We start from the raw sequence: 72089 nt of genomic DNA on the forward strand, positions 1-72089 counted from the left end.
TTAGCACATGTAGAACCAAGAACAGTCATCAATTAGTAGAAAAGTTTAAATTAGATCAGTTTTCCGCACAGTCAGTACAGTACAACTGTAGCGATTCGCCTTACAGCCTAGTAGTTAGAAGGCGGGTCGTTACAGCACTCCAACACTCTCTCCGGACAGCATCAACCTGAAAATAACAACGAAGGAGGGTGTGAGTCCAACACTCAGCGGGTATCAACTGATATGCATAATAAAGAAAATAACAGGCAGCACTAATCATGCGTACAGTCTCCTGATACAAGAAGGGTAAATGAAATTGAAATAAGCAGGAGAAAACTACACTAACCAGGACTAGAGTATAAGTACAACAGGGTCGTCAGACCGAGAGTGTCATAAATCCTGTATGCATGTCAATCATATGCATCCATATAAATGCAGCAAACACAAGCAATAAATGCATCATGCATATGATGCAAATGTCATGGTCACCCCTGACGCCAGTCAGCTATCTCACACACAATGGTGAGACCGAGTGGGTAGGGTTGTGACAACCGTGCACTCTGCCATCACTAATCCTGATGAGTGACCGAGTGGACGAGATGCTGTCGGAGTACACCTATCCTCCTACCCCAAATCATAAATGGGGGAGCTCAATGCTCTCATCTCCCGGTACACGATGACGAGGAGGTATCTCTGCCGACTACCACGCTGCGTCACACTACCCATGAGCGGACCAACGGAGCCAAACAGAGTCCAACCACCTGCCGGCTACCACGCTGCTACACTAAACCAGTGGAGCCAAACAGAGTAGAACCGTCTGCCGGCTACCACGCTGAGTCACCAGACCAACGGAGCCAAACAGCAGAACTACCACACACCTGTCTGATATACCACTAACCCATGAGTAGTGGTGTGTATAGATACATGTAACTGGCAATGTGCTCGACAATAATGGAGCAAACTATCGCACAGCATGTAATCATACGAGATGATGCATGACACTAATCATGGCAATATCCTGAATAGCATAGCAATATGTATACTTAAATATAAAAGGTGTACCATAGAACAATGAATCAAATCAAGGTACACAGACCAGATAAGGTATCAAAAACCCTAGGTCCTGAACGTGATAAATAACATGGTTGTGTCACTACCTCTATAAATATGCATAATCAGGTAAATACTAACATGAGGTGCATAGCAAATAAACATACAAGCATGTAACAGATCAGGTAGTGATCAACCGAAGCAAATAATAAAACACAATCGTTGCTATTTGTTAAAGACATTATTATGCATATCAAATGACATAAAGTTAAAGTACCTGCCTCCAAAAAGAAAGAATCGTATCCGGTCCAAACCCGACGTCGAGATGCTCGTCTCGCGTCAAAACCCTAAGTCACAAATAAATAAATATATTTTATTTAGCTACAATTTACATAAATAGCTAAATAAATTCTTAAGAACTATTTAGGGCAAAACCCTAAACTAACCTCCTCGACCTGCCTAAATTAAATCCAAATCATACCTAACTTACCCTCTTCAATATTTAGCTTAACACAAAACCTTACCCAAATTTTCTGATGCCTCAGCGCTGCTCAAATCCTGAAGAACTTACTGCCGAGATCCGGAGAAGCTGCTATGGGAAAAATAGTGACAAGTACCACAGTTATCAGCCAACAAATTCAGCACAGGATCCAAATCAAAAATCCAAATACCTCTTTTTGCCTTACCTAACTCGATACCCCTTGTTTCCCTCTCTGCCGACAGCTGGTGGCGAAGAAGGAGGACCCAGTGGTGAGGTCTAGGGCAGAAATGTTTGGCCGGCTAGGAAAAAAATCTCGGTGGCTGGCAACCGGAGATCGGTAGGGGCTCATCTAGGGCTTGCTTCTTCCGTGCAGAGGGCGACTCCGAGAAAGGGAGACAAGGCCGGCGGTGAGATCAGACCTAGGGCACGAGCGGAGGTGATAAGAAGAGAGGCGTCGGCTTTGGCAGCGGCTCGGGAAGCAAAAAGGAGGAGAGGCGAGGGAAATCGGGTTCGACGATGTCCCGTGAGGCGGCGGCGGCGGCGCTGGGAAGTCCATGGCAAGGGGCGACGGAAGAGGAGGGCTTCGGTTAGTGGCGAGAAGTGGCTGTCGAGGGAGGAAAGAAGAAGGGAATAATCGGGTGGAGGCGACTTGTATACTCAGGGAGGAGAAAACCGCCGCGTGCGCGGGCGATTAGGGCAGAGCCGTCGGGCGCGCGGAGAAGAAAGAAACGGCGAGGAAGAGGAAAAATAAAGAAAAAGAAAAAGAAAATATAAAAATAAACATTTCCTTGCTTAAATGGGTAGCCTAAACAAGCTTTCTGGGGCCCCGTTTTTATTCCCGTTAACTCGTCCATACGAGCTCCGAAATTTCCCAAAAAATTCCGAAAAATTTCCTTATTATTATTCACCATTTTTCTGGTATTTTACGTATATATATATATATCTAGAGAGAGAGAGAGAGAGAGAGAGAGTTGATACGCTACATAACCTCCCATCTGCGTCTCTCATCCACGACTAAGTGGTTGGACTGTCCAAAAAGCGATCTGAGTGTCTTGAATGCATTCACTTTGGGGTGCTTGGATCACTTTTGAATGCCCTGAGCACTTAGTCACTAACAAGAAGCGTAGACGAGTGGCATGGATGGGTCGTCAGACAACATATCACAACTATTTATATAGATATATAGAGGTCAAGGCATAAATAACAATGAAAAGAAAAGATATCAACTAGAGTAAATAAGTTAATAAAAAAACAAATGTAGAGTAGAATATTAATATAAAAATAAGTAATTGTTATCTAATTAATAAAAGAAAAATAATCAAGCATTAAGGATAAAAAATATATATAGAAGTCAAAGGATAAAACCATCTCTACTCTAGAATGTATAACCATCATCTAATTAGAGAGTTGCCTTGATTTCGAATATATAATTAAAGGATAAATATTTAAGATCAATAAATCAATCTATTAATTTTTTATAACATATTAAGTAATTAAATTGAACTATTAATTAATATTTAATTAACTCTAAATTATTATCAAATTCATATTAACAATTACATTAACCTAAGTGGATTAATTAATCACCAAACAACATTAACTCATAAATAAATATCTCAAATTATCTAATTACAGCTAATCAATTAATTAATTAATGAATTAGCTATCCTAATTAATAAAATAATTAATCAATCTATCAATAACTAAACTTAATTAATTAATCCATAGATTAATTAATTAATCAATTATTTAGTTCATCATATCAATAAACCCTTTAATTGCATTTTAAAAATAATTTTATATTTGATTTTATAAATTTAAAATAAAATATTTAATTAGTATATTTTAAAGAGATACTAATTTCCAATCCAGCTTTTATATCTATAACGCCCCGCCTTCTACTGACTTAGCTGTAAGGCCGGGGGTTACATTGTCTAACTATTGTGTGCGGAAAACTGAACTAATTAAAATCTCTGCTATTTGCTGTAAAATCTGGAATCTAAACTTCTCATATAGACTAGGAGCTGAAATCAGTTGTTTCCAGCTGAAATCAGACTTCCCCAATCGATTGAGTTGAGACTCAATCGATTGAAAAGTCTTCAATCGATCCACTGATCGATTCAACGTGCTTCTGTGCACGGAAGAACCATCTGGATCGATCGGCTAATCGATCCAGTCTGGCCAATCGATCCAATGATCGATTCAGCAGCTCTTTGTACGCGTAAGTCGCAATTCAATCGATCGGCTGATCGATCGAGGACTCCTCAATCGATCAGCTGATCGATTCAGCAACCTTCTGTTTCGGGGTGTTTCTCCCGATCGATCGGCTGATCGATTGAGGGCTCCTCAATCGATCAGCTGATCGATTCAATAGCGTTCTGTACGCGGGGAGTTTCTCCCAATCGATCGGCTGATAGATTGAGGACTCCTCAATCGATTGGCTGATCGATTGGGTTTCTGATTCAACAGAAAACCCACCCCGAACTCATTCACAACTCACATAAATTAACTACAAGCTTAAAAATACTACTAGACATAACATTACTCATATTTTGCTATATAATATCAAGACAATTAGCAGTCTAAGCATAACATAGTGCCTACTTCTACAATTCATGATACTTAACATCCTAAAAGTGCAGAAAAGTAACAAGATCAGAAATACTGAGTCTTTAGATGGGCTAATTCCCAAGAGTCTTTATTCCAAGTTCCTTCTCACACACATCTGGTCGCATTGAACCCCAGCCTCCGCTAATCCATCTTCCCTTTACCTTTATCTGCAGTATAAGGAAAAAGAAACTATAAGCTTGGGAGCTTAGTAAGAACCATCTACCTCACAAAAACATGCATTCGATGAAATCATGCTTTCAAAAGAAGCTAGTTAGAATGCATGCTGATAATCGTGCTGAAAATACTAAAATATGGCATACAGATATGTAAGTCATGACAATTAAATATGGTTCATAGAACTAACTTGTTTTGTCAATGAGAAAAGCTAAACTGATACATAAGCTGGGCTAAACTGAGGTTGGACTAAGATTAAATCTGAAGTGCATTCACATAACTGAATTGTGAATTTTTGAAAACTATTTTTCATAATAGATAAAAATAATAATCATGCTGCTGATGGACCTGGCAACTGTACTTGCTATGCACGCATCCCTAACTAGACCGAGGTAGCTAGTCCCGAATCTAGTAGGATTTACTAGGTTATCTAAACCTAGGGACGACTATGGGAGCCCAACCCAAGGACAACTAAGAGTCCAGCACAGTGCCACTGATAAAGTAAAATACTGATTCATAAGCTAATTTATCTTATCTTGCTCTTACTAGGTTATCTGAACCTAGAGGCGACTATGGGAGCCCACCCATTGGACCGTAGTCCTATATAAACTGAAGCAAGACTAGACATGCTATTTAAAATGCTTCTATGGCATTTAACTGAGCTATTAAAATGTCTACTATAGCATTTAACTGTACTAGTCATTTTATCGAGCACTTGGTGTGCTCTAACTCTCCTCGAAATAATAATAATGCATATGGCTGAACTAAAAGCATAAAAATGCACGATTAACTACTTATATTATAGGTGAGGGGTTACTTACTTCCTGCGCTAGGTTTCTTACAATTCTGATCGCTAGATTTCCGGAGAAGAATATCTCTTCGGTGGTCTTCTTGCGTCTACACGTTCTTCTCGCGGAGAGGAGCGTCCTCGTATCGGAGACGTCGCCGGAAGGTGCTCCTACGACCCTAGGGGTGGAACCCTAGGTTTTCTTGGGCTTGGTGTGCCGAGAGGGTGAGGAAGAGGGAGGGGTGGCGGTGAGGGTTTGAGGGAGGGTTGTCGTTCAAGAATAATAAACTCCCACTTAAATTCCTTATTTATATTAAGGGATCAATACAACCCAACTTGATCATAAATATAATTCCTCTCCTCTTCTTTCAGCACACCCCTGCTGGGATCCCCTGGTTACTAAGGTCATCTATAAATCGTAGGGTCTAATAGGTCTCGGGTTCAATTTCCACTTAGGTTATTTTACGTTTTTATTTAATTTTGCTACTTCTGCTACTCCAAAAATTCCATAAAAATATTCTAAAATTCCAGAAAAATAATAGAAAACTTCTGAAATTTATTTCAAGAATTTTTGGACGTTACAATCCCTCATACCTTATAAAAAGTTCGTCCTCGAACTTAAAATAACTCTATGTACTTTTGTCTCATATTAGCTTCTGTCTCCCAAGTTGCCTCTTCTGTTATGTGATTTTGCCAAATGATTTTTACTAATGGTACCTCCTTGTTTCGCAATTTTTTAACTGCTCGGTCTACTATTTGAATAGGCCGACTGTCATAGCTGAGGTCTTCGCGGATTTGTACCGACTGAGGCTCAATCACCTGGGTGACATCTGGGATATGCTTTTTCAGCATAGAGACATGAAATACGTTATGGATAGATGACATCTCTTGGGGTAGCTCTAGCTCATATGCTACCTTGCCAACTCTTCTGGTGATAAGGTATGGTCCCACATATCTGGGACTTAATTTACCCTTCTTCCCAAAACGCATTACTCCCTTCATGGGAGCCACTCGGAAAAATACTGTATCCTCAACTGAAAACTCTAAGGGTCGGCGCCGTGTATCAGCATAACTTTTCTGGCGGCTCTGAGCTGTCTCTATCCTTTGGCGGATCTGCTGTATAGCTGCTGTGGTATCTGCTACTAGATCTGTCTGAAGTTCTAGTTCTTTCTGTTCACCACTTTCATACCAGCAGCTTGGAGATCTACACCTCCACCCATTGAGAGCCTCGTAGGGTGCCAGGCCGATAGTACCCTGATAGCTATTGTTGTATGCAAATTCTGCTAAACACAGATATTTGCACCAACTTCCCTTGAAGTCTAGGGCACATGCTCGAAGCATATCTTCGAGTACCTGATTTACTCGCTTCGTCTGACCATCTGTTTGAGGGTGGAAAGCTGTGCTAAACTTTAACCTGGTGTCCAATGCTGACTGTACACACTCCCAAAAGTGTGACGTGAATCTACTGTCTCTGTTTGAAATAATGGTCCGTGGGACTCCATGCAGTCTGACAATCTCCTTGAGATACAACTGAGCTAGTTGCTCCATGGAGTAGGATATCCTGATAGCTAAGAAGTGGGTTGATTTAGTCAACTTGTCGACTATTACCCAGATGGCATCGAAACCATTCGTGGTTCTGGGTAGTCCCACTATGAAATCCAAGGAAATATCTTCCCACTTCCATTCTGAGATTTGAATAGGCTGCAGAACTCCTCCTGGTCTCTGGTGTTCTGCCTTGACCCTCTAGCAGGTCAGACAGATACTGACATATCTAGCGATGTCTCTTTTCATCCCAGGCCACCAAAAACGTCTCTTTAGATCTTGGTACATCTTGGTGGAGCCAGGATGCATCGCATAAGGAGTCCTGTGAGCCTCGTCTAGGATCTTCCTCCATAGTTCTTCCTGATCCGGAATGCACAGTCTGTCACCAAAATACAATACCCCACTATCAGATACTCTGAACTCTCCACTTTCTGATTCTACTAACCCTTGCTTGATTTTCTGAATTTCAGGGTCCTGATCCTGAGCTGTTTGGATGTCACCAAGCAGGGTAGATGTTAATGTCATAGTAGAGAGTTGCCTAACTATAAGTTCGAGACCGAAATCTGTAATCTCCTTTTGTAGGGGCGGTGACATGGCTGCTAGGGATAGTAAGGTGGCACTGGACTTCCTGCTAAGTGCGTCTGCCACCTTATTGACCTTTCTTGGGTGGTAGAGGATGTTTACGTCATAGTCTTTGACCAGCTCGAGCCATCTACGCTGTCGCATATTCAAATCCTTCTGAGTGAAGAAGTACTTCAGACTCTGATGATCTGTATACACTCTGCACTGAGCTCCATACAAGTAATGTCTCCAAATTTTGAGGGCGAAGACAACTGCTGCAAGCTCAAGGTCATGAGTAGGGTAGTTCCTCTCATAGTCCTTGAGTTGTCTGGAGGCATAGGAGATCACCCTGCCATTTTGCATAAGTACTGCTCCTAGTCCCAATTTAGAGGCGTCACTGTAAATATCAAAGCTGTTTGTGTTTTCTGGCAGAGTTAGGATGGGAGCACTGGTCAATCTTCTTTTTAGCTCGATGAAATTGTTCTCACAGTCCTCTGTCCACTGAAATTTTCTATTCTTCCTGGTGAGAGTTGTCAGTGGGGAGGCTATCATGGAGAAATCCTCTACAAATTTTCTGTAATAGCCTGCTAGTCCCAGAAAGCTTCTGATTTCACTAGCATTCTTAGGTCTTTTCCAGTTACTCACAGCCTCTATCTTACTGGGGTCTACCATGACACCATCCTTGGAGATGATGTGACCCAGGAAAGATACCTGATCCAGCCAGAATTCACATTTTGTGAACTTGGCGTACAGCTGGTTCTGCTGAAGGGTCTACAGTACTATCTTCAGATGCTCTGCGTGTTCTTCCTGAGTTCTAGAATAGATAAGAATGTCGTCGATGAACACGATAACAAACTTACCTAAGTATTCTCTGAATACCCTGTTCATGAGGTCCATGAAAGTAGTTGGAGCATTCGTTACGCCAAAGGGCATGACTACGAACTCATAATGTCCGTATCTGGTCCTGAAAGCTGTCTTGGGTATATCACCTTCTTTAACTCTCACCTGGTGATATCCCGATCTGAGGTCTATTTTAGAGAACACTACTGCTCCCTTTAGCTGATCGAATAGGTCATCTATCCTGGGAAGAGGATACATGTTCTTAATCGTGACTTGGTTTAGTGCCCGGTAGCCTATACACAAGCGCATGCTCCCATCCTTCTTCTTCACGAACAACACAGGCACTCCCCATGGTGAGTGACTAGGGCGTATGAAGCCCTTGTCGAGCAGCTCTTATAGTTGTTCCTGAAGTTCCTTCAGTTCTGCTAGAGCCATGCGGTAGGGTGCTTTGGAGATGAGGTTTGTACCGGGGACAAGTTCTATCTCAAATTCAATCTCCCTGTCTGGTGCTAGACCCGGTAACTCCTCAGGGAAGACTGTTGGGTAGTCACATACAACTCAGACCTCTTCTAGCTTTTGGTCCTTGTCTTGACTGGTATTGACTACATGTGCTAGGAACCCCGTACATTCTGAATCCAATAGTTTCTGTGCTTTCAAAGCTGAGAGAAACTTCTTGGCCTTTCTCTTTGGTTCTCCGATGTACCCAAACTGTACTCCTGTTTCAGGTTGGAATACAACTTTCTATTTACGGCACTCTATGGAGGCACCGTACTTGATCAGAAAGTCCATTTCTAAGATGATATCGTAGTCAGCCATATCTAGCACTATCAGATCACCAAAAAGCTCTCTGTCTGCTATAATGACTGACACTGCTCGGAGCCAGTGCGTGGATGCCATGGTTTCTCCTGAAGGTAATGTTGTCAAAAACTGACCACTAAGTGCATCTGGAGTTATTGCTAACTTTTCGACGAATGCCTTGGATATATAAGAATGGGTTGCCCCAGTATCGAATAAGACAGTTGCACTTTACTGTAAATATTGATCTGACTTATAACAACTGTCGAGACATTCGCTACATCCTCTCTGGTGAGTGAGTAGATCCTCGCGTTCGTCGTGGCTGAGGGGGCTTCTAGTCTGCCCTAGCTGATGATCTAAAGCAGCCTGCATCTGGTGCAACTGGGCTGGTTTGTCTCCGTACTGAATCGACTGCGGTGGGGGAAAATTGGTCTTGTTCGGGCATTGCTTAGCCATATGTCCTTCCTGGCCACATTCAAAGCATCCTCATGTGCCCTTGCAACAAACTCCGGGGTGGAATTTCCCACAAGTAGAACACTTGGGATAGCTAGGCTGTTTACTAGCTGGTCCTCCTCTTGGGTAACTCCCTGGTTTACGTTTGTTACTGGATTTCCCTTTCCAGTTATAGCTGTGACCCTGGGGTTTCTGAGTACCTGAGCCTCTTTAGCCTTTGGACTCTGAGAAGGCTTGCTTCTGCTGCTTGATGCTGTTCTGGTAATTCTCGGTGATCAGAGCACTACTTACCAGTTCTTCAGTGGTTTGCGGCCTGTGAACGCTGCTGGCCACGTTCAGTGCTATTTCCGGCCTTAGCATTTTGAGCATCAGCCGGACTCGTTCTCTTTCGGTGCTGACTAGTTCGGGGCACAGACGAGCCAACCTGTTGAACTTCTTCACGACCTCCTCAACTGAAAGGTTGCCCTGACGAAATTCAGTGAACTCGTCGTAGTGGCGGTTCGTGACCTGCATGTGAAAGAACTCCTCAAAGAATTCTCTTTCGAAGTTGACCCATGTCATCTGGTTCACTGGGCGCTTCGCTTTAATTCTCTCCCACCACATACGTGCGTCTCCTGCCAGGCAGTCCAGAAGCTCCATCGTACTCTCCAGTGTTTTGAACCAGGCTTGGGCATCCCATGGTTCACTGGTGCCTGAGAAGTTCTCTGGCTTGATTTTCTGCCACTGGATCAGATAGGCTTCTCTCCTTGCCCCCGTTGTTGGGGCTATTGGTGCTGTAGGTTGGACTGGTGGAACCTCTATAACTACTGGGATTGCTATGTTAGGTTCCGGAGTGGCAGTGAGAGTGTTCTGCTGATTAGCCCTTAGGGTGGCTATCTCCTGTTGCTGTTCAGCTAGTTGCTTCTGTAACTGAGCCACTACCTCATGCTGGGGCTCAGTAGCTGGTGCCCTTTTTGCTGGGCGTCCTCGTACCATTTTCTAGGGAAATAGAGGACATACATAACTAATACAATCATGTTTACATAACTACTATTATCTTGTTAGATGCTATCATATATGAACATGCTTTAGTTATCTATAAACATGAACGCAAGAAACATAAATAAAGTGAGAGATATTCTTACTTGGAAGCTACAGGTTCAATGTTGATGTGTGTGTGGAGGAAGTATGAAACTTGCTCTGATACCACTCTGTAACGCCCCGCCTTCTACTGACTGAGTTGTAAGGCCGGGGGGGGGGTTACATTGTCTAACTATTGTGTGCGGAAAACTGAACTAATTAAAATCTCTGCTATTTGCTGTAAAATCTGGAATCTAAACTTCTCATATAGTCTAGGAGCTGAAATCAGCTGTTTCCAGCTGAAATCAGACTTCCCCAATCGATTGAGTTGGGACTCAATCGATTGAAAAGTCTTCAATCGATCCACTGATCGATTCAACGTGCTTCTGTGCACGGAAGAACCTTCTGAATTGATCGCCTGATCGATCTAGTCTGGCCAATCGATCCAATGATCGATTCAGAAGCTCTTTGTACGCGCAAGTCGTGATTCAATCGATCGGTTGATCGATCGAGGACTCCTCAATCGATCAGCTGATCGATTCAGCAACCTTCTATTCGCGGGGTGTTTCTCCCGATCGATCGGCTGATCGATTGAGGGCTCCTCAATCGATCAGCTGATCAATTCAATAGCGTTCTGTACGCGGGGAGTTTCTCCCAATCGATCGGCTGATCGATTAAGGATTCCTCAATCGATCGACTGATCGATTGAGTTTCTGATTTCAGCAGAAACCCCACCCGAACTCATTCACAACTCACATGAATTAACTACAAGCTTAAAAATACTACTAGACATGACATTGCTCATATTTTGCTATCTAATATCAAGACAATTAGCAGTCTAAGCATAACATAGTGCCTACTTCCACAATTCATGATACTTAACATCCTAAAAGTGCAGAAAAGTAACAAGATCAGAAATACTGAGTCTTTAGATGGGCTAATTCCCAAGAGTCTTTATTCCAAGTTCCTTCTCACACATATCTGGTCGCATTGAACCCCAGCCTCCGCTAATCCATCTTCCCTTTACCTTTATCTGCAGTATAAGGAAAAAGAAACTATAAGCTTGGGAGCTTAATAAGAACCATCTACCTCACAAAAACATGCATTCGATAAAATCATGCTTTCAAAAGATGCTAGTTAGAATGCATGTTGATAATCGTGCTGAAAATACTAAAATATGGCATACAGATATGTAAGTCATGGCAATTAAATACGGTTCACAGAACTAACTTGTTTTGTCAATGAGAAAAACTAAACTGATACATAAGCTGGGCTAAACTGAGGTTGGACTAAGATTAAATCTGAACTGCATTCACATAACTGAATTGTGAAGTTTTGAAAACTATTTTTCATAATAGATAATAATAATAATCATGCTGTTGATGGGCCCGGTAACTGTACTTGCTATGCGCGCATCCCTAAATAGACCCAAGGTAGCTAGTCCTGAATCTAGTAGGATTTACTAGGTTATCTAAACCTAGGGACGACTATGGGAGCCCAACCCAAGGACAACTAAGAGTCCAACACAGTGCCACTGATAAAGTAAAATACTGATTCATAAGCTAATTTATCTTATCTTGCTCTTACTAGGTTATCTGAACCTAGAGTTAAGTTATCTAAACCTAGAGGCGACTATGAGAGCCCACCCATTCGACCGCAGTCCCATATAAACTGAAGCAAGACTAAACATGCTATTTAAAATGCTTCTATGGCATTTAACTGAGCTATTAAAATGCCTGTTGTAGCATTTAACTGTACTAGTCATTTTATCGAGCAATTGGAGTGCTCTAACTCTCCTCGAAATAATAATAATGCATATGGCTGAACTAAAAGCATAAAAATGCACGATTAACTACTTATACTGCAGGTGAGGGGTTACTTACTTCCTGCGTTAGGTTTCTTACAATTCTGATCGCTAGATTTCCGGAGAAGAAGATCTCTTCGGTGGTCTTCTTGCGTCTACGCGTTCTTCTCGCGGAGAGGAGCGTCCTCGTATCGGAGACGTCGCCGGAAGGTGCTCCTATGACCCTAGGGATGGACCCTAGGTTTTCTTGGGCTTGGTGTGCCGAGAGGGTGAGGAAGAGGGAGGGGCGGCGGTGAGGGTCTGAGGGAGAGTTGTCGTTCAAGAATAATAAACTCCCACTTAAATTCCTTATTTATATTAAGGGATCAATACAACCCAACTTGATCATAAATATAATTCCTCTCCTCTTCTTTCAGCACACCCCTGCTGGGATCCCCTGGTTACTAAGGTCATCTATAAATCGTAGGGTCTAATAGGTCTCGGGTTCAATTCCCGCTTAGGCTATTTTACGTTTTTATTTAATTTTGCTACTTCTGCTACTCCAAAAATTCCATAAAAATATTCTAAAATTTCAGAAAAATAATAGAATACTTCTAAAATTTATTTTGAGAATTTTCGGGCGTTACAATATCTTAATTTTAAATATATTTAGGCGAGAGATCCCTAATATGTGAGTTCTCATTCTCGACTCCTGATTTCTTTCCCTTGTTCGTTGCTTCCTCCCCACAAGCAACATGGATTATTAATGCGATGCTTTGTAGCGAGCTCGCTGCTAACCCTCTTTCAGCCATCAATTTAGTAAATCTCCATTGCCAAGGTATAACATCCCCACCATTTCGGCTACAAGTTTCTTCTTAGATAAATATTTGTTAGTGAAGGTTTTGTAATAAAGAATAGATGACTTATGATCATGAATTGAGATAATGACTGAAAGTGTGATTGCAAAGGGATGATATTGTTTTTTGAAACAAGTCATTGCAAACTCCTTCAATTGCAACCTACATTTGTTTCTGTAACTCATTTGAAAGGTTAAATAAAGTGGAGATTCTTGCATAACTAAAGTAAGTTAGAGATCTATTATGGAAGCAACTAGAACTTTGACTCGAGAGAATGGGAGAGAAGAGAAGTGATCTCTCATGTTTGATTGCAGCAAGTAAACAAAAACTTAAGGGTTAAATAGGATCATGTAACAAAATTTGCAAAAACTTGATAGGCCATGGTTAGTCAGATATTAATTAGGCATGGATAAATTCATTAGAGACATGGGATCTCTTTAAACCATATAAATTCAACCTAGGTATGATTGACTAATGAATTCAAAATTAAAAAATAATTTAGATTGACTTGACCATCTTGTGCATAATTACACCAATATATATATAAAAAAAATCAAGAGTTATCTATTTACACAAAATACTTCATGATAAACTAAAAAAAAAGATAAATTAACGTTTTTAAATATCCAATATCAACATACCCACACAAAAATTATTAGATTAAGTGACCAAAGTTAATCATCTTTTTAGTTCATTATTTTTTAACATAAATTTTATCTTTGAAAATGAGTTTAAAAATTGAAAATAAATAAATAGGTATAGTTAACTAAATTCAAACCTATTAGTTATTTTGATAAATTAATAATTTTTTTGTGAAAATTTTCATAAATCATTATAGTAATATTGATGAAACAATTATATAACAAGTTTATTATTATATAATTAAAATGATTATTGTCAATACAAGCAAAAAAAGATAGGATTTTTTTTTTCCGTAAAGGAGCTGTTATTTTTTTTAACAACGTGATCATTGCCTCATTGGATCGTTTGAAATTTCATGGTTATTGTTTTAAATTATTTATTAGTTTTTTTTTAAATTAATATTGTCCTTTTTAATGAGAACCGTTGCTTTTTTTTTTTCTAATTTTTGTACCGTTGCTTTTTTTTTTTTTCTAATTTTTTTACCGTTGGTTTTTTTTTTTCTAATTTTTTTTTACCGTTGCATCTTAATGCGCTAGGTTTTTTTTTGAGAGTTTTTTAAGCAGTGCATCGTCTTCTTATCGGGTTGGCAAAAGGCTACTCATCGTCTTCTTCATCGGTGGCAACCCTCGCCCTCAGGGCCCCCGCCGCACCCTGATCGTCTTCTTCATCGGGCAAAGAAGCGAGCGAGAGAGAGAGAGAGATGAGCGCAGAACTAATCCAAGACCTCCTCGCCTCAGTTCTCGATGATGCAGCTATCTGATACCTCTTGAGGATGATTTTCTTTTGGATTTGGCGGAGTATTTGTTGACTGGAAGGCGAATCTGCCACGCCAAGAAGGTAGGCGCAGAACTAATCCAAGACCTCCTCGCCTCAGTTCTCGAGATGCAACTATCTGATACCTTTTGAGGAGGATTTGCTTTTGGATTTGGCAGAGTATTTGTTGACTGGGAGGGGAATCTGCCGCGCCAAGAAGGTAGGAGCTACTTTGTGATCGGTCTATTTTTCTTTCTGTCTATCTGTGACTCTCTGAGAGGTTAAATTTTAAACAAAAAGAAATTAGCTAGTTTCCATATGTTTCGGTTCTTCGTTTTCCCCCGTTAGGTACGGTAGGAGCCCCTTTTGTTTCTAGCATTGTGCAGATCTTCATGATGCTTTGGGATTGTGAGTTCACATAAATGTAGATTCTTTTGGGACATTGAGAGTGTGGCAAACTTTTCTCTCCTTTTTTTTTCAAAACAAAGAAGTATTGTCTAGTATTTGCTGGAAAGTTTTTTTTTTCCATAGACCAATCCGTCACCTTCTCCTCCTAATTCTTTAACGTTGTAGGGTTTCTATCGGATCAACAGACAAGCTGCGAGATGGAGAAGAAGATGTGAGTATTTCTTATGTGGTTGCTTTAGTTTTCTTCCTTGTTTTCTGTTGGTTCTTTTGTGCTTAGGGTTCTTCCAGAAGTTGCGTTCATTAGCCTTTGTTTCTCTTCATCCCCCTCTCTTTGAATAGTTCTCTGATTCTTCGAATTGACTTCTTCTATTGTCTTCGTTCAGTGAGATCATCAAGACCACCACTTCCTCCTAATTCTTTGCTTTGTAGGGTTTCTATTGGTCCCACGGACAAGTGGCGAGATGGAGATTAAGATGTGATTATCACAAGTGGGCAGGTAATCTTTGCTACATATTTTCTAATTGTCACTCCTTCGGTTATTGGATTCTTGTCGTTAAGGTTAGTCATCGTGAAGCTGTACTGAATGGCCTTGGTAGTCATCCTTGCTTCTCCATTAGCTCTAGGTCTTTCTTTTTAAAATAGTTTCTTGCCAGTCCTTTATTAACAAGCACTTTGTTTAGTTATTTTACTTTCCTAACTGCAGATTGTCATTCATTCTTTTGAAATTTCAGGATCAGTTGCTAAGCAGTTCATTCATCTCTTCTTAGGTAGTCATCTACTTTTATGCATATCTACCATAGCAAAATACTTTCTAGTGCTAGATACATTTTGCATACATCATCCAATTATAGATTTCCAGTCCTAACATAATTTGTTTTTTTTTCCTTTTGTTGCATGTTTCAAATTCTTGATAGGGATTATCTTTGGTTAAGTCCTAGCATAGATTGTCAAGTCTTGCCACTTTGAGTGGGTTATAAAATGAGATCATTAGTGGGATTTTTTTTAGTGCTTATATTGAATATGTGAAATCTAGAATTGGACCTTTATTTTATATTGCATCTTTAAAGTTAATAGTTTACACTGTTGCTAGTATTATGAATTAGAAAAGAGGGTTGGGAAGTATCTTTATTGTTGAAGAAGGTACAGTTTTTTTTAGTATTGTTTGTACTACAATTATGAAGGGTATTATATTACATCAACATATAAATTAATGAAGTTGTTTTCCCAACGTCTTGTACAATTTTAGCTCCCTTTCCTTACTTGCTTGAGAAGTAAGCTATATCTTGGTTCATCATTTCCTCATACATAATTTATATTTTTGAGCACGCACCTCTCACTCGTTCTTGTACATATGTATTTGTGGTTAAAACTTAAGACGTTAATAGTTGAGTTGATTGCCCATCTAAAATTCTTACGGCAATAATTTAAAAATTGGAGATTGAGCCACCTTATTAATTTAAAAGGCTATTTTTATGATGTAAGATAATATTTAAGCAAACCATTAATCTATATGCATTGTACAAAGTGGTTATATTTTTAGCCAAGAAATGAACGTCTGTGGGTGTTGAAGGCAAGATGACCATTTGGCTTTAGATGCTTTTTTGAATTTGTTTTTTCTTTAGTGAATATAGCTTATTTGTATCCTATTTTGCATTTGAATTGTGATAATATTGTTCATAGTTGATTTATATTTTGTATATAGACACATTGTATCATTAAAATTGTTTAATTAGAGTTTTTTTCTATATTGTTTCCATTGTATGCTTGCCTTTTTTTCTTTCACTTGTGTTTCTCCTCCTTTTAAGTTTGATCACCCTCATTGCTTCTATATGTTGACTTTCTCACATGTAACTTATAGTGTGAAAAAAAATTTATGATCTTCTTTGATATTAAAGTTCTTTTTTCATATTCAATAATGCATCTTTTGTTATTTTTGTAGCAATTCCTTTTTCTTTGGTGAAAATAGCTTAGTATCCTATTTTGCATTTGAATTGTGACATGAATATTTTGCATTTGAATTGTGATAATTCATGTCATTGCTAATTTATATTTTGTTTATAAACTTCCATTGTATTATTTGAATGGTTTGATATCATTACCATTTGGTTAAAGTGGATTGATCTTTTATCACTTGATTTTCTTGAGTCTATTACAAGATCTTTAAGGTATTTCATTCAACAAACTATGTCCTTCTAACCCTTTTTCTTGTGTTTTTCTCCTTTCTTCTTCTTCTATTTATTTTCTTCTATCTTTTTGTCCTTTTGTTGCTTCGACATATGCTTCTCTTTATATTTAACTTCATTTTTCATTTTATTTCTTTGATTTCTTCTCTTCTTTGCTTTCTAATGTTTGTTTTCTTTTTTTATTTTGTCACTCCTTGTAGCTTATTTTCTTTTGCTTGGTCTCTTTTTATTTTTTTCTTTCAACTATTATTATTTCTTCTTCCTTAGTTTTTGCTTTCTTTATGTTCCTCTTGTATTTTTTTCTTGTCTCTCTCTTCATTTTTGGCCATTATTTTCTTCTTCTAATTAACCTCTTGATAATTTTATCTATTAATTTTTCATTTCTTATTCATCAATTGGTAACCTTTTTTTTATTCTAATTTTCATCATTCTTGATTTTAATTGTTTGCACTCTTCTCCTTCTTTATCTACTCCTTTCGCTTATTTATTTTTTTCTTGTTCAATACCTAATTTATCTACTTGATCATCTTTATAACTCTTCTCTTGTCTTTTTGCTTTTCTTAGCCTTTGCTTATCCTTTACTATCATCATTTTTCTTATTGTCTTCTTTGTATAATTTTCTTTCTTTTCCCTTCTCATCTTCTTCCTCCTTGATCCTTGTTTATTTTTTAAAGTTCTGTCTACTTTTCTTTCTCTTCTCTCTCCTCATGGGATTATTTTGTCATCCTATTGTATTTTTATGTATTTCTACCAAATACCTTACAAAAATATATATAGATGCTTGATGTATGATCATAGGATACAAGAACAAAATTTAAAATATGGTAAAAGGAAACAAAAAGGAAAAAAAATGTGAAAAAAGGAACAAGAAGAAAAGGATTAAACATCCTTAGTTTTTTGTTTTGTTTTTCCTCTTAATTTTTATTGGGATGGGATATAAGAGAAAATTCAAATTGATGGAGAGAATGACATAGGTAACCAATGCACATTCATACAAACTCAACCTAATAAAGTGACATTCCAATATATTTAAATCGTTCTTGGCTTATATTTGCTACTAAATTTCCCCTTCATAATCGGTACTCACATTATTAATAAGACGATCTTAAGTTTAATTAATTTCATGTATTATGTAGCTTAATAGGATGTAGGTCGAATCACATAGTAAAAAAAATATTGATTATCTTTGCCATCCCAATACAAATTGAGAGGAAAGACAAAAATTTTAAAAAATAAAGGATCTTTAATTCTTTTTCATCTTGTTCCTTTTTTTTCCTTTTTCTTTCCTTCTTATTTCTTTTTACTCTATTTTAAATTTTGTTCTTCTATCCTATGTACTTTTTGTCTTCTTTATGTACTCTTCTCTTGTCCTTGTGCTTTTCTTCACCTTTGCTTATATATTTTTTTATCATCATTCTTTTTTTCTTCTTTATTTCTTTTGGTTCCTTCCCTCGTCTTATTCCTCATCCTTGTTTATTCTTCTTATTTTTTCTACATTTTTCTTTCAATTTCCTCCTCTGTTTTCTTGTTATTCTTATTTGTTTCTTATTTTTTTTATTGACTTTTCATTTTCCCTTATAACTTTTGATTACCTCTTTTTCATCGTCCTTTCTTTATCTTATTCTTTTCCACTTTTTCTTTCATTTATTTATTTTTCTTCTACAACTTGTTCTTGCGTTTTATTGCTACTCTATGTTTGCCTTATTTGTATTCATATTTGTCTTTCTTTCATTAATATTTAAAATGTTTGATCTAATTTTTATTAAATTTGATCCTATACTCTTTTTTTTTCTTTTCCTAGTTTTTCCTTCTTTTTCCTCTTCCCTAATTAGTCAACTTTAATTATTTTTCTTCTTTTTCATTTATTGGATCTTGTTCATTTTTGTACCTATTTCTTTTCTTCTTGTTTCCTCTTAGTTCATTCTTGATTATCCTTTTTTGTTTACTATATAACTATCCTTTTCATATTTGATAATGCACTCTCCATGGTACTTTTCCTTGTTAGAATTTGTTTTTTAGTGAATATAGTAAGTTGTATATCCTATTTTGTATTTGAATTGTGATAATGATGTCCATATTGATTTATATTTTGTGTATAGACTAATTGTATTATTAGAATTGTTTAAGGTAAATTGACTTTTCACACTATTTTTGAAATTTGATAAATTGAGATTTTTATTAGAAGATGTTCAAGTTGTTCCATTCAGCAATCTTTTTCTAACTTTGCACTTTTTGTTCTTTTCTTCTTTTGTATTTTTCTGTTTATATTTTCTTCTTTTGTTTTTTTTGATCTTTTTAGCTTCTTTTTTTTGCTACATTGTTTCCTTCCTATGCTTGCCTTTTTTTCTTTCACTTGTGTTTCTTCTTTTAAGTTTGATCATCCTTATTGCTCCTATATGTTGACTTTCTCACATGTAACTTATAGTGTGAAAAAAAAATTATGAACCTCTTTGATTTACAATTTAAGTTCTTTTTTCATACTCAATAATGCATCTTTTGTTGTTTTTGTAGCAATTCCTTTTTGTTTGGTGAAATAGCTTTGTATCAAATTTTGCATTTGAATTGTTCATGTCATTGCTAATCTATATTTTGTTTATAAACTTCCATTGTATTATTTGAATGGTTTGATGTCATTACCATTTGGTTAAAGTAGATTGATTTTTTATATCATAGTGTTAAAATTCAATTACATGAATTTCATTTTTCTTTTATTATAGTAGATCTTTAAGTCAATTCATTCAACAAACTATGCCCTTCTAACCCTAACCTAAACTCGCTCTTCTTACTTATCTTTCCTTCATTTGTGTTTTTCTCTTTTTACTTTTTCATCTATTTAACTTCGACATGTGCTTCTTTTTATCTTTAACTTCATTTTTCCTCTTATGTCTTTGATTTTTTCTCTTTATTTTTTCCTTAATGTTTGTTTTCTTTTTTTATTTTGTGTCTCCTCGTAGCTTATTTTCTTTTGCTTGGTCTCTTTTTAATGTTTTTCTCTTTCAACTATTATTTTTATTTATTTTCTATAAGTTACTTTCTTTTGGTATTTTCGTTTTCTTTATGTTCCTCTTGTGTTTTTTGTTTTCTTGTCTTTCTCTTCATTTTTTGCCATTGTTTTCTTCTGCTAATTAACCTCTTGATAATTTCATTTATTTTTTTATTTCTTATTCATAAATCAGTACCTTTATTTTCTTATTCTAATTTTTATCATTCTTGATTTTAATTGTTTGTACTTTTCTTCTTTATCTACTCCTTTTGCTTGTTTATTTTTTACTTGTCCAATACCTAATTTAGCTTCTTTATCATGTTTATCCTCTTCTTATGCCTTTGTGCTTTTCTTAGCCTTTGCTTATGCTTTACTATCATCATTTTTCTTGTTGTCTTCTTTGCATAATTTTCTTTCTTTTCCCTTCTCGTTTTCTTCCTGCTTGATCTTTGTTTATTTTTTAAAGTTTTGTCTACTTTTCTTTCTCTTCTCTCTTCTCTCTTCTCATGAGGATTATTTTTAGTCACTCTCTTATATTTTTATGTATTTCTACCACAATACCTTACAAAAATATATATAGATGTTTGATATATATGATCGTAGGATAGAAATACAAAATTTAAAATATAGTAAAGAGAAACAAGAAGGAAAGAAAAAGTGAAAAAAGGAACAAGAAGAAAAGATTAAAGATCTCTTCTTTTTTTTGTTTTGTTTTGTTTTGTTTTTCCTCTCAATTTTTATTCGGATGGGATATAGAAGAAAAAAATTCAAATTGATGGAGAAGAATGACATAGGTAACCAATGCACATTCATACAAACTCAACCTAATAAAGTGAGATTCCAATATATTTAAATTGTTTTTAGCTTATATTGGCTACTAAATTTTTCCTTTCCAATGGGTACCCACATATATTAAAAAGATGATCTTAAATTTAGTTAACTTCATATATTATGTACTTAAATAGGATGTATGTTGAATCACGTAGTAAAAAAAATAGATAACCTTTGCCATCCCAATAAAAATTGAGAGGAAAGACAAAAATAGAAAAAAAAAAAAATAGGGTCTTTTATTCTTTTATTTTTTATTCTATTTTAAATTTGTTTTCTTTAAATTTTCTTCCTTTTTTGTCTTCTTTTACCACTCTTCCCTTCCCCTAGTATTTTTCTTCACCTTTGCTTATGTTTTTTTTTATCATTATTCTTTTTCCCTTCTTTGTATATTTTGTTTCCTTCTCTCCTCGTCTTCTTCCTCGAGATCCTTGTTTATTATTCTTCTTTATTTTTTTTGTACATTTTTCTTTCAATTTCCTCCTCCATCTTCTTGTTATGCTTATAAATGTTTCTTATTTTTTTATCAACTTTTCATTTTCTCTTATAACTTTCTCTTTTTCATTGTCCTTTCTTTGTTCTTTTCCGCTTTTTCTTTCATTTATTTATTTTTTCTTCTCCAACTTATTCTTGTGTTTTATTGCTATCTATGTTTGCCTTGTATTCATATTTGTCTTTCTTTCATTAATATTTAACATATTTGATCTAATTTTTGTTAGATTTTCATCCTATATTATTTTTTTTTTCTTTTCATCTTCTAGTTTTTTGCTTTTATCTCTTCCCTAATTAGTCCTCTTTAATTATTATTTTTTTTTTCCATATGCTAGATCTTGTTCAGTTTTGTCCCTATTTTTTTTCTTGCTTCCTTTTAGTGCATTCTAAATGTTGATCTTCAATTCTGTCTACTTCCTCTTTGTCCTCTTTAATGACTCGAACCAAAAATTGATGATCCTTTTTTGTTTACTATTTAACTATCCTTTTTATATTTGATAATGCACTCTCCATGGTCCCTTTTACTTGTTAGAATTTGGTTTTTTTAGTGTATATAGCTTACTTGTATAACCTATTTTGCATTTGAATTGTGATAGTGATGTCCATATTGATTTATATTTTGTGTATAGACTAATTGTATCATTAGAATTGTTTAAAGTAAATTGACTTTTCACACAATTTTTAAAATTGGATTAATTGGGACTTTTAATAGAAGATGTTCAAGTTGTTCCATTTTGCAAATTTTTTCTAACTTTGCACTTTTTGTTCTTTTCCACTTTTGTATTTTTCTCTTTATATTTTTCTTCTTTTTTTTTTTTTTTGAACTTTTAAGCTTCTTTTTTGCTACATTGTTTCTATTTTTTTTTTCTTTCACTTGTGTTTCTCCTTTTAAGTTTGAACATCCTTTACTCCTATATGTTGACTTTTAACTTATAGTGTGGAAAAAATTTATGATCCTCTTTGATATACAATTTAAGATATTTTTTCATATTCAATAATGCATCTTTTGCTATTTTTGTAGCAATTCCTTTTTCTTTGGTGAAAATAGCTTAGTATCCTTTTTTTCATTTGAATTGTTATCATTCATGTCATTGCTAATGTATATTTTGTTCATAAACTTCCCTTGTATTATTTGAATGGTTTGATGTCATTACCATTTGTTTAAAGTAGATGGATTTTTATATCATAATGTTGAAATTCAATTACTTGAATTATTTGAGTCTTTTATTACAAGATCTTCAAGGTATTTCATTCAATAAACTATGCCCTTCTAACCCAAACCTAAACTTGCTCTTCATATCTCTTCCTCATCTGTATTTTCTTTTTCTACCTTTTTTCTTTTTTCTTCTTCTATTTGTTTTTTGTGCTATTGTCCATTTGTTGCTTCGGCATTGGGTAAATGTAGGATTTTAATCATGGAAGGGTTTAGAAGACATAGTAATATTAAGTTTCAGCATTTCACATTTGCAAGAAGCATTTCACATTTAGGTATTTGTTCACACTCTTAAGCAGAAACTAATGTTAACTCCGTGGATTAAGTTTCAGCATTTGAAAGCTGAGGTAATTTCAGCTTGCGTTATGAAAGGCTCAACTCGTCAATGACTCTCATTTAGCAGTGAGATAATAGGAGGTTGAATTCCAGTTGTTGTTGCTTGAAATCAACACATAGAATTGACATTCAACATATTTTAGATGGCAAGTTACAAATTCTTTCAGTTCATAACTTTTTTTTTTTCTGACTAACTTCATATTCCACAATAGCTTAAATGATAACATCTACATTTCCTTGATCCTCTAAACTTAATGTTTATCTCAAGTAATTCAACTTCTTGTAAATCCCACTACAATTTAGCAAGTGTTGTAAAACAGAGACCTATCGGCCCTCAATTGCAATAGGCAGAATATCAAAACATCCAAGTGTGCAGCATGAAGGAAGAATACCATCTGGCTAGGTACCCGAAGACAATGGTGGTTCATTGCAAATTGATGAGAATAATAGGCTGCTCAATTTTTGCAGTGTAAATCAAAATACAGTTTCAGATATCAACAACTTCTGCTTTAAATCCAGCTAATGTAATTCCATTCTGTTTTGAATTATTTTTATATTCCTTCATATTCAATTTTTTCCTCTTTTTCTTATTTTCTTAGTTGTAATTTTTTTTTTCTCAACTCGTGCCAACTTACTGATTCTTGTTCTGGAATGAAGCTGGATAGTTTCGGAAATTCAATCCATTGAAGTTGTCTGATTTGAACCATTGAAATCTTGGAAAGAAAAGAACAACATATGACAATAAGGTAGTCACAGGTTTAATTGAAAGTTTTTCGATTAGAGAATCACAAAAATAAATTGGCACACAAACAAAATCAGGACAATTCTGAATTCCTTCCTGAATTTAGGAAGTCAAAAATCTTAAGGGAATTTTTAGAAATTTTTGAAAATTTTCTGGGGATTTTTTGGAACTCGTATGACGAGTTTAAGGGAGATCAATAATTGGGTCACGGGAAAGCCTGTTTAAGCTATCCCATTTAAACGAAGAAAAGTTTGATTTTTCTTATTATTATTTTTTCCTTTTTTTTCCTTTTCTTTTCTCTCTTTTCCTTTCCCGTGCTCTTTGCCCGATTCCTCTCCTCCCCTCACCTGAGCTCACCACCGTCGCCGCTCCCGAGCCTCTTCATCTTCGCCAATCGACGCGCAGCTAACCCGATGCCACGCGACTCCTCTTCTTCTTCTCCGCGTTCATAACCACCAGTTAAAAGAAAGCACCTAAGCCCTAGCGTCACCTTCCCCTCCTCTGTCTCATCGCTTCCTCGCCACGGAGATCCCATCGCACCAGCGCCGATTTGCCTACCTCCTCTTCTCAGCCAATCGTCGAAGCTTGAACCATTGCAGAGCTCTTCGAGATTTGCCCTAATTCGGCCGTGCCTTAGTTTGAAGCCAACCGCCACGACCCGACACCGCCGGCCAGCCACCACTTTTCTCCTCCATCCATATCTCGTTCCTTTCGAGCCACCTCACTCAAGGGAGTTGTCGACCAAGGGTAGGGAGTCGTCGACCTGTTGTCGCTGTCTCTGTACGCCGCGACCCCGACCTCAGACCCCTTCGGCTAACCCTCTACCACTAGGGTTAGTGTCGCATCTCTTCCTTTGCTCAGAAGTGAAGTTCTTGGCTAAAACCCTAATACCGACTAAGCAACACAGTTTCGGTCAGGATCAGTACAGGCGTGAGCGATTGGACCACAAATCAAAGATCAATGGAAGGTAAGATCCCTTATCTAAGAGTTGTGGACTTAGGTTTGGGACTAATGCAGATACAAATGTGTTGATGGTGTCGTAGGGTGTTCGATTTAGAGGGCAACTCCTTTTACCTCGCTTCGGTCAGGTTTATTGGCAGCAAGTTGTCTCCGGTTGTGGATCACCGGTTGAGGTTTCAGATTTGGGTAAGTTATGCTCAGTATTAGGTTAAGTATGGATGGGTTACATTCTGTATTGGATTGATTATGTTGCTAGTAAACCCTAATTGGAGGGAAAATGATTGAGGATGCTTAATCTATTTGCTTATGTATTAGAGATTCAGTTATGAGTTGTTGGAGGTCAATTCATTGTTTTGTCTTAACAATGCAAATTGATTAAAGGATAGTTAGGGTAGATGATTATATCGATTAGGGTTTTTCTTAACTTGTTTGGGGATTTTATTAGCTATTTAAATTTATTTGAATTTAGCTAAATAAAATATATACATTGATACAGGACTCTGATTCGAGACGGGGATCTATCTTGATACGATCTCCATTTTTGAGGCGGGTACCATTGATTTATCTTTTTGATATTGTCATTCTGATATGCTTAGTAGGTTATATAACTTACAGTAATAGTTATGTTTATTTCTGCTTGGTATGTTACTACATATTACTTGTTGCATGCTTAGTTTTGCTTACCTGTTTTGCATTCATTACCTTCTGAATTATTTACGCTCATGGAGGTAGTGACATACCGTGCCTTATGATATACCGGACTAGACATCTACCATATCTGATGCGTGTACCTAGATCTTCTTATTTGAGTCACTTATTTTTGGTACATGTTTTATGAAGGATTTACATGTTTTATTTTTGGTACATGTTTTATGAAGGATTTTTGGTACATGTTTTATGAAGGATTTACATATTTTTGGTACATGCCTTCTGATATGCCTTATTTTTGGTACATGTACCTAGATATGGATTTACATGCTTAGTGTCATGCACCATCTTGCATGATTGCATGCTGAGCGATTGCAGCTCCACTAGCATTCTCTATTGCTTTAGGCTCCTTTTATAGTCGTCTAGTCTTTCTAGCATTCTCTATTGCTTTAGAGCAGAGCCTGCTCAGGTCTTTCCTCAGGTATTGAATTGAGTGCTTCCCATTGATTTGGGGTAGAGCAGGCAGGCACCATCACGAATGAAAAGAAAAGAAAACCCGATCACGAATGAAAAGAAAACACCATCACGAAAGAAAGGATAGCAACTATCATAAAGCTAGATGTGGCTCTTTCCCAAGGTAGTCCAATAAAGGTAGTCCGCCCAAGGTAGGGTAGTATTCATTTATTGCTTGTGTTTGCTGCATACTTGGTAGATACATATGATTGACATGCATACATGAGATATTATATTTTCGGTCTGACGATCTTATTATCCTGATAGGAGGTATCGATGAGTACAACTTCTCCCATTGCCTTCAGTTTTGCATTTTTCATTATTATTCCAGGAGACTGTACGCATAACTGTTACTATTGGTTATTTCTTACTATGCATGTCAGCTTGGTATCCGCTGAGTGTTGGACTCACCCCGTTGATTATTACTATTTCAGGTTGATACTGTCAGGAGGTTCTAGTCGCTAGTCCCCCACCATTTGTCGCGACGGGTTCACATATTTTGGCCTTTTTGGTTTACATGTTACATTTTATCTACTTGTGATGTATAACTGTACTCGTGGATTTTTATCGATTTTTGGTCTATTGCCTTTGTTTTTCGTTGCGTTAGATTTTGTTGTGGGTTTAAGTTTTTCGTCGTATTAGTGGAATATGTTTTATTTAATTAAACTACGTGGTTGTGTCAGCCAGGCTGAGTTAATATAAACTGCGTGGTTTGTTAGTTATTTTTATTATTATTGTTTCGACCGTGTTGACCGAGGTTAGTGTGGCCCTGAGGTCTTGTAGTAATGTTTTAGATTGTCACCGGTACAATGGAGATGTTGTCGAAATTTTCTTAGTAGGGACTCCCCCAGAGCGTGACAAATTTAATTCTAGAAACTTAGACTACAGGCTTGAATGATGAAAAAATCTTGCAAAGGGGGGATGCCACTTGGAAATAAGATAGCATAAGCTTTGATTAAGTCATCACTGTTGCAAAATTGTAGTTCCTTTCATTTCTTCTTGACCGAATTCTGGAAATGAACTCACATTCTGATTTTTTTTCTCTGTTGTTACAGTTTCATAATTTATTGGCTGAATTTTGAACTTTGTGTACTTGAAGCAGATTTTTGCTTGCGGTTTAGAAAGCTGATCTTCTCCCAACAAAATGGAAAGACAACAGGATTGGTACAACCATCTTTGCTCCTTTGTTTCCTTCGTATGCTTGCTTTTTTTTTCTTTCACTTGTGCTTCTCGTTTTTAAGTTTGATCACCTTTATTGCTCCTATATATTGACTCTTTTACATGTAACTTTATAGTTAAAAAAAATTAATGATCCTCTTTGGTTGACAATTTATGTTTTTTTTCATATTCCTTAATGCATCTTTTATTTTTCTTGTAGCAATTCCTTTTTCTTTGATGAAAAAAGCTTAGTATCCTATTTTTCATTCGATTTGTGATAATTGATGTGCATGGCTAATCTATATTTTAATTATAGATTTTTCATTGTTTTATTTGAATGGTTTGATGTCATTTCCATTTTATAAAAATAGATTGACCTTTTATATCATAATGTTGAAATTCAATTACTTGAATTACTCGAGTCTTTTATTACAAGATCTAAAACCTTGCTCTTCTCATCATTTCCTCATTTGTGTTTTTCTCTTTTCTACTACCGTTTTTCTTTTTTTGTTTCCTCTTCTCCTATTTGTGTATTGTCTTCTTGTGCTTTTGTTGCTTCGACATGCTTCTCTTTATCTTTAACTTCTTTTTCCCTCTTGTTTCCTTTGATTTTGTCTAATCTTTCTCTTCTAATGTGTTTTGTTGCTCTCCTTTTAGATTTGTTTCTTTTGCTTGGTCTCTTTTTATTCTAATTGTTTTTCAATTAATATTATTTATTTTCTATGAGTTCACTTACTTTGTGGTCTTTTTTTCTTCCTTAATTTTCATTTTCTTTATGTTCTTCTAGTGTTTTTAGTTTTCTTGTACCTCTTCATTTTTTACCATTGTTTTATTCTTCTAATTCACCATTTGATAATTTTATTTATTTATTTTTTATTTCTTATTCATCAATCGCTACCTTTATTTTTTTATTCTAATTTCTATCATTCTTGATTTTAATTGTTTGCTCTCCTCTTCCCCTTCATTAGCTACTCCTTTCACTTGTTTATTTTTCAATCCCTTATTTATCTACTTTCTCATCTTTTTGACCCTTCTCTTGTCTTTGTGCTTTTCTTAATTGTTGCTTATGTTTTCTTATCATCATTTTTTATATTGTTATCTTCTTTGTATAATTTTATCTCTCTTTTCTTCCTGTCTTCTTCCTCCATGATCTTTGTCTATTTTTTAAAATTCTGTCTACTTCTCTTTCTCCTCCCCTTTTATTTTTTGTTTACTTTATAGGCACTAAATTATTCTCCAATAACTTTTATTCATCTATAATTTTTAGTTCTTTTTTTATCGTCCTTTATTTTTCTAACTTTGTCTTCCTTCCTTTATTTTTCTAACTTTGTCTTCCTATCAATTTTTATTGGAATGACAAAAGGTTGTGTATATTTTTTGCTGCATGATTCGACCTACAACCTATTTAGTTATATAATACACAAAGTTAATTAAATTTAAGGTCGTATTATTCTATAATATGTGGGTACCCATTGGGAAGATGAAATTTAGTAGTCAATAAAAGACAAGAACTATTTAAATATTTTAAAATCTTACTTTAGTAGGTCGAGTTGGTATGAATGTATACTGGTTACTTGTGTCATTTTCCTCTATCAACGTGTATTTTCTCTCTAGACTGTCTACTTCCTTTTTGTACTCTTTTACAACTCTAACTTTGTCCATGTGCTTTTTTCGCTTTATGTCTTTTTTTATCGCTATTCTTTTTCTCGTCTTATTTGTATACTTTTCTTTCCTCTTTTACAACTCTAACGACTTCTATTTTTTGTTTTTCATCTTCCTTAATTCATTCTCTTTAATTCTTTTTTCTTCCTTGTATTTCCTTTTTCTTTCTTCTTGTTTCTCTTTGCTCTGTTTTAAATATTGTTCTTCAATCCTATATATTATTATTTTTGTCTTCTTTTACCACACTTGTCCTTGTGTTTTCCTTCACCTTTGCTTATGTTTTTTTATCATCATTATTTTTCCCTTCTTCTTTGTATGCTTTTATTTCCTTCCCTTCTCGTCCACGGTTATTCTTCTTTGTTCTTTGTCCATTTCTCTTCAAATTTCTTCCTCTATTTTCTTGTCATGCTTATTTCTTTGTTTTTTTATTATTTTTTATCTACTTTTCATTATCCCCTATATCTTTTGATTATCTCTTCTTTCGTCCTTACTTTAACTTGCTCTTTTACAATTTTTTCATTTATTGTTATTTATCTTCAACTTTTTTTCTATCACTACTCTATGTTTTCCTTATTTGTATTTATATTTGTCTTTCATATTTAAAATGCTTTATCTAATTTTTTGTTAAATCTTCATTTTGTATTACTTTTCTTTTCTTTTTCTTTTCAAACTTTTGCTTCTTTTTCTTCTTCCCCAATTAGTTCTCTTTAATTATTTTTCTCTCTTTTTTGTTTACTATTTTTCCTATTTCTTTTTACTTTTAAAATATGGATTCTAAATGTTGATCTTCAATTTTATTTACTTCCCCTTTGTCCTCTTTTATGATGATAACTAAAATTTGATGATCTTTTTTGTTTATAATTTAACCATCCTTTTCATGTTTTTACTTGTATATATTATTTTGCATTCGAATTGTGATGATGTCCATAGTTGATTTATATTTTGTGTGGAGTCTAATTGTGTCATTAGAATTGTTTAATGTGAGCACTATTTGTTTAATGTAAATCAATTTTCCACACTATTTCTAAAATGTAAGTAATTGAGAATTTTATTAGAACTTAAAGTTGTTCCATTCAACAAACTATATATTTTTGTAACCCTTATCCAACTTTGCACTTCCTTTTCTTCATCTTTTTTGCTTAATTTTTTTTGTTACTCTGTTTCCTTTGTATGCTTCTTTTTTTTTTCCTTTCACTTGTGCTTTTCCTTTTAAATCTGATTACCCTCATTGCTACTATATGTTGACTCTCTCACATATAACTTTATAGTGTGAAAAAAATTAATGATCCTCTTTGGTTTACAATTTAAGTTTTTTAGTTTCATATTCATTAATGCTTGTAGCAGTTCCTTTTGCTTTGATGAAAATATCTTGTTTTACATTTTATTTGTGATCATTGATGTACATGGCGAATCCATATTTTGTTTATAGACTTCCATTGTTTTATTCAAATGGTTTAATGTTATTATAATTTGGTTAAAATAAACTGACCATTATATCATAATGCTGAAATTCAATTACTTGAATTACTTGAGTCTTTTATTACAAGATCTTCAAGGTATTTCATCCAACAAACTATGCTCTTCTTATTATTTCCTCATTTGCGTTTTTCTCTTTTTCTGCCTCTTTTCTTTTTTTTTTACATCTTTAACTTCTTTTTTCCTTTTGTTTCTTCGATTTGTCTTGTCTTTCTCTTTTAATGTTTGTTTTTTCCTTTCCTTTTAGCTTATTTTCGTTTGCCTGGTCTCTATTTGTTCTTATTTTTTTAAATTAATATTATTTATTTTGTAGTCCTTTTTCTTCCTTAATTTTCATTTTGTTTATTTTCTTTTTGGGTTTTTGGTTTTTTTGTACCTCTCTTCATTTTTTACCGTTGTTTTTTTCTTCTAGTTTACAATTTGATAAATTTATTTTTATATTTTTTATTTCTTATACATCGATCAATACCTTTATTTTTTATTCTAATTTTCATCATTCTTGATTTTAATTGTTTTCTCTCCTCTTCCCCTTCTTTTATTATCTACTCCATATGTTTGTTCATTTTTTAATGCCTTATTTATCTACTTTCTCATCTCTATGACTCTTCTCTTCTTCCTCCTCCTTGATCCTTATCTATTTTTTAAAATTCTGTCTACTTCTCTTTCTCCTCTCTCTTCTCATGAGGGTTTTTTTAAAATTTTTTTGTCTACTTTATGGACACTCTTTTATTCTCCAATAACTTTATTCACCTATAATTTTTAATTCTCTTCTTGATTATCCTTTATTTTTTCTATTTTTGTCTTTTCTCTCAAGTTTTATTAGAATGACAAAAGGTTATGTATATTTTTTTACAACTTGATTTGACCTACAACCTATGTGTAGTTACATAATACATGAAGTTAATTAAATTTAAGGTCATCTTATCAATATAATATGTGGGTACCCATTGGGAAGCTAAAATTTAGGAGCCAATATATAAGCCAAGAATGATTTAAATATATTAGAATCTCACTTTAGTAGGTCGAGTTGGTATGAATGTGTACCGGTTACCTATGTCATTCTTCTATATCAATGTGTATTTTCTTTTCTACACTATCTATTTCCTTTTTGTACTTTTTTACAACTCTTCCTTTGTCCTTGTGATTTTTTTGTCTCATGTCTTTTTTTTATCATCTTATTTGTATACTTTTCTTTCTCTTTCCTCCTTGTCTTCTTCTCTTGAAGTTTATTCATTGTTCTTAATTTTTTGTTTATTTTTCTTTCGCTTCCCTTCTCTTTCATTTTATGGGTTTCTCTTTATATTTATCTTCTTTTTTTCCTTTTTCATCTTTCGAATTAATCCTCTATAATTCTTTTTCTTTCTTTTTTTTCTTCTTCTTTACTAGATCTTGTTCCTTGTATTACCTTTTTTCTTTCCTTCTTGTTACTCTATTTTAAATATTGTTATTCAATCCTATATATATATATATTGTCTTCTTTTACCACCCTTCCCTTGTCATTTGTGTTTTTCTTCATCTTTGCTTATGTCTTTTTATCATCTTGATTTTTTTTTCTCTTCTTCTTTGTATGCTTTTGTTTTCTTCCCTCCTTGTCTTCTTCCTCTATCCTTGTTTATTCTTCTTTGTTTTTTATATTTTTTATTTACTTTTCATTTTCCACAATAACTTTTGATTATCTCTTCTTTCGTCCTTTTCTTTATCTTGTTCATTTTCATTTTTTTCATTTATTGTTCTTTTTATTCTTCAAATTATTATTTTTTATTGTCACTCTTTATGTTTTCCTTATTTGTATTCATATTTGTCTTTCTTCTACTAATATTCAAAATGTTTGATCTAATTTTTTTGATAAATCTTCGTCTTATATTACTTTTATTTTTTTTTCCTAACTTTTTTGCTTCTTTTTCTTCCTAACTTTTTTGCTTCTTATTACCCATTGGAATTGTGATAATGATGTCCATAGTTGATTTATGTTTTGTGTGTAGTCTAATTATGTCATTAGAATTGTTTATAATGTGAGCACTATTTGTTTAACGTAAATTAACTTTTCACACTATTTCTTAAATTTGATAAATTGAGGATTTTATTAGAACTTCAACTTGTTCCATTCGACATACTATATTCTTGTAACCCTTATCCAACTTTGCACTTTCTTTTCTTGATTTTTTTTGCTTCATTTTTTGCACTTTGTTGCCTTCGTATGATTGTCTTTTTTTTTTTTTTTCCATTTCACTTGTGCTTCTCCTTTTAAGTCTAATCACCTTCTTGCTACTGTATGTTGTCTCTCTCACATATAACTTTATAGTTTGAAAAAAATTAATGATCCTCTTTGGTTTACAATTTAAGTTTTTTAGTTTCGTATTCATTAATGCTTGTTGTTCTTGTAGCAGTTCCTTTTTCTTTGATGAAAATATCTTGTTTTACATTTTATTTGTGATCATTAATATGCATGGAGAATCCATATTTTGTTTATAGACTTCCATTGTTTTATTCAAATGGTTTAATGTTAATGTAATTTGGTTAAAATAAACTGACCATTATATCATAATGCTGAAATTCAATTAGTTGAATTACTTGAGTCTTTTATTACAAGATCTTCAAGGTATTTCATCCAACAAACTATGCTCTTATTATTTCCTCATTGCGTTTTTCTCATTTTCCACCTCTTTTTTTTTTGTTTGATCTTTATCTTCTTTTTTCCTCTTGTTTCTTCGAATTGTCTTGTCTTTCTCTTTTAATGTTTGTTTTTTTCTCTCCTTTTAGCTTATTTTCGTTTGCCTGGTCTCTCTTTGTTCTTATTTTTTTCAATTAATATTATTTATTTTGTGGTCCTTTTTCTTCCTTAATTTTCATTTTCTTTATTTTCTTTTTGGGTTTTTGGTTTTTTTGTACCTCTCTTCATTTTTTACCGTTGTCTTTTTCTTCTAGTTTACAATTTGATAAATTTTTTTTTATATTTTTTATTTCTTATTCATCGATCAATACCTTTATTTTTTATTCCCATTTTCATCATTCTTGATTTTAATTGTTTTCTCTCCTCTTCCCCTTCTTTTATTATCTACTTCATATGCTTGTTCATTTTTTAATACCTTATTTATCTACTTTCTCATCTCTATGACTCTTCTCTTCTTCCTCCTCCTTGATCCTTATCTATTTTTTAAAATTCTGTCTACTCCTATTTCTTCTCTCTCTTCTCATGAGGTTTATTTTTTAAATTTTTTGTCTACTTTGTAGGCACTCTTTTATTCTCCAATAACTTTATTCATCTATAATTTTTAATTCTCTTCTTGATCATCCTTTATTTTTTCTATTTTTGTCTTTTCTGTCAAGTTTTATTAGAATGACAAAAGGTTATGTATAGTTTTTTACAACTTGATTCGACCTACAACCTATGTGTAGTTACATAATACATGAAGTTAATTAAATTTAAGGTCGTCTTATCAATATAATATGTGGGTACCCATTGGGAAGCTAAAATTTAGGAGCCAATATATAAGCCAAGAATGATTTAAATATATTGGAATCTAACATTAGTAGGTCGAATTGGTATGAATGTGTACTGGTTACCTATGTCATTCTTCTCTATCAATGTGTATTTTCTTTTCTACACTATCTACTTCCTTTTTGTACTTTTTTACAACTCTTCCTTTGTCCTTGTGCTTTTTTTGTCTCATGTCTTTTTTTTTATCATCATATTTGTATACTTTTCTTTCTCTTTCCTCATCTTCTTCTCTTGAAGTTTATTCATTGTTCTTAATTTTTTGTTTATTTTTCTTTCGCTTCCCTTCTCTTTCATTTTATGGGTTTCTCTTTATATTTGTCTTTTTTTTTTTTTCCTTTTTCATCTTTCCGAATTAATCCTCTTTAATTCTTTTTCTTTCTTTTTTTCTTCTTCTTTACTAGATCTTATTCCTTGTATATTACCTTTTTTCTTTCCTTCTTGTTACTCTATTTTAAATATTGTTATTCAATCCTATATATATATATTGTCTTCTTTTACCACTCTTCCCTTGTCCTTTGTGCTTTTCTTCACCTTTGCTTATGTCTTTTTATCATCTTCATTTTTTTTCTCTTCTTCTTTGTATGCTTTTGTTTTCTTCCCTCCTTGTCTTCTTCCTCTATCCTTGTTTATTCTTCTTTGTTTTTTATAATTTTTATTTACTTTTCATTTTCCACTATAACTTTTGATTATCTCTTCTTTCGTCCTTTTCTTTATCTTGTTCATTTTCATTTATTGTTCTTTTTATTCTTCAAATTATTATTTTTTATTGCCTCTCTCTATGTTTTCCTTAGTTGTATTCATATTTGTTTTTCTTCTAATATTATTCAAAATGCTTGATCTAATTTTTTTGATAAATCTTCGTCTTATATTACTTTTATTTTCTTTTTTTTTCCTATCCTTTTTTCTTCTTTCCTAATTTGTTCTCTATTATTTTTCTTCTTCTTTTTCGTTTTCTATTTTTACTATTTCTTGCTTCTTGTTTCCTTTTAGTGAATTCTAAATGTTGATCTTCAATTCTATCTACTTCCTCTTTGTCTTCTGACTCAACTAATATTTGATAATCCTTTTTTGTTTACAATTTAACTATGCTTTTCATATTAGATAATGCACTCTCCTTGGTACTTTCTTTGTTAGATTTTTTTTTTTAAATATAGATTACTTGCACATTTTATTTTGCATTGGAATTGTGATAATGATGTCCATAGTTGATTTATGTTTTGTGTGTAGTCTAATTATGTCATTAGAATTGTTTATAATGTGAGCACTATTTGTTTAACGTAAATTAACTTTTCACACTATTTCTTAAATTTGATAAATTGAGGATTTGATTAGAACTTCAAGTTGTTCCATTCGACATACTATATTCTTGTAACCCTTATCCAACTTTGCACTTCTTTTCTTGATCTTTTTTTATTCATTTTTTGCACTTTGTTTCCTTCGTATGATTGTCTTTTTTTTTTCCATTTCACTTGTGCTTCTCCTTTTAAGTCTAATCACCTTCTTGCTACTGTATGTTGTCTCTCTCACATATAAATTTATAGTGTGAAAAAAATTAATGATCCTCTTAGGTTTACAATTTAAGTTTTTTATTTTCGTATTCATTAATGCTTGTTGTTCTTGTAGCAGTTCCTTTTTCTTTGATGAAAATATCATGTTTTACATTTTATTTGTCATCATTGATGTGCATGGCGAATCCATATTTTGTTTATAGACTTCCATTGTTTTATTCAAATGGTTTAAAGTTAATATAATTTGGTTAAAATAAACTGACCATTATATCATAATGTTGTAATTCAATTACTTGAATTACTTGAGTCTTTTATTACAAAATCTTCAAGGTATTTCATCCAACAAACTTTGCTCTTCTTATTATTTCCTCATTTGCGTTTTTCTCTTTTTCCGCCTCTTTTCTTTTTTTTTTGTTCATCTTTAACATCTTTTTTCCTCTTGTTTCTTCGATTTGTCTTGACTTTCTCTTTTAATGTTTGTTTTTTTCTCTCCTTTTAGCTTATTTTTGTTTGCTAGGTCTCTGTTTGTTCTTATTTTTTTCAATTAATATTATTTATTTTGTGGTCCTTTTTCTTCCTTAATTTTCATTTTCTTTAATTTCTTCTTGCTGTTTTGGTTTTTTTGTTCCTCTCTTCATTTTTTACCGTTGCCTTTTTCTTCTAGTTTACAATTTGATAAATTTATTTTTATATTTTTTATTTCTTATTCATCGATAAATATCTTTATTTTTTATTCTAATTTTCATCATTCTTGATTTTAATTGTTTTCTCTCCCCTTCCCCTTCTTTTATTATTTACTCCATATGCTTGTTCATTTTTTAATGCCTTATTTATCTACTTTCTCATCTCTATGACTCTTCTCTTCTTCCTCCTCCTTGATCCTTATCTATTTTCTAAATTTCTGTCTACTTCTCTTTCTCCTCTCTCTTCTCATGTGGTTTATTTTTTAATTTTTTTGTCTACTTTATGAGCACTCTTTTATTCTCCAATAACTTTATTCACCTATAATTTTTAATTCTCCTCTTGATCATCCTTTATTTTTTTCTATTTTTATCTTTTCTCTCAATTTTTATTAGAATGACAAAAGGTTATGTATATTTTTTTTCTACATGATTCGACCTACAACCTATGTGTAGTTATATAATACATGAAGTTAATTAAATTTAAGGTCGTCTTATTAATATAATATGTGTGTACTCATTGGGAAGCTAAAATTTAGTAGCCAATATATATAAGCCAAGAACGATTTAAATATTTTGGAATCTCACTTTAGTAGGTCGAGTTGGTATGAATGTGTACTGATTACCTATGTCATTCTTCTCTATCAATGTGTATTTTCTTTTCTACACTATCTACTTCTTTTTTGTACTTTTTTACAACTCTTCCTTTGTCCTTGTGCTTTTTTTGTCTCATGTCTTTTTTTCATCATCTTATTTGTATACTTTTCTTTCTCTTTCCTCCTTGTCTTCTTCTCTTGAAGTTTATTCATTGTTCTTAATTTTTTGTTTATTTTTCTTTCGCTTCCCTTCTCTTTCATTTTATGGGTTTCTCTTTATATTTGTCTTCTTTTTTTCCTTTTTCATCTTTCCGAATTAATCCTCTTTAATTCTTTTTCTTTCTTTTTTTCTTCTTCTTTACTAGATCTTGTTCCTTGTATTACCTTTTTTCTTTCCTTCTTGTTACTCTATTTTAAATATTGTTATTCAATCCTATACATATATATTGTCTTCTTTTACCACTCTTCCCTTGTCCTTTGTGCTTTTCTTCACCTTTGCTTATGTCTTTTTATCATCTTCATTTTTTTTCTCTTCTTCTTTGTATGCTTTTGTTTTCTTCCCTCCTTGTCTTCTTCCTCTATCCTTGTTTATTCTTCTTTGTTTTTTATAATTTTTATTTACTTTTCATTTTCCACTATAACTTTTGATTATCTCTTCTTTCGTCCTTTTCTTTATCTTGTTCATTTTCATTTTTTTCATTTATTGTTCTTTTTATTCTTCAAATTATTATTTTTTATTGCCACTTTTTATGTTTTCCTTAGTTGTATTCATATTTGTCTTTCTTCTAATATTATTCAAAATGCTTGATCTAATTTTTTTGATAAATCTTCGTCTTATATTACTTTTATTTTCTTTTTTTTTCCTATCCTTTTTTCTTCTTTCCTAATTTGTTCTCTATTATTTTTCTTCTTCTTTTTCGTTTTCTATTTTTACTATTTCTTGCTTCTTGTTTCCTTTTAGTGAATTCTAAATGTTGATCTTCAATTCTATCTACTTCCTCTTTGTCTTCTGACTCAACTAATATTTGATAATCCTTTTTTGTTTACAATTTAACTATGCTTTTCATATTAGATAATGCACTCTCCTTGGTACTTTCTTTGTTAGATTTTTTTTTTTAAATATAGATTACTTGCACATTTTATTTTGCATTGGAATTGTGATAATGATGTCCATAGTTGATTTATGTTTTGTGTGTAGTCTAATTATGTCATTAGAATTGTTTATAATGTGAGCACTATTTGTTTAACGTAAATTAACTTTTCACACTATTTCTTAAATTTGATAAATTGAGGATTTGATTAGAACTTCAAGTTGTTCCATTCGACATACTATATTCTTGTAACCCTTATCCAACTTTGCACTTCTTTTCTTGATCTTTTTTTATTCATTTTTTGCACTTTGTTTCCTTCGTATGATTGTCTTTTTTTTTTCCATTTCACTTGTGCTTCTCCTTTTAAGTCTAATCACCTTCTTGCTACTGTATGTTGTCTCTCTCACATATAAATTTATAGTGTGAAAAAAATTAATGATCCTCTTAGGTTTACAATTTAAGTTTTTTATTTTCGTATTCATTAATGCTTGTTGTTCTTGTAGCAGTTCCTTTTTCTTTGATGAAAATATCATGTTTTACATTTTATTTGTCATCATTGATGTGCATGGCGAATCCATATTTTGTTTATAGACTTCCATTGTTTTATTCAAATGGTTTAAAGTTAATATAATTTGGTTAAAATAAACTGACCATTATATCATAATGTTGTAATTCAATTACTTGAATTACTTGAGTCTTTTATTACAAAATCTTCAAGGTATTTCATCCAACAAACTTTGCTCTTCTTATTATTTCCTCATTTGCGTTTTTCTCTTTTTCCGCCTCTTTTCTTTTTTTTTTTGTTCATCTTTAACATCTTTTTTCCTCTTGTTTCTTCGATTTGTCTTGACTTTCTCTTTTAATGTTTGTTTTTTTCTCTCCTTTTAGCTTATTTTTGTTTGCTAGGTCTCTGTTTGTTCTTATTTTTTTCAATTAATATTATTTATTTTGTGGTCCTTTTTCTTCCTTAATTTTCATTTTCTTTAATTTCTTCTTGCTGTTTTGGTTTTTTTGTTCCTCTCTTCATTTTTTACCGTTGCCTTTTTCTTCTAGTTTACAATTTGATAAATTTATTTTTATATTTTTTATTTCTTATTCATCGATAAATATCTTTATTTTTTATTCTAATTTTCATCATTCTTGATTTTAATTGTTTTCTCTCCCCTTCCCCTTCTTTTATTATTTACTCCATATGCTTGTTCATTTTTTAATGCCTTATTTATCTACTTTCTCATCTCTATGACTCTTCTCTTCTTCCTCCTCCTTGATCCTTATCTATTTTCTAAATTTCTGTCTACTTCTCTTTCTCCTCTCTCTTCTCATGTGGTTTATTTTTTAATTTTTTTTGTCTACTTTATGAGCACTCTTTTATTCTCCAATAACTTTATTCACCTATAATTTTTAATTCTCCTCTTGATCATCCTTTATTTTTTTTTTTCTATTTTTATCTTTTCTCTCAATTTTTATTAGAATGACAAAAGGTTATGTATATTTTTTTTCTACATGATTCGACCTACAACCTATGTGTAGTTATATAATACATGAAGTTAATTAAATTTAAGGTCGTCTTATTAATATAATATGTGTGTACTCATTGGGAAGCTAAAATTTAGTAGCCAATATATATAAGCCAAGAACGATTTAAATATTTTGGAATCTCACTTTAGTAGGTCGAGTTGGTATGAATGTGTACTGATTACCTATGTCATTCTTCTCTATCAATGTGTATTTTCTTTTCTACACTATCTACTTCTTTTTTGTACTTTTTTACAACTCTTCCTTTGTCCTTGTGCTTTTTTTGTCTCATGTCTTTTTTTCATCATCTTATTTGTATACTTTTCTTTCTCTTTCCTCCTTGTCTTCTTCTCTTGAAGTTTATTCATTGTTCTTAATTTTTTGTTTATTTTTCTTTCGCTTCCCTTCTCTTTCATTTTATGGGTTTCTCTTTATATTTGTCTTCTTTTTTTCCTTTTTCATCTTTCCGAATTAATCCTCTTTAATTCTTTTTCTTTCTTTTTTTCTTCTTCTTTACTAGATCTTGTTCCTTGTATTACCTTTTTTCTTTCCTTCTTGTTACTCTATTTTAAATATTGTTATTCAATCCTATACATATATATTGTCTTCTTTTACCACTCTTCCCTTGTCCTTTGTGCTTTTCTTCACCTTTGCTTATGTCTTTTTATCATCTTCATTTTTTTTCTCTTCTTCTTTGTATGCTTTTGTTTTCTTCCCTCCTTGTCTTCTTCCTCTATCCTTGTTTATTCTTCTTTGTTTTTTATAATTTTTATTTACTTTTCATTTTCCACTATAACTTTTGATTATCTCTTCTTTCGTCCTTTTCTTTATCTTGTTCATTTTCATTTTTTTTTTCATTTATTGTTCTTTTTATTCTTCAAATTATTATTTTTTATTGCCTCTCTCTATGTTTTCCTTAGTTGTATTCATATTTGTTTTTCTTCTAATATTATTCAAAATGCTTGATCTAATTTTTTTGATAAATCTTCGTCTTATATTACTTTTATTTTCTTTTTTTTTCCTATCCTTTTTTCTTCTTTTTCTTCTTTCCTAATTTGTTCTCTATTATTTTTCTTCTTCTTTTTCGTTTTCTATTTTTACTATTTCTTGCTTCTTGTTTCCTTTTAGTGAATTCTAAATGTTGATCTTCAATTCTATCTACTTCCTCTTTGTCTTCTGACTCAACTAATATTTGATAATCCTTTTTTGTTTACACTTTAACTATGCTTTTCATATTAGATAATGCACTCTCCTTGGTACTTTCTTTGTTAGATTTTTTTTTTTAAATATAGATTACTTGCACATTTTATTTTGCATTGGAATTGTGATAATGATGTCCATAGTTGATTTATGTTTTGTGTGTAGTCTAATTATGTCATTAGAATTGTTTATAATGTGAGCACTATTTGTTTAACGTAAATTAACTTTTCACACTATTTCTTAAATTTGATAAATTGAGGATTTGATTAGAACTTCAAGTTGTTCCATTCGACATACTATATTCTTGTAACCCTTATCCAACTTTGCACTTCTTTTCTTGATCTTTTTTTATTCATTTTTTGCACTTTGTTTCCTTCGTATGATTGTCTTTTTTTTTTCCATTTCACTTGTGCTTCTCCTTTTAAGTCTAATCACCTTCTTGCTACTGTATGTTGTCTCTCTCACATATAAATTTATAGTGTGAAAAAAATTAATGATCCTCTTAGGTTTACAATTTAAGTTTTTTATTTTCGTATTCATTAATGCTTGTTGTTCTTGTAGCAGTTCCTTTTTCTTTGATGAAAATATCATGTTTTACATTTTATTTGTCATCATTGATGTGCATGGCGAATCCATATTTTGTTTATAGACTTCCATTGTTTTATTCAAATGGTTTAAAGTTAATATAATTTGGTTAAAATAAACTGACCATTATATCATAATGTTGTAATTCAATTACTTGAATTACTTGAGTCTTTTATTACAAAATCTTCAAGGTATTTCATCCAACAAACTTTGCTCTTCTTATTATTTCCTCATTTGCGTTTTTCTCTTTTTCCGCCTCTTTTCTTTTTTTTTTTGTTCATCTTTAACATCTTTTTTCCTCTTGTTTCTTCGATTTGTCTTGACTTTCTCTTTTAATGTTTGTTTTTTTCTCTCCTTTTAGCTTATTTTTGTTTGCTAGGTCTCTGTTTGTTCTTATTTTTTTCAATTAATATTATTTATTTTGTGGTCCTTTTTCTTCCTTAATTTTCATTTTCTTTATTTTCTTCTTGCTGTTTTGGTTTTTTTGTTCCTCTCTTCATTTTTTACCGTTGCCTTTTTCTTCTAGTTTACAATTTGATAAATTTATTTTTATATTTTTTATTTCTTATTCATCGATAAATATCTTTATTTTTTATTCTAATTTTCATCATTCTTGATTTTAATTGTTTTCTCTCCCCTTCCCCTTCTTTTATTATTTACTCCATATGCTTGTTCATTTTTTAATGCCTTATTTATCTACTTTCTCATCTCTATGACTCTTCTCTTCTTCCTCCTCCTTGATCCTTATCTATTTTCTAAATTTCTGTCTACTTCTCTTTCTCCTCTCTCTTCTCATGTGGTTTATTTTTTAATTTTTTTTGTCTACTTTATGAGCACTCTTTTATTCTCCAATAACTTTATTCACCTATAATTTTTAATTCTCCTCTTGATCATCCTTTATTTTTTTTTTTTCTATTTTTATCTTTTCTCTCAATTTTTATTAGAATGACAAAAGGTTATGTATATTTTTTTTCTACATGATTCGACCTACAACCTATGTGTAGTTATATAATACATGAAGTTAATTAAATTTAAGGTCGTCTTATTAATATAATATGTGTGTACTCATTGGGAAGCTAAAATTTAGTAGCCAATATATATAAGCCAAGAACGATTTAAATATTTTGGAATCTCACTTTAGTAGGTCGAGTTGGTATGAATGTGTACTGATTACCTATGTCATTCTTCTCTATCAATGTGTATTTTCTTTTCTACACTATCTACTTCTTTTTTGTACTTTTTTACAACTCTTCCTTTGTCCTTGTGCTTTTTTTGTCTCATGTCTTTTTTTCATCATCTTATTTGTATACTTTTCTTTCTCTTTCCTCCTTGTCTTCTTCTCTTGAAGTTTATTCATTGTTCTTAATTTTTTGTTTATTTTTCTTTCGCTTCCCTTCTCTTTCATTTTATGGGTTTCTCTTTATATTTGTCTTCTTTTTTTCCTTTTTCATCTTTCCGAATTAATCCTCTTTAATTCTTTTTCTTTCTTTTTTTCTTCTTCTTTACTAGATCTTGTTCCTTGTATTACCTTTTTTCTTTCCTTCTTGTTACTCTATTTTAAATATTGTTATTCAATCCTATACATATATATTGTCTTCTTTTACCACTCTTCCCTTGTCCTTTGTGCTTTTCTTCACCTTTGCTTATGTCTTTTTATCATCTTCATTTTTTTTCTCTTCTTCTTTGTATGCTTTTGTTTTCTTCCCTCCTTGTCTTCTTCCTCTATCCTTGTTTATTCTTCTTTGTTTTTTATAATTTTTATTTACTTTTCATTTTCCACTATAACTTTTGATTATCTCTTCTTTCGTCCTTTTCTTTATCTTGTTCATTTTCATTTTTTTTTCATTTATTGTTCTTTTTATTCTTCAAATTATTATTTTTTATTGCCTCTCTCTATGTTTTCCTTAGTTGTATTCATATTTGTTTTTCTTCTAATATTATTCAAAATGCTTGATCTAATTTTTTTGATAAATCTTCGTCTTATATTACTTTTATTTTCTTTTTTTTTCCTATCCTTTTTTCTTCTTTCCTAATTTGTTCTCTATTATTTTTCTTCTTCTTTTTCGTTTTCTATTTTTACTATTTCTTGCTTCTTGTTTCCTTTTAGTGAATTCTAAATGTTGATCTTCAATTCTATCTACTTCCTCTTTGTCTTCTGACTCAACTAATATTTGATAATCCTTTTTTGTTTACAATTTAACTATGCTTTTCATATTAGATAATGCACTCTCCTTGGTACTTTCTTTGTTAGATTTTTTTTTTTAAATATAGATTACTTGCACATTTTATTTTGCATTGGAATTGTGATAATGATGTCCATAGTTGATTTATGTTTTGTGTGTAGTCTAATTATGTCATTAGAATTGTTTATAATGTGAGCACTATTTGTTTAACGTAAATTAACTTTTCACACTATTTCTTAAATTTGATAAATTGAGGATTTGATTAGAACTTCAAGTTGTTCCATTCGACATACTATATTCTTGTAACCCTTGTCCAACTTTGCACTTCTTTTCTTGATCTTTTTTTATTCATTTTTTGCACTTTGTTTCCTTCGTATGATTGTCTTTTTTTTTTTCCATTTCACTTGTGCTTCTCCTTTTAAGTCTAATCACCTTCTTGCTACTGTATGTTGTCTCTCTCACATATAAATTTATAGTGTGAAAAAAATTAATGATCCTCTTAGGTTTACAATTTAAGTTTTTTATTTTCGTATTCATTAATGCTTGTTGTTCTTGTAGCAGTTCCTTTTTCTTTGATGAAAATATCATGTTTTACATTTTATTTGTCATCATTGATGTGCATGGCGAATCCATATTTTGTTTATAGACTTCCATTGTTTTATTCAAATGGTTTAAAGTTAATATAATTTGGTTAAAATAAACTGACCATTATATCATAATGTTGTAATTCAATTACTTGAATTACTTGAGTCTTTTATTACAAAATCTTCAAGGTATTTCATCCAACAAACTTTGCTCTTCTTATTATTTCCTCATTTGCGTTTTTCTCTTTTTCCGCCTCTTTTCTTTTTTTTTTGTTCATCTTTAACATCTTTTTTCCTCTTGTTTCTTCGATTTGTCTTGACTTTCTCTTTTAATGTTTGTTTTTTTCTCTCCTTTTAGCTTATTTTTGTTTGCTAGGTCTCTGTTTGTTCTTATTTTTTTCAATTAATATTATTTATTTTGTGGTCCTTTTTCTTCCTTAATTTTCATTTTCTTTATTTTCTTCTTGCTGTTTTGGTTTTTTTGTTCCTCTCTTCATTTTTTACCGTTGCCTTTTTCTTCTAGTTTACAATTTGATAAATTTATTTTTATATTTTTTATTTCTTATTCATCGATAAATATCTTTATTTTTTATTCTAATTTTCATCATTCTTGATTTTAATTGTTTTCTCTCCCCTTCCCCTTCTTTTATTATTTACTCCATATGCTTGTTCATTTTTTAATGCCTTATTTATCTACTTTCTCATCTCTATGACTCTTCTCTTCTTCCTCCTCCTTGATCCTTATCTATTTTCTAAATTTCTGTCTACTTCTCTTTCTCCTCTCTCTTCTCATGTGGTTTATTTTTTAATTTTTTTTGTCTACTTTATGGGCACTCTTTTATTCTCCAATAACTTTATTCACCTATAATTTTTAATTCTCCTCTTGATCATCCTTTATTTTTTTTTTTTCTATTTTTGTCTTTTCTCTCAATTTTTATTAGAATGACAAAAGGTTATGTATATTTTTTTTCTACATGATTCGACCTACAACCTATGTGTAGTTATATAATACATGAAGTTAATTAAATTTAAGGTCGTCTTATCAATATAATATGTGTGTACTCATTGGGAAGCTAAAATTTAGTAGCCAATATATATAAGCCAAGAACGATTTAAATATTTTGGAATCTCACTTTAGTAGGTCGAGTTGGTATGAATGTGTACTGGTTACCTATGTCATTCTTCTCTATCAATGTGTATTTTCTTTTCTACACTATCTACTTCCTTTTTGTACTTTTTTACAACTCTTCCTTTGTCCTTGTGCTTTTTTTGTCTCATGTCTTTTTTTCATCATCTTATTTGTATACTTTTCTTTCTCTTTCCTCCTTGTCTTCTTCTCTTGAAGTTTATTCATTGTTCTTAATTTTTTGTTTATTTTTCTTTCGCTTCCCTTCTCTTTCATTTTATGGGTTTCTCTTTATATTTGTCTTCTTTTTTTCCTTTTTCATCTTTCCGAATTAATCCTCTTTAATTCTTTTTCTTTCTTTTTTTCTTCTTCTTTACTAGATCTTGTTCCTTGTATTACCTTTTTTCTTTCCTTCTTGTTACTCTATTTTAAATATTGTTATTCAATCCTATACATATATATTGTCTTCTTTTACCACTCTTCCCTTGTCCTTTGTGCTTTTCTTCACCTTTGCTTATGTCTTTTTATCATCTTCATTTTTTTTCTCTTCTTCTTTGTATGCTTTTGTTTTCTTCCCTCCTTGTCTTCTTCCTCTATCCTTGTTTATTCTTCTTTGTTTTTTATAATTTTTATTTACTTTTCATTTTCCACTATAACTTTTGATTATCTCTTCTTTCGTCCTTTTCTTTATCTTGTTCATTTTCATTTTTTTTTCATTTATTGTTCATTTTATTCTTCAAATTATTATTTTTTATTGCCTCTCTCTATGTTTTCCTTAGTTGTATTCATATTTGTTTTTCTTCTAATATTATTCAAAATGTTTGATCTAATTTTTTTGATAAATCTTGGTCTTATATTACTTTTATTTTCTTTTTTTTCCTATCCTTTTTTTTTTCTTTTTCTTCTTTCCTAATTTGTTCTCTATTATTTTTCTTCTTCTTTTTCGTTTTCTATTTTTACTATTTCTTGCTTCTTGTTTCCTTTTAGTGAATTCTAAATGTTGATCTTCAATTCTATCTACTTCCTCTTTGTCTTCTGACTCAACTAATATTTGATAATCCTTTTTTGTTTACACTTTAACTATGCTTTTCATATTAGATAATGCACTCTCCTTGGTACTTTCTTTGTTAGATTTTTTTTTTTAAATATAGATTACTTGCACATTTTATTTTGCATTGGAATTGTGATAATGATGTCCATAGTTGATTTATGTTTTGTGTGTAGTCTAATTATGTCATTAGAATTGTTTATAATTTGAGCACTATTTGTTTAACGTAAATTAACTTTTCACACTATTTCTTAAATTTGATAAATTGACAATTTTATTAGAACTTCAAGTTGTTCCATTCGACATACTATATTCTTGTAACCCTTATCCAACTTTGCACTTTCTTTTCTTGATCTTTTTTGCTTTATTTTTTGCACTTTGTTTCCTTCGTATGATTGTCTTTTTTTTTTTTTTCCATTTCACTTGTGCTTCTCCTTTTAAGTCTAATCACCCTTCTTGCTACTGTATGTTGTCTCTCTCACATATAACTTTATAGTGCGAAAAAAATTAATGATCCTCTTTGGTTTACAATTTATGTTTTTTAGTTTCATATTCATTAAGGCTTGTTGTTCTTGTAGCAGTTCCTTTTTCTTTAATGAAAACATCTTATTTTCCATTTTATTTGTGATCATTGATGTGCATGGCGAATCCATATTTTGTTTATAGACTTCCATTGTTTTATTCAAATGGTTTAATGTTATTATAATTTGGTTAAAATAAACTGACCATTATATCATAATGCTGAAATTCAATTACTTGAATTACTTGAGTCTTTTATTACAAGATCTTCAAGGTATTTCATCCAACAAACTATGCTTTTCTTATTATTTCCTCATTTGCGTTTTTCTCTTTTTCCGCCTCTTTTCTTTTTTTTTTTTGTTTCATCTTTAACTTCTTTTTTCCTCTTGTTTCTTCGATTTGTCTTGACTTTCTCTTTTGGTGTTTGTTTTTTTCTCTCCTTTTAGCTTATTTTCGTTTGCTTGGTCTCTATTTGTTCTTATTTTTTTCAATTAATATTATTTATTTTGTGGTCCTTTTTCTTCCTTAATTTTCATTTTCTTTATTTTCTTCTTGCTGTTTTGGTTTTTTTGTTCCTCTCTTCATTTTTTACTGTTGCCTTTTTCTTCTAGTTTACAATTTGATGAATTTATTTTTATATTTTTTATTTCTTATTCATCGATCAATATCTTTATTTTTTATTCTAATTTTCATCATTCTTGATTTTAATTATTTTCTCTCCTCTTCCCCATCTTTTATTATTTACTCCATATGCTTGTTCATTTTTTAATGCCTTATTTATCTACTTTCTCATCTCTATGACTCTTCTCTTCTTCCTCCTCCTTGATCCTTATCTATTTTTTAAAATTCTGTCTACTTCTCTTTCTCCTCTCTCTTCTCATGTGGTTTATTTTTTAATTTTTTTGTCTACTTTATGGGCACTCTTTTATTCTTCAATAACTTTATTCACCTATAATTTTTAATTCTCCTCTTGATCATCCTTTATTTTTTTCTATTTTTGTCTTTTCTCTCAATTTTTATTTGAATGACAAAAGGTTATGTATATTTTTTTTCTACATGATTCGACCTACAACCTATGTGTAGTTATATAATACATGAAGTTAATTAAATTTAAGGTCGTCTTATCAATATAATATGTGTGTACTCATTGGGAAGCTAAAATTTAGTAGCCAATATATATAAGCCAAGAACGATTTAAATATTTTGGAATCTCACTTTAGTAGGTCGAGTTGGTATGAATGTGTACTGGTTACCTATGTCATTCTTCTCTATCAATGTGTATTTTCTTTTCTACACTATCTACTTCCTTTTTGTACTTTTTTACAACTCTTCCTTTGTCCTTGTGCTTTTTTTGTCTCATGTCTTTTTTTCATCATCTTATTTGTATACTTTTCTTTCTCTTTCCTCCTTGTCTTCTTCTCTTGAAGTTTATTCATTGTTCTTAATTTTTTGTTTATTTTTCTTTCGCTTCCCTTCTCTTTCATTTTATGGGTTTCTCTTTATATTTGTCTTCTTTTTTTCCTTTTTCATCTTTCCGAATTAATCCTCTTTAATTCTTTTTCTTTCTTTTTTTCTTCTTCTTTACTAGATCTTGTTCCTTGTATTACCTTTTTTCTTTCCTTCTTGTTACTCTATTTTAAATATTGTTATTCAATCCTATACATATATATTGTCTTCTTTTACCACTCTTCCCTTGTCCTTTGTGCTTTTCTTCACCTCCTCTTATGTCTTTTTATCATCTTCATTTTTTGTTCTCTTCTTCTTTGTATGCTTTTGTTTTCTTCCCTCCTTGTCTTCTTCCTCTATCCTTGTTTATTCTTCTTTGTTTTTTATAATTTTTATTTACTTTTCATTTTCCACTATAACTTTTGATTATCTCTTCTTTCGTCCTTTTCTTTATCTTGTTCATTTTCATTTATTGTTCTTTTTATTCTTCCAATTATTATTTTTTATTGCCTCTCTCTATGTTTTCCTTAGTTGTATTCATATTTGTTTTTCTTCTAATATTATTCAAAATGTTTGATCTAATTTTTTTTATAAATCTTCGTCTTATATTACTTTTATTTTCTTTTTTTTCCTATCCTTTTTTCTTCTTTTTCTTCTTTCCTAATTTGTTCTCTATTATTTTTCTTCTTCTTTTTCGGTTTCTATTTTTACTATTTCTTGCTTCTTGTTTCCTTTTAGTGAATTCTAAATGTTGATCTTCAATTCTATCTACTTCCTCTTTGTCTTCTGACTCAACTAATATTTGATAATCTTTTTTTGTTTACAATTTAACTATGCTTTTCATATTAGATAATGCACTCTCCATGGTACTTTCTTTGTTAGATTTTTTTTTTTTAAATATAGATTACTTGCACATTTTATTTTGCATTGGAATTGTGATAATGATGTCCATAGTTGATTTATGTTTTGTGTGTAGTCTAATTATGTCATTAGAATTGTTTATAATTTGAGCACTATTTGTTTAACGTAAATTAACTTTTCACACTATTTCTTAAATTTGATAAATTGAGGATTTGATTAGAACTTCAAGTTGTTCCATTCGACATACTATATTCTTGCAACCCTTATCCAACTTTGCACTTTCTTTTCTTGATCTTTTTTGCTTTATTTTTTGTACTTTGTTTCCTTTATATGATTGTCTTTTTTTTTTTCCATTTCACTTGTGCTTCTCCTTTTAAGTCTAATCACCCTTCTTGCTACTACTGTATGTTGCCTCTCTCACATATAACTTTATTGTGTGAAAAAAATTAATGATCCTCTTTGGTTTACATTTTAAGTTTTTTAGTTTCATATTCATTAATGCTTGTTGTTCTTGTAGCAGTTCCTTTTTCTTTGATGAAAATATCTTATTTTCCATTTTATTTGTGATCATTGATGTGCATGACGAATCCATATTTTGTTTATAGACTTCCATTGGTTTATTCAAATGGTTTTATGTTATTATAATTTGGTTAAAATAAATTGACCATTATATCATAATGCTGAAATTCAATTATTTGAATTACTTGAGTCTTTTATTTCATGATCTTCAAGGTATTTCATCCAACAAACTATGCTCTTCTTATTATTTCCTCTTTTGCGTTTTTCTCTTTTTCCGCCTCTTTTCTTTTTTTTTTCATCTTTAATTTCTTTTTTCCTCTTGTTTCTTCGATTTGTCTTGTCTTTCTCTTTTAATGTTTGTCTTTATCTCTCCTTTTTAGTTTATTTTCGTTTGCCTAGTCTCTATTTGTTCTTATTTTTTTCAATTAATATTATTTATTTGTGATCCTTTTTCTTCCGTAATTTTCATTTTCTTTATTTTCTTCTTGGGTTTTTGATTTTTTTGTACCTTTCTTCATTTTTTACCGTTGTCTTTTTCTTCTAGTTTACAATTTGATAAATTTATTTTTATATTTTTTATTTCTTATTCATCGATCAATACCTTTATTTTTTATTCTAATTTTCATCATTCTTGATTTTAATTGTTTTCTCTCCAATTCCCCTTCTTTTATTATCTACTCCATATGCTTGTTCATTTTTTAGTACCTTATATATCTACTTTCTCATCTCTATGACTTTTCTCTTCTTCCTCCTCCTTGATCCTTATCTATTTTTTAAAATTCTGTCTACTTCTCTTTCTCCTCTCTCTTCTCATGAGATTTATTTTTAAAATTTTTTTGTCTACTTTATGGGCACTCTTTTATTCTCCAATAACTTTGTTCACCTATAATTTTTAATTCTCTTCTTGATCATCCTTTATTTTTTCTATTTTTGTCTTTTCTCTCAATTTTTATTAGAATGACAAAAGGTTATGTATATTTTTTTACTACATGATTTGACCTACAACCTATGTGTAGTTACATAATACATGAAGTTAATTAAATTTAAGGTCATCTTATCAATATAATATGTGGGTACCCATTGGGAAGCTAAAATTTAGTAGACAATATAAGCCAAGAACGATTTAAATATATTGGAATCTCACTTTAGTAGGTCGAGTTGGTATGAATGTGTACTGGTTATCTATGTTGGTCTTTTCTATCAATGTGTATTTTCTTTTTTACACTATCTACTTCCTTTTTATACTTTTTTACAACTCTTCCTTTGTCCTTGTGCTTTTTTTGTCTCATGTCTTTTTTTTATCATCTTATAGTATACTTATCTTTCTATTTCCTCCTTGTCTTCTTCTCTTGAAGTTTGTGTAACGACCCGGCCCTTTGGCCTCTTGGGCGGCCCTTGTGGCGTCCCAACTGGCGGTCCTTATGTCGTCGGCCCATTTGGCGACCTTTCATGTCGTCGACCGAACTCTAGTACTTAAGCCTGGAGGTCTAGAGTTCGAACTCTAGTACTTAAACCTGGAGGTCTAGAGTTCGAATCCTGTGGGAGGCAAAAATCCACTGGCCAGGTGTGGAAAGTCCTAGTAAGTAACGGCACGGCCAAAGGTCGTCGGTCGACGACATGAGAGGTCACCAAATGGGCCGACGACATAAGGGCCGCCCAATAGGCCGAAGGGCCAGGTCGTTACAATAAAAAGGCGCATTTTTATTGTAATGACCCGACCCTTCGGCCTCTTGGGCGACCCTTGTGGCGGCCCAACTGGCGGCCCTTATGTCGTCGGCCCATTTGGCGACCTCTCATATTGTCGACCGACGACCCTTTGACCTTGCCGTTACTCACTAGGACTTTCCACCCCTAGCAGTGGATTTTTGTCTTCCCTAGGATTCGAACTCTAGACCTCTAGGCTAAGTAGTAGAGTTTATAAATCCTGGTAGCCAAGTGAGCGACGACATGAAAGGTCACCAAATGGGCCAATGACATAAGGACCACCAGTTGGGCCGCCACAAGGGCCGCCCAAGAGGCCAAAGGGCCGGGTCGTTACAATAAAAATGCGGCTCATTTGGCAACCTCTCATGTCGTCGATCGACGACCCTCGGCCGTGCCGTTATTCACTAAGTCTTTCCACCCTTGGCCAGTGGATTTTTGCCTCCCCCAGGATTCGAACTCTAGACCTCCAGGCTTAAGTACTAGAGTTTATGAATCCTGATAGCCAAGTGAGTCGCTTTGTTCTTAATTTTTTGTTTATTTTTCTTTCGCTTCCCTTCTGTTTCATCTTATGGGTTTCTCTTTATATTTGTCTTCTTTTTTTTCCTTTTTCATCTTTTCGAATTAATCCTCTTTAATTCTTTTTCTTTCTTTTTTTCTTCTTTTTTACTAGATCTTGTTCCTTTTATTCCTTTTTTTCTTTCCTTCTTTACTCTATTTTAAATATTGTTATTCAATCCTATATATATATTTTTTGTCTTCTTTTACCACTCTTTCCTTGTCCTTTGTGCTTTTCTTCACCTTTGCTTATGTCTTTTTATCATCTTGATTTTTTTTCTCTTCTTCTTTGTATGCTTTTGTTTTCTTCCCTCTTTGTCTTCTTCCTCTGTCCTTGTTTATTCTTTTTTGTTTTTTATTATTTTTTATCTACTTTTCATTTTTCACTATAACTTTTGATTATCTCTTCTTTTGTCCTTTTCTTTATCTTGTTCATTTTCATTTTTTTTATTTATTGTTCTTTTTATTCTTCAAATTATTATTTTTTATTGCCACTCTCTATGTTTTCCTTAGTTTTATTCATATTTGTCTTTCTTCTACTAATATTCAAAATGTTTGATCTAATTTTTTTGATAAATCTTCGTCCTATATTACTTTTATTTTCTTTTTTTCCTAACTTTTTTGCTTCTTTTTCTTCTTCCCTAATTTGTTCACTAATTATTTTTTTTCTTCTTTTTCTTTTTCTATTTTTACTATTTCTTGCTTCTTGTTTTCTTTTAGTGAATTCTAAATGTTGATATTCAATTCTATCTACTTCCTCTTTGTCCTCTGTCTCAACTAATATTTGATAATCCTTTTTTGTTTACAATTTAACTATGCTTTTCATATTAGATAATGCATTCTCCATGGTATTTTCTTTGTTAGATTTTTTTTTTTTTGAAAATATAGCTTACTTGCATTTTTTATTTTGCATTTGAATTGTGATAATGATGTCCATAGTTGATTTATGTTTTGTGTGTAGTCTAATTATGTCATTAGAATTGTTTAATGTGAGCACTATTTGTTTAACGTAAATTAATTTTTCACACTATTTCTTAAATTTGATAAATTGAGGATTTTATTAGAACTTCAAGTTGTTCCATTCGACATACTATATTCTTGTAACCTTTATCCAAGTTTGCACTTTCTTTGCTTGATCTTTTTTGCTTTATTTTTTGCACTTTTTTTCCTTCGTATGATTGTCTTTTTTTTTTTTTCCATTTCACTTGTGCTTCTCCTTTTAAGTCTAATCATCCTTCTTGCTAGTGTATGTTGTCTCTCTCACATATATCTTTATAGTGTAAAAAAATTAATGATCCTCTTTGATTTACAATTTAACTTTTTTATTTTCATATTCATTAATGCATCTTTTGTGTTCTTGTAGCAATTCCTTTTTCTTTGATGAAAATAGCTTAGTATCTTATTTTCCACTATATTTCTGATCATTGATGTGCATGGCTAATCTATATTTTGTTTATAGACTTTCATTATTTTATTTAAATGGTTTAATGTCATTACAATTTTGTTAAAATCAATTGACCTTTTATATCATAATGCTGAAATTTAATTACTTGAATTACATTTGATCTTTTAGCACAAGAGCTTCAAGTTTTTCATTCAACAAATTATGCCCTTCTAACCCTATTCTAAACTGGCTCTTCTTATCTTTTCCTTATTTGTGTTTTTCTCTTTCTACTTTTTTTCTTTTCTTTTTCTCTTTCTTCTTCTTCTTCTATTTGTTTTTTGTGTTTTTGTCCTTTTGTTGCTTCAACATGTGCTTCTCTTTATCTTTAACTTCCTTTTTCATTTTGTTTCTTTGATTTCGTCTCCTTTTTTTATCTCCTCATAGCTTATTTTCTTTTGTTTTGTCTCTTTTTATTCTTCTTCTCTTTCAACTATTGTTATTTTATTTCCTATGAGTTCACTTCTTTTGCTGTCTTTTTTCTTCCTTAATTTTCATTTTCTTTATGTTTATCTTGCGTTTTTGATTTTCTTCTCTCCTATAGACTTCCTTTTTCTCTCCGGCAGCTCTACTTCACCTCCTTCCTTAAAATAGCTTGTAGGTTGTGTCCTTGTTGTCAAATTCAGGAAATTTCTGAAGGGATGTTGAAATTTGAAGCTAGATTGCAGCATTAAGTAAATGCAAGATTCCAATCATGAAGAGGTTTATACGACAAAGTAAGTGCAAGTACTCTTAAGGTTTTCAAGAAACAATTCACATTTAGGTATTAGCTCACACTCTTCAACATAAACAAATGTGAACTCCTTGGATTAAGTTTAAGTATCTGAGAGTCGAGGTAATTTCATCTTGCGTTATGAAGGGCTCAACTAGTCCTTGACTCTCATTTAGCACTGGGAGAATAGGAGGTTGAATTGCAGTTGTTGTTGCTGAGAATCAACACAGAGAATTGACACTCAACTTGTTTTAGACGCCAAGTTATAGATCCTTTGAGTTCCTGCTAATTTCTGTTCATAACTTCTTTTTTTTTGTGACTAACTTAAGATTCCATGGCTTAAATGATAACATCTATATTTCCATGATCTTCTAAACTTAATGTTTATCTCAAGTAATTCAACTTCCTGTAAACCCCACTACAAATTCTATAAGTGTTGTAAAATAGAGACCTATCAGTCCTCAACTACAGTAGGCAGAATATCAAAACATCCAAGTTTGTACAGCATGAAGGAAGAAGACCATCTAAAACATAAATATCTAATAGGCTGGTATCAGAAGACAATGGTGGTTCATTGCATATTGATGAGGAGAATAATAGGTTGCTCAATTTTTGCACTGCAATTCAAAATACAGTTTCAGAAGTCCTTTACAACTTCTGCTTCAAGTCCAACTGATGTAATTCCATTATGTTGGGAATTATTTTTATCTTCCTTCATATTTAATCTTTTCCCCTTTTTCTTATTTACTTCCTTGGTTGTAACTTTTTTTTTCAACTCATGTCAATTTACTGATTCTTGTTCTGGAATGAAGATGGATAGTTTCGGAATTTCAATTCATTGAAGTTGTATGCTTTGAACCATGTAAATCTCGGAAAGAAAAGAACAACAAATGACAATGAGGTGGTCACAAGTTTAATTGAACATTTCCCGGTTAGAGAATTGCATAAATGAATTGCACACAAACAAAATCAAGATAATACTCAATTCCTTCCTGAATCAGGAAATCAATAATTTAATTATAAAAATTTGGACTACAAACTCGAATCATGAAAAATCTTGCAAAGGACGTGTTGAAACTTGGAAATAAGATAGCACAAGCTTTGATTTAAGTATCACTGCAACAAAACTGTAGTTTCTTTCATTTTTTCTTGACAATTCTAGAAATGAACTAACATTCTAATTGTTTTTTCCTCTGTATGATATGTTCTCAATCACAAAGTCATGGGAAGAAGAAGAGCCACTAATTTGCTATAGTTCAGCTTCAAGAAATCAAATTCTGATTCAATTCTCAAAGGACGTCTACATTTCCGACAATCCAGAATTTTAATTTCAGAGTTTCAGAATTGAGATTTCAAAGTAAATTCAGCTTAATTCCTGAAGGATTCAGCTTTGAAGTGAGTATCTTTTAGCACTAGAATGATTAAAACTTAAATTCAAAACTGTAGCAATCAAGAATAGCATAGCGACTTGGCACAAAATCAGATTCTCATTGTTTCCTGCTGATTGAGTTTCTGAATCAAATGGCAGGATCTCACTTGCAGCATGTCGCAAGTTGTTGGAAGCTTACTTCCTGCACAGGTATGGAAAGACACTATGATTCATTCAGCTCTCCTGCAGCTCTAGTTTACCTCCTTCCTTAAAATAGCTTGTAGGTTGTGTCCTTGTTGTCAAATGCAGGAAATTTCTAAAGGATGCTGAAATCTGAAGCTAGATTGCAGCATTGTAAATGCAGGATTCCAATCATGGAGGGGTTTAGAAGACAGTAACCCCAAACCACAGAGTAAAGGTTGTCCTTGGAATATAATTCCAATAGGGTTTGCACGAAACAATTCACATTTAGTTATTAGTTCACACTCTTCAGCAGAAACATATGTGAACTCCTTGGATTAAGTTTCAGCATTTAAGAGTTGAGGTAATTTCAGCTTGAGTTATGAAGGGCTCAACTCGTCAATGACTCTCATTTAGCATTGAGATAATAGGAGGTTGAATTCCAATAGCTGCTCAGAATCAACACATAGAATTAACACTCAACATGTTTTAGATGCCAAGTTACAGATCCTTTCAATTCCTGTTGATTTATGTTCATAACTTCTTTTTTTCTGACTAACTTCAGCTTCCACAATGGCTTAAATGATAACATTTACACTCCCATAATCTTCTAAATTTAATGTTTATCTCAAATAATTCAACTTCCTATAAACCCCACTATAGATTCAGCAAGTGTTGCAAAATAGAGACCTATCAGTCCTCAATTGCAGTAGGCAGAATATCAAAACATCCAAGTCTGTGTAGCATCAAAGGAAGAAGACCATCTAAAACATACATATCTAATAGGCTGGGTACCCGAAGACAATGGTGGTTCATTGCAAATTGATGAGGAGAATAATCGGATGCTCAATTTCTGCACTGTAATTCGAAATACAGTTTTAGAAATCAGCTACAACTTCTGCTTCAAATCCTGATCTTTTTTCCCTTTTTCTTATTTGCTTCCTTGGTTGTAACTTTTTTTTTTCAACTCATGCTAACTTACTGATTCTTTTTCTGGAATGAAGCTGGATAGTTTCGGAAATTCAATCCATTGAAGTTGTATGCTTCGAACCATGGAAATCTTGGAAAGAAAAAAACAACAAATGACAATGAGATGGTCACAGGTTTAATTGAAAGGTTTCTGATTAAAGAATTGCATAAATGAATTGGCACACAAACAAAATCAAGACAATTCTGAATTCAGGAAGTCAAGTATTTAATTCCAGAAACTTGGACTGCAGGCTTGAATCATGAAAAATCTTGCAAAGGAGGGAATGCCACTTGGAAATAAGATAGCACAAGCTTTGATTTAAGTCATCACTGCAACAGAAGTATAGTTTCTTTCATTTCTTTTTATTGACAAAATTCTGGAAATGAACTGACATTCTGATTTTTTTTTCCTCTGTTGATATAGTTTCAGAATTTATTGGCTGAATTCTGATCTTTGCTTGCTGTTTAGAAAGCTCATCTTCTCCCAACAAAACGGAAAGACGACAGGATTGGTACAACCATCCAGTAGCTGAACAGATATCAAACACCAACTTTAGCACTTCCGATTCCCAAAATTCAGCTTCAAGGACTCAGTTCAAAAGAAATCAGAATGCTATTTGTAAAAACATTTCAGTAACCACTCCCTTCTTGAATTGCTTGAAGATGTCTTCTTGTTGCTCATATGCAGGAGTTACTGAAGTTAAACCAACTGCTGTATTTCAGTTTCAGTAATCAACCCATAAATGCTCACAAATCAGAGAATCCAAAGGATTGCAGTTACGTCAAAATCAGATTAAAGGATTTTAGAAATCAGAAATCTTAGTTTCTGTAATTTCAGAATTTGGATTCAGATTCAGTTATACTTAAATTCTGTAGTAACCATTTTCTCCAAGGCTTTTGAGTCAGTAAGGGGTGGCTTCATGGAATAAATGGAACATCAAATGACTAATGAAAGAGCAAAGAGCTGCACTCGGAATATCCACGGATCAGATGCTGCAAGGCAAACTTGGCACACAACAATACTTCAAGTTTTTTTTTCCTATAATGCAGTTCTTTTTTTCCCTCAATTTCGGGTCATTGCTACATTTACATCAGATTAAAACATCCTTTTCCATATTGAGATAAGCCTTCCACTACATTGTAAACATCCTTCCAATTTGGTACACATATGACTCAAGAATCCTTGTTTCAGCTCAGAAATTCAAAACTTCAGATAAGGCAATCAGATTCAAAGGAAATTCAGGTTTAGAATCATTAAAGGCTTGTAAAGGAAAGAATACCAATTGACAATAAGGGAATAAGAGTTTAACTTTTCACTGATCACAAACTTGCAGCAAAAGCTTGGCACACAAATCACAACATACAGAATTTTCAGAAACTCCAGTTTCACCACAGACAGTAACAATAGAGCAAGCAAATGCAATCCTTGATCCCATGAGGCAGACATCCATATTGTTTGAAAATGCTACTAGTATGATTAGGTAATCAAGAGAAAATAGAACCACCAAAGAAACAAGACAGAGAGCTGATAACCAAGTAGAGCAGTGGGATTAACTCACTGATACTGATTAGTTTTCCAATACGGAATCTAGGAAGGAATGCTTTCATACTGTCCAATCCATTCCTCCCCTATGCTTATCAGCAAATTCTGGAAAATTCAGAATCACTGTATTTTCCAAAAAAAACAAAGCAATCATCTGCTGAGCTTGTCCTCCCATGTATGAAACTACAATCTTCAACTTTCTGAATTCAGCAATTCCAGCATTGTCAATTCCAAAAAACATAATTCTGCCTAGTTCCATTTTGAGACTTATGAGCCAATGCAAGGTGAGCTTCATGGAACCAATTGACATTGTTTTCAACAAACCTTGTAACTAGAATTCCTGGAACTGATTTCAGCAGCAAGGTCCTGAAAAAATTCCAACTGTTTTTACATAATTTCCAACTTCTTGTGCAGATTTTTCCACAAGTTCTATCAGATTTAGTTACTGACTCCTACACCACTAAAACCTAATTTTCTCACATCTGTAGCAAGAACTTGACCACAACATCAAATTCAGCAACTCAACTTTACGATTTCAGAATTAGAGCTCCTTAATTCTTTAGCTTAACAAGTTTCAAGGACAAGTTTTAAGGAAGTTGCAAGCATATTAAAAAATATGATGGATAGATGTACACTGGTTTAAAATGTTTTTATTCCTTTGTTCCCTAGCATATATTATTATACATAAGTACTACAAGACTCTAGATAATGAAGCCTCGCAGAATAGTTATATAACTGTGCTAACTTGCTAACTCTTGTTGTTGATTCTTATCTACCATTTTAATGTTTTTCTCCTAATGTGCTTTTGAAGATTAAAGTACCCCATCCAAGGTATCCATCAGCTAGAGTTTCTGTACAAGTGCCCAATCTCTGTGTTCATTTTTCTTCAGAAAGATATTTCAGGATCATGGAACTCATGGGAATATTGCATGGGTCAAGTAAAATCATAGAGCAAAACCTTGATGCCCATCTGCAATCTGGTGATAAACCTTGGCATCCTGTTGATCTTGCAACTAATGCTAGAACTCTAGTTTGGCAGGTATGATCCTTAAATGGTTGATATTCATCTCAGTTTTCATACATATCTTAGCCCCACTTTTGGCTTATTCTTGTTCCCTCTATTTAGCATCCTTGTTATCTTGTTTTATCCCGTCTATATCTGTATGTTTTGGAGTCTGAAGCTTCTAAAGACTATCAAAGATACTTTTGTGTAGGTTCAAAGTTTTGTTTTCTTTTTGACTAAAAGTAATTTGGAATTACTTCTGGAGAAAAATTGCAAGTGTTGTATGATATTATGGAATTTGGGCAAACTTGCAGCATGGCTAGTGGACAAGTACTTAAAGTTCCGCCAGCGAGTGAAGATGGATTAGCTAATGCTATTTCTATTAACCACAGAGGAGTTGATATTCAGAAGTTAATTTTTAAATTGGATGGTGTCTCATTTGATACTGATTCGTGCATCCTATTGCTTCTCCGGCCTTTTGTTCATCCTAAAGGTGTAATATGAAGAAGTTAATGGTTCCACACTAAAAGATCTTAATATTTTTTTTTAACAAAAAACACATTATTTTTATGTCATTTTTTTGTCCAAGTCTTCTATTGGTTTCTGTATTGGCATATTTTGTATTTTTAATTTTTTATTAACTTGAAATACTAGTGTTTTATTACATCATTTGAGATCTTATTACATGAAATATTAGTATTTTTAATTTATCATATATATTAATTTCAATATATAGTAATACCAAGCAAGGTTTGATATCTTGTTCTAAGATGCTTTGTGGCTAGAATAAGATGTAGGGTTGTGCTTGGTGTGAGTGAACTGAGCACCAACTCTAGGTTTAGGATGAGGTAACCAAATGTTGCTTGTTCTATGCATTTATCCTAGGTAGAACAGTCGTACCTGCGTTTAACAAGGCCTAAAGCGAATAATAAAAGTTGCCTTTTATTGCGATAAATAGCTGTAAATTTTAGTTTACAAATAATCAAAGAGCTTGCATCCAAAGTACATCCCTACTTTGAATCCATGAAACTCCAACAAGGCTATCAAACTAGCAATGCCCTTAAACTGATTACAATATCAAATGTCTTGATGTAGACCATACACTAATAATCAACACTCACATAGTAATTGATGACCAACTGAAGCTTATAACTAGAACGATATTGATGCATATTATATGATAATTGATAGTTCACAAGATTCCAATTTGGGCACATATGCATTGATCACCATAAACAACTTCAAAAATCCTAATCTTGCAATCTAAAAAAGACAATACTCATGCACTTAAAAGAGAGACTTGTTCATCTCCTCGACCACGACTTCATTGAAATTGATGTGAGCATGAAAAATCAAACGACCCAACCAAGAACAAGAAGAGCGGGAAGAAGCAGAAAGAGAGAACTTGCAATCCTTGCCAAGAAGGCAACCCACCAATTGTTGCTTCTATGGACTAGCATTTCTATCCTCTGTCGTCTCGGTGGAAATAACATCGGAGAAGAAATCACGTGCAAAAAAAAAAACTAGGATAGACTTGTGTCACAGACTAGTAGCGTTGGTGCATGCATCGCAGAAGGTGCGTGCATCAGAGTGTGAGAATAGGGTTTTTTTTGTTTTTTTATTGAAATTAAAAAAAAAATTGGGCCCTTTCTTGGGCTGGGCCCTAAGACAGTCACCTCTTTGGTCTCATGAAAGGTTCACCCTTGGATAGAACAGAACTAGATCACTACAAGAAAAGAAAAAAATTCGTCTCTGAAAATCATTTTCCAGTCTTTAAAAAAGTTTGAGACGGAATATTTCATCTCAAAATGTTGATCCTGATAGCATGAAATAAAATCAGAAACTAAACTGTAAATGACTTACATTGATCTCCCGAAGAAATCACAGAAGATGTCGTCGAAGACGCTGTTGCTTCTGTCGCCGAGAAGATCACCGCTTCGAACCTCCTCGAACTTTTTCACGAACCAAATCCCGGAGCCCAGGACATTCTCTTTCTCTTGCACACGATCACCTCACACCTTTGCTTCCTCCCTTGATCACTCCTCTGATCTTATCTTGGACGCCTATTATAAGAAGAAAGAGGAAGACGAAGGGGAAAGGACACCCCTTCGTCTCCTTGACGTTTGCATAAAGGGGAGATGAAGGGGAAGCAACGCCCCTTCATCTCCTCTCAACGTCCAATATCTCTCACTCGTCCAAGTTAATCCATAAGGTTATATAGTCACGTAGACCATGTCAGTCACGTAGACTACAAGGTGATCATGTTATAACGTCAAAATCAAACATTAATTGGTCACATAGACTAAATAAGTCACATAGACTATTTGACGATCAAGTCACGAAGACCAAAGCAAAATTAATTAGTCACAAAGACCAAATAAGTCACGAGACTTTATGAGGATCAAGTCACGAAAACCAGAGCATAATTAGTCACCAAGACCATATAAGAACATCCATTCCATACATTAGGGAAAATGGTTCGTGCAACAGTAAGCACATTGAGCATTCAATTGCTAAGAAAATTGTCACACCTTACTTAGCTGCTCCATTGAACGAATCAGATACATCAATGACTTGCCTTTACCTCAGATTAAATTATTTACATCAATATGAACATCTTTAATCCCTCATATTAACTATATGTCAAGAGCATGTTCAACATCTCCAATCAAACAAATTATTCACAATTACATTTTATATACTGAACTAAAAATGTAACTAGTACCAGTGAATAAATGTCATAGATGTAAATCAATCTTAATCTTCCTTTTTAACTAGAATATATTCATTCTAATCATTCGCTTTCCTAATTATGCTCCATAAACCGAATCATCCATAGCCAATAGGAAACATACTAAAGTAGCAGACACTGATCAGAACTTCAAGTAAACGGCTAAATAGCCACTTAGAGTAAGATTGAGATTAACTTATAATCTCAAGGGTCTCACATAGTAGATGTTGGAGTGTATACTAAAAGTCTAGCTTTTGTATAAACATTTATAAGAATCACATTGGTCAAGTGTCTACATTTATATATACCAAATGTAGATGTTCAATTAATTTATATTGTAGATAACATAGTGTGTGGTGTCACACACAGAAGATCGTGTTATCAGTTCTTTATAAATTAAAAACAGTAGCTCACGACCAAGATGGAAAGGAACAAACCATTGGAAGGTCGTAGTGTAATTAGGTATTATTTTATCTTAACTATATAATTACACTAGTACACTTAGAGTGTATTGAGCAGGACCATTTAGAGGTCATTTCTTTTATACTGACTTTATAAAGGAATAAAGGCCTCAGTTATTATGGAAGTGTGTGCTCTTAATCCTAATATAATAATAAGCACATATATTTGATATTTATTTCTTTAATTTATCAATGGGTGAGATTTAGTTCGATAAATCAATAAGCCCGATAAGTTGAGAAATGATATCACTTATAGTGTGTGTTGTTGATTATAGAAGGAAACTGTGCCCTAGTGATCTAGGTTGATAATGTCCCCAAGAGGAGCTCATAAGGATTGTCATGTTAAACTCTGCAGGTGGACTTAGCCCGACATGACGATAAGGTTGAGTGGTACTACTCTTGGACTAAGATATTAATTAAATGAGTTGTCAGTAACTCACTTAATTAGTGGACATTCGACATCTTAAACACAGGGAGACTAACACACTCATAATAAGAAAGGAGCCCAAAAATGTAATTTGGGATTGGTGCGGTAGTTCAATAATAGTTCTTTAGTGGAATAAATTATTATTGATGAAATTAAGTTGTGTGTTCGGGGCGAACACGAGAAGCTTAATTTTATCGGGAGACTAAAACCAATTCCTCCTCTCGGTCCTTATCGTAGCCTCTTATATATAGAGATTTATACCCACCACATACCCACCTTCTTACCCATCCTAATGGGGTCGGCCAAGCTAGCTTGGAACCCAAGCTAGGGCCGACCAAGACTAAGTGGATGAGCCAAGTTGGTGGCCGGCCAAAGCTTGGGTCCCAAGCTTAGGTGGTCGGCCACTAGAATATTAAAAAGGTTTTTTTATTAAAATTATTTCTTATGTGGATATCATGATTTTAAAAGAGAGTTTAAAATTTAAATCTTTCCTTTTATAGCTTTCTACAAAAGATTAAGAAAAGATTTGAAATCTTTCCTTATTTGTAGATTAAAAGGAGATTTTAATTTTGAGAAAACTTTCCTTTTTAACCATGATCATAATTTAAAAGAGAGTTTTAAAAATTAAATATTCTCTTTTATTAGTTTCTACAAAAGATTAAGAAAAGATTTGATATCTTTCTTTATTTGTAGATTGAAAAGATATTTTAATTTTTAGAGATAACTTTCCTTTTTGGAAATTATCCACATGTTTAAAAGAAAGATTTTAATTTATAAAATTTCCTTTTTACTAACCAATCATGAAGGGATTAAAATTATTGGAGAAATTTTTATTTTTCCGGAAATAAATTAGGAAGTTTTAATTTTTGTTTTAATTAAAACTCTCCTTGTTTTGGGGAGAAGTGTGGCCGGCCAAATAATTTGGAGAAGAGAAAATTATTTTAATTAAATAAATTTTCCTTTTTATGACAAAAGAATTAAGAAAGTTTTTATTAAAATTTCCTTATTTGCCAAGACCAAGGATTATAAAAGAGGGGGTAGAGGTGCCTTCATGAGAACAACTCTATTTCTTTTCTTCCTCTCTTTTTCTCCTTGGTATGGTCGGCCCTTAGAGGTTCTCCCTCTCCTCTTCTCTTCTTCTCTAGTGGCCGATTTTATTCCCTCTTGGAGCTCTTGATGGTGGCCGGTTCAAGCTAGGAGAAGAAGGAGAGAAAGGAAGTTTTGTTTCTTGCATCCCTTGAAGCTTGGTGGTGGTGGCCAGACCTCTACTTCTCATGGAGAATTCTTGGTGGCCGAGTCTAGCTTGGAGAAGAAGGAGCTTGGTGGTTCTCATCTCGGAAAATCGTTGCCCACACAATGTCCGAGATAAGAAGAGGAATACAGTAGAAGATCAAGAGGTTATTTTGCTTACAAAGAAAGATATAACTAGTAATTATTTTCCGCATCATACTAGTTTTCTTTGTATAGTTATTTATGGAAATACCAAACACAAGAGACATATGATTCTAGAGTTTTCGAAATAGTTTTTTCGAGTTTGTGTTTTCTTCTTTTTCGAATATGTGATTCGATTGTTCTTTTTGGTTAACCTAGAGTTATTTAAGGAAATAAATATTAGCTTTCCTTAAAAGGCTTTGCCTAAGCGGTGGTGGTTGCTCCCATATCCAAGAAGGCCATGTGCCTCGCCATGCAGTCCTGGAAGCCAATTTTGGAAATTAATATTTATGGAATTAATAACTTAGGTAGATTTGAATCAATAGTGTTAAGTTCCGCTTGCGATTCAAATCTAAACCATTAAGAACAGATAAGTTAAATTTGGAATCAATGATGTTAAGTTCCGTCTGTGATTCCTAATTTAACTTCTAAAGAACACAATAGGTTATTTAAGGAAAGGTTCGACACTTGTACAAAAAATTTTTGTACAGTGGAACCGGTACGATTTTCTTAGAACTAACCAACAATTGGTATCAGAGCTAGGGTTTGCCTCTGTGTGTTTGGTTTTCAAATAGGTCATGCACATGTCATACATAATTTAGGCAGGATAATAGTAGGATGTGCTAACTTTGTGGTTGCAGGCTCCAACTATTATGACATATTTTTATTGTGTGTGATTGGACCCTTGGACATGTCAAGGGCATTTAATTGTGTGTGCATGATTGTAAAATTAAATACAGCAGGAGCTGTATTAGTTATTAGGATTTTACATTTTTTTGTTCGATCTAGAATACATGTACATTCCATTTATGGAATATATGATCGATATATGTAAAATTCTATATTTGTCGCGGATCGGATTCTTGCGATGCGTGGTACTTATGGAGTACCAGAGGTGCAGCGGAATAAGAAGCAAGATGGATGTGATGACTTGACCCGATGGCGATGGCTAAAGAAGGCAGCAGCTAGGGTTGGAGCACACGGAGGACAGTGATGAAAATGTCATAATAGTTGGAAAATTAATTTCCATGTTTATTGCTTTTATTTACTGTGATGTGTGTGTATGCGTGTGTTATATGCTAGCATAGGTTAAAATTCCTCACCTTAAATAACTAAGTGGGAGAGGGATTAGTATATTAATCCCACGGTCTTCATTACTGGTTTGTAAGTGATGCAACAAACTTGTGTGTTGGCTCTGAGTGCCTCCCTCCACAACGGATGAGTTTGTTTGCGGATCACTAGATCAAACTTCCTTAATGGATGGTTACAGGAAGTTGTTTAGGATGTGTGTGATCTTCTCCAACTGAAGGGACACAATTCTATTTAATGGACTTAGTATCAAGTAATGGTATACACTTAGACACATTTAATAGTATCCTCCCCAACGGAGTCACTGCTATCACTTGTGTGACCAAAGGGAAACCAACTATTAATTTGTCATAAAACTAGGGTGACAAGATAATAAAATTAATGGGTTAAAACCCCTCTTACAAATGATTGATTTTGTATACGTCCACACTAACGTGGCATACAAAATTAACAGTGTTTGAGATAATTTTATTTGTCATACAGTTAGGTTGACAAAATAGTTAATGGGTAAAAACCCTCCTCTTACAAATAATGATTTTGTATACATCCACACTAACGTGGCATGCAAAATTCATGGTGTTTTGAGGTGTTGATAAATTTAAATAGTATTGTTAGAGGAATCAATATTATTTTAAATTTAGAGTCTTGATCAAATATTTAATCAAAGACAGACCAACTATTAATTTTATTTGTCATAGGTTGACGAGATAATAAAATTAATGGATGAAATCTCCTTTTAGAATTTGTATACGTCCACACTAACGTGGCATACAAAATTCACGGGAATTTTGAGATGTTGGTCTTGACCAAATATTTTTGTGATTCTTAGGTTTTCAAATGTTAGTCAATCCCTTAGTTGTTATACTATAGAATAGACTTAGTTGTCCCAATTATTGGAAATAAGACTTGGACATTAAGGTAGACTATCCTCTTAGAACTAAGAACAATATAGGTATATTTGGTTCATTAGTTGTTGAAACATGTTTAGTGGTATTATCTACCGGTACCTTGTGAGTAGATACGGTAGCCACTATCATGTCTGCAATTCATTGCAAGGGCTCCAGGAAACCCGACAACTATATGAAGAGAAATCACCGTCTATATGGGCACTACTGCAAAAGTAGCAGCTATTGCAGTGGGAGATGTTAATCCTATGATAGGAATAAAATATGGATTATTAGAAATTATCTTTACGTACTAAGTTTAGAAAGAACCTGATTTCAGTTTCTAAACTATTAAAGAATAGATATTCTATATATTTTGATAACAAACTTGTTATCAAGAAAAATAGGGAAGTTATCTGTTCTGGTACATTGGTTGACAATTTATAAATCCAATAACTCTCACGATGCAATAAATAACACATCTTCTAACTTTAAGAGAAAGCAACCTTCGAAAATGAACCAATTATATCTTTGGCATCTAAGGCTAGGTTATATTAACTTGAGTAGGATTCATTGGTAATCAATGAACTCTTGGGTTCATTGGTAGTGGAAATCTTTCCAACCTGAGAGTCTTACTTGGAAAGAAAAATAACCGAGAAGCTTTTAAGTCTAAGGGATATGGAGCCAAAGATATAATGGAATTGGTTCATTCTGATTTGTGTGGTCCTATGACTATCCAGATAAGAGGTAGTTTCAAATAGTTTTTCTATTTTATAGACAACTATTCGAGACACAAATAGATTTACTTGATACACCGCAAGTTTAAGTGCTTTGATTAGTTCAAAGAGTACGAGGCTGATGCGGAGAAATGACAAAGTAAAAATATCGAGACACTACGGTGAGATCGTAGTAGCAAATACCTCTTGGGAGAATTTAGGAGTCACTTATCAGAAGTAGGGGTTCAATCCCAACTAACTGCACTTAGTACATCCCAACAGAATGGTGTAGTAGAAAGAAGGTATAAGGCTCTTATGGAATAATTAGAATGATGATGAATTATTTAGAAAATTATCAAATTCGTTTTAAGGATATACACTGAAAACGGAAGTGAACATAGTACCTTCTAAGTCAGAACTCTCTACTCCCACAGAATTGCAGAATGAGCATAAGCCTAGTCTGAAGCATATTCGGATTTGGGTGGTCTAGCACGTGAGATACACTGAAAAGTTAGACATGAGTTAACTTGTTTGTGAGTTATCCTAGAAAAATGAAAAGAGGTTTGTAGTCCTTAAAATCGGAAGGTCATTGTTGGCACCAATGCCCGATTTTAGAAAAGGACTATACTATGAACCATAAGCCCATAAGTAAATTTGTTCTTAAGAAAATAATAAAGGATATGTCTAATCTAGTACCAACTGTACAAGATGAATTATCACAATAAACTGCAACACGTATCACAATTGATACACAAACAGTGTCTCGTCGTAGTGGGAGGGTTGTGAGGCAACTTGAGAGATTCATATTTTTGGGAGAATCTTCGGACTTGATCCCGAGTAATATGAACCTGATCCCCAGACATATGACGAAGCACTCCAAGATAAAGATTTAACATCTTTTGCAAAAAGTAATGAATAAATTAGAATATATGTATTCTAATAAAGTCTGGGAGCTTGTAGAATCACCAAATAGTGTAAAAGCCATTAAGTGAAAATAAATCTACAATAGGAAAAGAGGGATAGATAGGAAGGTAGAAACTTTCAAAGCAAAGCTTGTTGGAAAAAGGAAACTTTTTACCAGTAGTCATGCTTAAGTCTATCAGGATTCTTTTATCTATTATGAGATTTGGCAAGTGGATGACAAGACAACTTTCCTTTATGGAAGTCTTGAAGAATGCATCCATATAAAGCAATGTAACGTCCCGCCTCCTACTAGCTAGGCTGCGAGGCCGGACCGTCACAATATGTTGTGCTAAGCTATATCCATCCAGCATGCTACTGTGCATGAAGAATTTATGGATCGATCGGCTGATCGATCCAGCTATGACGCATCGATCCAGTGATCGATCCAAGAGCTCTCTGTTCGCGGGAGCGCTTTCCCGATCGATCGAACGATCGATCCCGGAACTTTTTGTTTGCGACAGTATGCGACTGGATCGATCGGCTGATCGATCCAGAAGCTTACTGTCCACGGAACCAGGCTCCCAATCGATCCGCTGATCGATCGGGGTTTCTGATTTCGCAGTAAAACTCTGATTTCAGCACTGTTTCGTGCCAAACTCACCTACAAGGGTTCTATAATAGCTGGGAACATACTAATAACACCTAACTAGGATTATGAGCATAAGTACTAACAATCTAAACAAGTCTTTCATGATTCAAGGCATTAAAATAACTAGAAATGCGGAAATAACATTATATAAAATCTAAAGTCTTAGTTTGCTAATTTCTCCAAGATCTTCATTGCAGGTTCCTTCCACACACATCTTCATCGCATTAATCTCCAGCCTCCGCTAATCCATCTTTCCTTTACCTTTATCTGCAGTATAAGGAAAGAAGTATCTGTAAGCTTTACGCTTAGTAAGAAACCATCTACCTTACAAAACATGCATACGATGCAATTTATGCTTTAAAAACATGCTATTTGAAATATATGCTGAACAGGTGAGAGTATGGCATGGTATCACACAAACATAGAAGCCAAAACTAATCATAGAACTATCACGTGTATCGATAATGAAGACTAAGCTGAAGCATGAACTGAGCTAAAACTAAAACTAAGCTAGAATTAAATTCAAACTGTATACACAACTGATTTGTGAGTTTTTGAAAACTATTTATCATAGATAGATGAAAATAATAATCATGCTGCTGTTTGGGCCCGACAACTGTACTTGCTAGGCGCGCATCTCTAACTAGACCCGGGTTTGCAAGTCCCAAATTTAGTAGGGTTTACTAGGTTATCTAAACCTAGGGACGACTGTGGGAGCCCAACCCAATGGATGTCTGATCCAGTACAATGCCACTGCTAAAAGTAAAATACTGAACATAAGCTAATAATGCTTGTCTTGCTCTTACTAGGTTGTCTAAACCTAGAACTAGGTTGTCTGAACCTAGAGGCGACTGTGGGAGCCCACCTATTGGACACCTAGTCCTGTAAAAACTGAAGCAAGACTACTATACTATCTTAAATGTTTCTGTTGCATTTAACTGAGCTGTTAAACTGTCTAAAACTATACTGGTTATTTTATCGAACACTTGGTGTACGTCATCTCTCCTCTCTATTAGGGAGATCACCTCTAGGCACCTGACAACGTCTAAAACCTCCAACTAAAGGGGAAAACATGTCCGGCCCATCTAGAGATGTTCGACTGATCCCTAAATCTGTGAGGAGGGTTAAATACACCCTGTATGTCGACAAAAATCTGCATATAGAAAATCTAAAGGCACACAATCATACGAAAGCTACTTATACTGCAGGTGAGGGGTTTCTTACCTCCTGCGCTAGATTTCTTACGATTCTAGTCGCTAGTTTCCCGGTGGAGACGATCTTCTCGACAATTCTCTTGCGTCTACTCGTTCTTCTCGTGAAGAGAAGCGTCCTCGTGTCGGAGTCGTCGCCGGAAGGTGTTCTTGGAGCCTTTATGTCCCTAGGGGTGGAACCCTAGACTTGCTTGTGGTTAGCGCCGAGAGAAGAAGAGAAGAAAAGGGAGAGAGCGGCGTGTGAGGGTTTGGGAGAGGAGAGAGTTACGTTAAAATAAAATAACTCTTCACTTGATTCCCTATTTATATTAAGGAATTAATTCGCCCAACTCAAACTTAATATAACTGATTCCCTTTCTTTTCAGCACGGCCCTGCTGGGTTCTCCTGGTTACTAGAGTTCACCTTAAGTCATAGGACCCAATAGGTCTCGGGTTCAATTCCCGCGTAGGCCATTCTACGATTCTATTTATTTTTGCTACTTCTGCTACTCTAAACATTCTGTAAAAATATCCTAAAATTCCAGAAAAATACTAGGATATTTTTAATAATTATTTTGAGAATTTTCGGGCATTCCCCCATACCTTATAAAAAGTTCGTCCTCGAACTTAGAATAACTCTGGGTACTTCTGTCTCATACTGGCTTCTGTCTCCCAAGTTGCCTCTTCTGTTATGTGATTTTGTCAAATAACTTTTACTAATTGTACTTCCTTGTTCCGCAATTTCTTAACTGCCCAGTCTATTATCTGAATAGGTCGACTGTCATAGCTGAGGTCTTCGCGGACTTGTACCGACTGGGGCTCAATCACCTGGGTGGCATCTGGGATATGCTTCTTCAGCATAGAGACATGAAATACATTATGGATAGCTGACATCTCCTGGGGTAGCTCTAGCTCATATGCTATCTTGCCAACTCTTCTGCTGATAAGGTATGGTCCCACATATCTGGGACTTAATTTGCCCTTCTTCCCAAAACGCATTACTCCCTTCATGGGAGCTACTCTGAGGAATACTGTATCCCCAACTGAAAATTCTAAGGGTCTGCGCCGTGTATCAACATAGCTTTTCTGGCAGCTCTGAGCTGTCTCTATCCTCTGGCGGATCTGCTGTATAGCTGCTGTGGTATCTGCTACTAGATCTGTCTGAAGTTCTAGTTCTTTCTGTTCACCACTCTCATACCAGCAGATTGGAGATCTACACCTCCGCCCGTAGAGAGCCTCGTAAGGTGTCATGCCGATGGTGGCCTGATAGCTATTGTTGTATGCAAATTCTGCTAAACTCAGATATTTGCATCAACTTCCCTTGAAGTCTAGGGCACATGCTCGAAGCATATCTTCGAGTACCTGATTTACTCGCTCCGTCTGACCATCTGTCTGAGGATGGAAAGTTGTGCTAAATTTTAACTTAGTGCCCAACGCTGACTGTACACACTCCCAGAAGTGTGATGTGAATCTGCTGTTTCTGTCTGAAATGATGGTCCGTGGGACTCCATGTAATCTAACAATCTCCTTGAGATACAACTGAGCTAGCTGTTCCATGGAATAGGATATCCTGATAGCTAAGAAGTGGGCTGATTTAGTTAATCTATCTACTATTACCCAGATGGCGTCAAAACTATTCGTGGTTCTGGGTAGTCCCACTATGAAGTCCATGGAAATGTCTTCCCACTTCCATTCTGGAATCTGAATAGGCTGCAGAACTCCTCCTGGTCTTTGATCTTCTGCCTTGACCCTCTGATAGGTTAGACAGGTGCTGACATATCTAGCGATGTCTCTTTTCATCCTGGGCCACCAAAAACGTTTCTTCAAGCCCTGGTACGTCTTGGTGGAGCCAGGATGCATCGCATAGGGAGTCCTGTGAGCCTCATCTAAAATCTTTCTTCGTAGTTCCTCCTGATCAGGAACACATAGTCTGTCACCGAAATATACTGCCCCACTATCAGCTATTCTGAACTCTCCACTTTCTGGTTCTGCTATCCCTTGCTTGATTTTCTGAATTTCAGGATCCTGCTCCTGAGCTGTCTGGATGTCACCAAGAAAGGTGGATTCTAAAGTCATAGTAGAGAGCTGTCCCACTATAAGTTCAAGACCGAAATTCGCGATCTCCTTCTGTAGGGGCGGTGACATGGCTGCTAGGAATGGTAAGGTAGCACTGGACTTTCTACTAAGTGCGTCTGCTACCTTATTAGCTTTTCCTGGGTGATAGAGGATGTCTATGTCGTAGTCTTTGACCAGCTCTAGCCATCTGCGCTGTCGCATGTTCAGATCTTTCTGAGTGAAGAAGTACTTCAGACTCTGATGATCTGTATACACTCTGCATTGAGCTCCATACAAGTAATGTCTCCAAATTTTGAGAGTGAACACAACTGCTACAAGCTCAAGATTATGAGTAGGATAGTTCCTCTCATAGTCCTTGAGTTGTCTGGAGGCATAGGCGATCACCTTACCTTCTTGCATCAGTACTGCTCTTAATCCCAATTTAGAGGCATCACTATAAATATCAAAGCTATCTGTGTTTTCTAGTAGAGTCAGAATAGGTGCACTGGTCAATCTCCTTTTTAACTCGCTGAAGCTGTTCTCACAGTCCTCTGTCCACTGAAATTTTCTGTTCTTCCTGGTGAGAGCTGTCAGTGGGGAGGCTATTCTGGAGAAATCCTCTACAAACTTTCTGTAATAACCTGCTAATCCCAGAAAGCTTCTGATTTCACTGGCGTTCTTGGGTCTTTTCCAATTACTCACAGCTTCTATCTTACTGGGGTCTACCATGATACCATCCTTTGAGATGATGTGATCCAGGAAGGACACCTGATCTAACCAAAATTCACATTTCGTGAACTTGGCGTACAGCTGGTTCTGCTGAAGGGTCTGCAATACTATTCTCAGGTGCTCTGCGTGTTCTTCCTGAGTTCTTGAATAGATAAGAATGTCATCGATAAACACAATAACAAATCTATCTAGGTAGTCCCTGAATACTCTGTTCATGAGGTCCATGAAAGTAGCTGGAGCATTTGTCACGCCAAAGGGCATGACTACGAACTCGTAGTGTCCGTATCTAGTCCTGAATGTTGTCTTGGGTATATCCCCTTCTTTAACTTTCACCTGATGATAACCTGATCTGAGGTCTATCTTAGAGAACACTGCTGCTCCCTTCAGCTGATCGAACAGGTCATCTATTCTGGGAAGAGG

The 72089-nt window shown here is 33.4% G+C and overlaps 1 protein-coding gene across 11 annotated transcripts; it reads left to right on the forward strand.

The window, feature by feature from the left end:
- Positions 1 to 14187: 14187 nt before the first annotated feature.
- On the forward strand, positions 14188 to 59008 carry LOC122052074. 11 transcript variants are annotated; one of them, XR_006131798.1, is made up of 10 exons: positions 14188 to 14586; positions 14940 to 14985; positions 15204 to 15270; positions 26775 to 26836; positions 54561 to 54735; positions 54869 to 54919; positions 55019 to 56005; positions 56110 to 56199; positions 56328 to 58440; positions 58719 to 59008. XR_006131798.1 is itself a non-coding variant. In XM_042613462.1 (3 exons), the coding sequence occupies exons 1-3, from the start codon at positions 57575 to 57577 to the stop codon at positions 58769 to 58771; spliced, it is 495 nt and encodes a 164-aa protein (XP_042469396.1). In that variant the 5' UTR covers positions 56878 to 57574; the 3' UTR covers positions 58772 to 59008. The 11 variants fall into 11 exon arrangements, 2 of the variants coding, with proteins under 2 accessions (XP_042469396.1, XP_042469397.1); XR_006131799.1 differs by lacking the exons at positions 55019 to 56005; positions 56110 to 56199 and having other exon boundaries at positions 58213 to 58440; positions 58719 to 58979; XR_006131806.1 differs by lacking the exons at positions 26775 to 26836; positions 54561 to 54735; positions 54869 to 54919; ... (2 more) ...; positions 56328 to 58440; positions 58719 to 59008 and adding exons at positions 15478 to 15541; positions 25008 to 25022.
- Positions 59009 to 72089: the final 13081 nt, after the last annotated feature.

Source organism: Zingiber officinale, chromosome 3A (genome assembly GCF_018446385.1).
Source record: "Zingiber officinale cultivar Zhangliang chromosome 3A, Zo_v1.1, whole genome shotgun sequence".
In the NCBI taxonomy this organism is placed as follows: domain Eukaryota; kingdom Viridiplantae; phylum Streptophyta; class Magnoliopsida; order Zingiberales; family Zingiberaceae; genus Zingiber; species Zingiber officinale.

What these genes read in the sequence shown, in the direction of transcription:
- LOC122052074 (XM_042613462.1), top strand. Translation starts at nt 57,575, where the DNA reads ATGTATGAAACTACAATCTTCAACTTTCTGAATTCAGCAATTCCAGCA. An exon ending in GACTTATGAGCCAATGCAAG is followed by an intron (nt 57,686 to 58,212) that starts GTGAGCTTCATG and finishes GTGCTTTTGAAG; the next exon opens with ATTAAAGTACCCCATCCAAG. An exon ending in CTAGAACTCTAGTTTGGCAG is followed by an intron (nt 58,441 to 58,615) that starts GTATGATCCTTA and finishes ACTTTTGTGTAG; the next exon opens with GTTCAAAGTTTTGTTTTCTT.